Genomic DNA, 70,933 nt, shown 5'->3' on the forward strand with positions numbered 1-70,933 from the left:
CCTCTGGGACCTGGTCAACCTGGACCCGCTGCTCTAAGGTACGGGCGGCGGGAGTATGTGCTCCTCCCCTAGCCTGAGATATGGCAGGATCAAGTGCGATAAACCCTGCCTAAGCTAAAGTGCCGAAAATGCTCAGAAACTAGGCGAGAGTCTCCTGGAGTGTTGGGGCAGTAACAAGCGTCCTCGGCCTCTACCCCGTCCCGTCCTCTCGCGGCTCTAGCAGGGGGCATGGGTGTCTAGTCATCCGATCCAACTATGCATGTTCTCACCATCTGTGGGAGAATAGAAAGACAGAAGTTTAGAATCCCGAAGTCAAACATTTCGCACAATAAGGAATCAAAGAAGTGAAGTTTTCCTAACAGTTTCGTAGCCTCCCGAAGATAAGTACAGACGTCTCCATGCCGATCCGCGATACTCTACTAAACTTGCTTGTGACTCGTAACACCTATGAACCTAGAGCTCTGATACCAACTTGTCACGGCCCTAAGTTCCCTCCGTAGGATATCGTGACGGTACCTAGTCTCACTACTAGAAATTCGGCAAAACTCGACCGCGGTCTACCGACCAATTTTGGTCGGTCAAAAAACCGGCCAACAAACTTACCAAAGTCGGTCGGTTTTTCAAAATATTTTAATTTTTAATTTTTGTTGGCGCAAAAATGCGGGAAAAATTTATTTTTCAAGAAACCAACCAACTTTGCTCGATTTTTTATTTAAAATAAATTAAAATTAATATTAAAAAACTGAACGCAATCGGTCGGTTTATTCGGCCGGTCATTTTAAAAAACTCACTGACATTGGTCGGTTATTTTCGTGCGAAAATATAATTAAAGAGTATAAATAAATTAAAAGACAGTCATAAAACAAAATGCACCAATGCTTTAGTGGTAGAATAGTATCATGCCATAGTACAAACCCCGGTTCGATTCCCAGATGGTGTATTTTTTAATTACATAATTAAAATACCGACCGACTTTGCTCGAAAAAAATCGACCAACTTTGGTCGGGTTTTTTGGCAATGTATTTTTTTTAATTTAATTAATCGACCAAAGTTGGTATGCCCTTCCGACCTTCAAAATACCGACCACATATTTTTTGGACTATTTTTGTCGAATTTCTATTAGTCTCTAAGACTAGGTAAGCCTAGCAACATGCGGAATTGTTACACCCCATATTTTTGTACGTGAAAGTATACTATAAGTAAATTGATGAAAGGTCGTAAATGAGATGTTACATCCTGCATTCTCGCACGTTAAAGTTTTGTCATAAGTTAATCGACGTAGACTAGGGAATGAGATTATTTTTGAGGTTATAAGCATTTATGCTATTTATAACAGGCGATAAGTAAAGTCGTGAAGGTCAGAGGGTAAACGAGTGGAAGAAAATGAGTTTCGTCGGAGGTTGTCAATTTGGGATAAAATATGGTCCGAGCTATAATACTCGGTATTTATGGACTAGTGCCATACAAGGTACCACATGACTATAATAGTAAGGTATATAAAGTGTATTAAAAGTGAGTAGTATTTTAAGTAATTTGAGATAATTCTTAATTATGTGAATAATTGGATAATTATTGATTTTTAGTGGGAGATTAACTAATTAAATTAGCATATTGGGATAGGTTTAATAAGCCCCAGCATGGCAGCAAGTAATTGTGGATAAAGCCCAAATAAATGACTCTTACACCATGTAGCAAGGTGGCACTCTTAAAGGAATTTGTGGCCAAGTCATCTCTAAAGTAGGGCCCACACCCATTAAGCTTAACAACCCTTCTAAATCACTTAAGGGAGATACATATATCTCTATAATGTAGGGAAGAGAGCTTTAGCAATTCATACGAGACTAATTAGATGATAGCAACGTGATTTGCTACAACAAAATTTCATACGAATTTATACTACATAATAGCAACGGGATTTGCAACTCTAAGGGAGCCCGGTATAATCTTTCTCAAGAATATCATACGGATATTTCCCTACTTCGATCCACCGTTATATGTTTTGTCGCGTTTGGCGGGTGTTGGAAGGATTGAAAAGAGAATCGGCTCAGGTATGTTAAGGATATCCCTTCTTTCCTTTTGGCATGAACAAATGATACAAACAAAACGAACAAAATACGCAACTTTCATAAATGACTCTATTCATAGACATACTAGGGCTGTTTATATTCTTGATTCCCCATGTGTCTTATTATTATATTTTCTGTTCATGGGTCTCAGAAAAATATGAAGTTGATAAAGTTATCTGAAAGGCATGTTGATCTTATAACATTCCGAGAAATCTTATTAACTTATTTCTTATGCATTTCATTCATTTATACATGTACATTGACCCATGACCAGATGGCATTATATACGCGTATATTAAATGTATATGGGATATGGAAAAAGGTTATGGCGTTATATATGCACGATTTGCCCACAGTGGCCGAGATAATATGATGGGATGCCCTCAGAGGCTTGATGATGTCATATACGCATATACCTATGCATGGTATGATATTAATATGCATATGCATGATATTATAAATATGAAATGATTCACAGATCTATTCAAACTTACATGTTGAGTCTTTTATTCCATGTTTCTCTCATGTCTTTTATTTACTGATTTTCATTCCTTACATACTCGGTACATTATTTGTACTGACGTCCCTTTTGCCTGGGGATGCTGCGTTTCATGCCCGCAGGTCCCGATAGACAGGTTGAGAGTCCTCCAAGTAGGCTATCAGCTCAACGGAAGGTGTTGGTGCTCTCCATTTGCTCCAGAGTTGCTTATTTGATTAGTATGATTTGGACACGTATTGATTAGTATGGCGGGGCCCTGTCCCGACCTTTATGGTATTTATCTACTCTTAGAGGCTTGTAGACATATGTCATGTACGTGAAAGATTGTATGGACTTGTCGGCCTATGTTCAGTGTACGAGTGATCATTTTCGTCTTATAGGCTCATATGTCATATGTATAAATTTGTATTACATGTTGGGTTGTCCTATGTCGAGTATTTCCTCATGTTTTATTCTAGTTATCTCACGGAAGCCTTTCCGGCTCATTTACCTATAATAGTATGATACGAAAATATATGTTACATTGGTACTCGGTTGAGTAAGATACCGGGTGCCCGTCGCGGCCCATCGGTTTGGGTCGTGACAGGAATAATTGAAATAACATCTTAGAATCTCAAAACATCAGCAACTATATAAATAAAATCTATAACTTAATATGTACAACTCTCAAAACCTGGTGAAATATAAGTCACAAGCTCTAAGTAACAGTACTGAACAATCTTATTCATCAATGTCTATAATAGTGTAATGAAATAAGGAAAAACAGGATAGAAGGGGACTCTGAGGCCTGCGGACGCGGGCAGGTGTACCTTGAAGTCTCCAAAGCAACCTCAGATCACTAATGCTGGGACTGATAGAAAGTACCTGGATCTGCACAAAAGGATGTGCAGAAGCGTAGTATGAGTATACCACAGTGGTACCCAGTAAGTGCCAAGCCTAACCTCGGTAGGGTAGTGATGAGGTCAGGTCAAGGCACTACTGGATATAATAAGAAAACAAAACGAAAGATATAACGATATAATGATAATGACAATGGAAATGAAACAATAAGGGATTTATGGAAAGTTAACAACACAGAATCAAGGCAGTCAATATAACACAGAAGGAAACAAGGATTTACATGTTAAGGAAACAAACAACCAAGACAAATACACCAAATAGAGAAGGATCAACAAGGGCCACTACCGAGGTACCGCCTCGTAGTCCCAAATCATAAAAGTAACTCACAGTCTTTTCTTATATCGCCGCGGGAGCCTTTACATTTAGTTTTAAAAATTATTTTTTCCGAAATAGCATCTTGCGTTTTAGCCCACCTTATCATACCGCATGGCTTCTAGTAGTTTCCCTACTAGCCACGCGTATCAAGTCCACCTTATCTCACTGCATGCATTTCAACACTAAGACCTTATACCACCGCATGCGTATCAATATCACAATTCGTACCTCAAGTGCCCAATATTACAACTTGCCAGAAAAACCAAACAATAACGAAATTTCACATTAAGGAGCCCACGGCTCAACCACAATGTACACAAAGTCTCAACAATAACAACCGAAGAGTAACTAAATAAATGATATTTCACAACTTACACTCTGCCACAATAGGAACCACGACCTTTGCAACTCAATACCAAATTCAACGGCAATATATTCCAAGAATTGCAATGTCAAGTAAAGAATTCAACAGTTAAACAATGAATACGGAATAAAGGAAAGCAAGTAATTCAACTAGACATGTAGGACAAGTTGCAAATAAGAGATAAGACAAGTAGACATATCAAATTAGACTAAATATGGGGACTATAACATGTTAAAGTAACTAAATTAAAGCATGAGAGGAAACTACATAGCTAAGAACCGAAAATTTGCAAAGAATTGAAAATTTGACCTAAAAAGTCACCCCGAGATCGCATCTCGGAACCCGATCAAAATGATAGAAACCGAACACCCATTCGATATCGAGTCCAACCATACAAGAATTATTCAAATTTGACCTCATTTCGCCTTTCAAAACTCAAAAATTTAGCCTAAGGAGTTTCTACCAATTTTTCCTAAGTTTCTACTCCAAAGCACCAATTAAATGATGAAATTATCAATAGCTTCATGTGAATTAATCAAAAACGAGTTAGAATTTTTTCCCCAAAGTTGTCTCTGAAAATCCCTTGAAATGTCGCCTCAAACTGAGCTCTCTAAGTCCCAAAATGAATTATGAATCAAACCCTCGAATTTTCCCCTTTTCTGCCCAGCGATCCTCGCATCTGCCGCCTTTGTGCCGCTACTGCAATGCTGCACCTGTGGAAAAACAATCGCATGTGCGGATTCCACTTAAGTCTAGGGGTTCCACTTCTGCATTCCATGGCTCGCACCTGTGAGCTCGCTTCTAAGGAGAAGGAGACCGCACCTACGGTCCTGTCCCAGGCCCCTCCTCAAATTCCGCTTCTGCGGAGAAAAGGCCCGCGCCTGCCGAAGCGCATCTACGCTCAGGCGTCCGCACCTATGAAACCAAGCCTGGGCTAGGCTCCTCTACTTCTGCGATGACCAAGGCGCACCTGCGTGTCCGCACCTACAGCCAGACCCTCCGCAGGTGCGATAACACCAGAACCGCAGCACTGCAGCAAAATACTAAGTCCAAAAATGATCTGATTTCCATCTGATTCACATCCGGGGCCCCTGGGACCATGTCAGAATATACCAACAAGTACCAAATATATAACGGACCTATTTGAGGCCTAAAATCACATCAAACAACGTAAATTTTATGCATCGCAACCCAAATTCAAGCCTAAGCAATTATGAACTTCCGAATTCTAAAACCAATGTCGATTCATACCAAAATAACTCCAATTAACCTCAAATTTTACACACAAGTCATAAATGACATTATGGACCTATTTGTCACGACCCCACTTTCCCTTCGTAGGATATCGTGATGGAACCTAGTATCTACGACTAGGTAAGCCTAATAATTTGTGGAAAAACTGAATATAAAACTGAACTCCAATCTTAACACATGATATATAAATAGAAACTGCGATTTAAATAATTACAACTCCCAAAATCCAGTAGAAATAAGTCACAAGCTTATAAGAGAAAATACTAAGCGTCTTTATACATTAGAGTCTAAAGAGAATAAGGAAAACAACATAATAAGGATAGAAGAGGACTCCGAGGTCTGCGGACGCTGGCAGATATACATTGAAGTCTACACATACAGTCCAATTCACTGGTATCTGGTCTGGCAGAAAGAACCTAGATCTGCACAAAAAGATGTGCAGAAGTATAGTATGAGTATACCACAACAGTACCCAGTAAGTGCCAAGCCTAACCTCAGTAGAGTAGTGATGAGGTCAGGTCGGGGCCCTATTGGAATAAAAAGGAAATGAGGCAGAAAATATAATAATACAATGAAGTCACTAAGACATGAGCAACGAGAAATTTACAGAAAAGTAACAACACATCAAATAGAGGAAAACAACGGGGACGCCCTCGAGGTATCGCCTCGTAAACCCAAATGTAAATGCTCGAGATGGGGATCTCCCGAGGTACTCCCTCGTAGTTTGAAAAGTAAATATGTAACAGGGGGATCTCTCGAGGTACCGCCTCGTAGTCCCAAAAGTAAATATGCAAACAGGGGGATCTCCCGAGGTACCGCCTCGTAGTCCCAAAAGTAAATATGCAAATAAGGGTATCTCCCGAGTTATCGCCTCGTAGTCCCAAAAGTAAATATGCAAATAGGGGGATCTCCCGAGGTACCGCCTCGTAGTCCCAAAAGTAAATATGCAAACAGGAGGATCTCCCGAGGTGCCGCCTCGTAGTCCCAAAAGTAAATATACAACTCATAATTTATGAAACCACGAATTTATGGCAAGGAATCCTAAAGTAAAGACCGAATACAGTAATCAAGGAAATGTGTAATTCAACTAAGCATGTTGTACGAATTTCAAGTAAAGGTTAAGACACGTAGACATGCGATACTAGGCTAAACATGATAGCTACACATGCTAAGGCAACTCAGTTAAGGAATTTAAAAGAAATCTACTCAGCAAGAACCGAAATTTCCATAATTAGCCCATGTACGCACTCGTCACCTCACGTACACGGCACTCACATATCACAAATTTTTACAACAGTACAAAATCCTAAGAGGATTTTCCCCACACAAGGTTAGACAAGTCACTTACCTCAAATCTCGCACAATCAATCGATAAAGATGCCTTTCCCTTGATTTTCAGACTCTGAATGGCCCAAAGAATCGAAAAATCGCCCCAAAATGTCTACACGACCCCACGCCTCGGAATCGGGTAAAAGTCACAAAATACGAACACCCATTCGATATTGAGTTCAAACATACCAAAATTACCAAAGTCGGACACCATGTCGCCACTCAAATCCCCAAATTAAACTCTCCAAATCCCTAGCCTCAAACTCCTGAATTCCACCTTAAATATATACAAACTATGTGGGAAAATCAATGGGGAAACAAGGTTATTGATCAAAAATGAGTACAAGAGACTTACCTCAAGAAATACCTCGAAACTACTCTCAAGAATTGCCAAAACCCGAGCTCAAAATGTCCAAAAATGATAAAAATCTTGAACCCTCAAATTAATATAATTTGCCCAGGCTTTTCTCTTTTGGGGTCAAAAATCCACTTCTGCGATACCGCTTTTGCGGTGAAGTCTTCGCACCTGCTGAGCTCACTTAAACTCCCAGATTCCAAACTTGCACGCAAACATCTGCATCTGCAGTCCCTCGTCCGCTTCTGCGAAAGCCTTGGCCACCCCAGCTCCCTCACTCATTACGCTTCTGCGATCACCCTTCAGCAGAAGCGGCTTCGCTTACGTGGTCTTCACGTCGCATCTCCGACCATTGGCCATTTCCCCCAGCTTCACATATGCGCCCAAATGCTCGCTTCTGCGGGCTCGCACCTGCGGTAATCTTGCGCAAGTGCGATTACACCAGAGCTGGTGCACTTCAGCCATTCTCACAAGTCCAAATTGATCCGTTAACCATCTAGAAACCACCCGAGGCCCCCCGGGACCTCAACCAAATACACCAAGAAGCCCTAAAACATCATACGAACTTAGTCGAGTCTCTAAATCACCTCAAACATCGCTAAAAATATGAATTGCACATCGATTCAAACCTAATGAATATTAAAACTTCAAACCTCTACATCTGATGCCGAAACTTATCAAATCAAGTCTGATTGACCTCAAATTTTGCACAAGTCATAATTGAAATTACGGACTTACTCCAACTTTCGGAATCAGAATCCAACCCCGATATCAAAAAGTCCACTCCCGGACCAACTTTTCAAAAATCATCCAACTTTCCAACTTTCGCCATTTGATGCTAAGATGACCTACGGGCCTCCAATTCAATATCCGAATATGTTCCTAAGACCAAAATTACCCTACAGAGCTATTGAAACCGTCAAAACTCTATTTCGGAGCCGTCTTCACACAATTCAAACTACAGTCGATTCGTAGAACTTAAATTCTCAATTTAGGGACTCCAAAACCAAAATGAAATAGAGGGAGCAATAAATAGGGGTTCGAGGCTAATACTCTTAAAATGATTGGCCAGGTCATTACATCCTCCTCATCTTAAAATAAACATTCATCCTCGAATGAGTATAGAGACATGCCTGAAGTGGTGAAAAGATAAGGATAACAGCTATGCTTATCATGCTCGGTCTCCCAAGTCGCCTCCTCGATCGGATGACCCCTCCACTGAACCTTCACAGAAACGATGTTCTTTGACCTCAACTTTCGAACCTGCATGTCCAAAATGGCCACTGGATCCTCAACATAGGATAGATCCTTGTCCAACTGGACTGAGTTGAAGTCTAACACATTAGACGGATCGTTGTGATACTTTCGGAGCATGGGATCATGGAACACTGGATGAACTGTAGAGAGACCAGGTGGTAGTACAAGTCTGTAAGCCACCTCTCTAACCCTCTCAAGAATCTCAAAAGGCTCGATATACCTAGAGCTTAACTTGCCCTTCATTTCGAACCTCATAAAACCCTTCTTGGGCTAAACCCGGAGCAAGACCTGCTCCCTAACCATAAATGCAACATCGTGAACCTTCCGATCCGCATAACTCTTCTGCCTGGACTGGGCTGTACGAAGTCAATCCTGAATCAATTTAACCTTTTCCAGGCCATCCTGAACCAAGTCTGCACCCAATTGCCTAGCCTCACCCGGCTCGAACCAACCCACTGGCGATCAGCACCATCTACCATACAACGCCTCATACGGCGCCATCTAAATGCTCGACTGATAACTGTTTTTGTAGGCAAACTCCGCAAGTGGCAAGAACTAATTCCAAGCACCCCAAAAATCCATCACATACACACGAAGCATATCTTCCAATATCTGAATAGTGCGCTCGGACTGCCCGTTCATCTGAGAGTGAAATGTTATACTCAACTCCACATAAGTATCCAACTCATAATGTACGGCTCTCCAGAACCGTGATGTAAACTGCGTACCCTGGTCAGAGATGATAGATACCGGTATGCCATGAAGCTGACAATCTCACAGATGTAAACCTGAGCCAGCTGCTCCGAAGAGTAAGTAGTAACCACAGGAATGAAATGAGCTGACTTGGTCAATCTATCCATAATCACCCAAACTGGATTGAACTTTCTCTGAGTCTGTGGGATCCCAACAACGAAATCTATAGTGATTCACTCCCATTTCCTCTCTTGAATCTCTAACTTTTGAAGCAATCCACCCGGTTACTGATGCTCATACTTCACCTGCTGACAATTTAGGCACCGAACTATATATTTCACTATGTCCTTCTTCATCCTTCTCCACCAATAATGCTGCCTCGGGTCTTGATACATCTTTGCGGCACCTGGATAAATGGAGTACCATGAACTATGAGCCTCCTGGGGAATCAACTCACGCAAACCATCTACATTGGGCACACATAGCCTGCCATGTATCCGTAATACACCGTCATCTCCAATGGTTACTTCTTTGGTATTATCGTTCTGAACCGTGTCCTTAAGGACAAGTAGATAGGGGTCATCATACTAGCGCTCTCTGATATGATCATAAAGAGAAGACTGAGAAACCACACAAGCCAAAATTCTGCTCGGAAACATCCAATTTGACAAACTGGTTGGCCAAGCTTGAACATACAAGGCTAAAGGCCTCTCTGCTACTAGTAGATATGCTAAACTGCCCAAGCTCCCCACCTTGCAACTCAAGGCATCGGCCACCACATTGGCCTTCCCGGGATGATAGAGAATGGTGATGTCATAATCCTTAAGCAACTCCAACCATCTCTGCTGCGCAAGTTAAGATCATTCTGTTTAAACAGATGTTGTAGACTCCGGTGATCGGTGAAAACCTCATAAGGGACACCGTAGAAATAATGCCGCCAGATCTTCAAGGCATGAACAATAGCTACTAACTCAAGGTCGTGGGAAGGATAATTCTTCTCATGCACCTTCAGATGCCTAGATGCGTAGGCAATCACCCTACCATCCTGCATCAACACTACGTCGAGACCAATGCGCGACGCATCATAATGTACCGTATAGGACCCCGATCCTATAGGCAACACCAAAACTGGGTCTGTAGTCAAAACAGTCTTGATCTTTGAAAGCTCCCCTCACACTCCTCAGTCCATCTAAATGGAGCACCCTTCTGGGTCAACCTAGTCATAAGAGCTATAATAGACGAGAAACCCTCTACAAATTGACAGTAATACCCCACCAAGCCAAGAATACTCTGGATCTCCGTAGTTGAGGATGGTCTGGGCCAACTCTGCACTGCTTCAATCTTCTTCGGGTCTACATTGATCCCCTCACTCGATACCACGTGACCCAAAAAAGCTAGTAAATCTAGCCAGAATTCACATTTTGAAAATTTTGCATACAACTTCTTTCTTCTCAAGGTCTGAAGCACAATTCTAAGGTGTTGCTCATGATCTCCCAACTCTGGGAGTACACCACAATGTCATCAATAAACATAATGATGAAAGAGTCAAGATAGGGTTAAAATACATTGTTCATCAAGTGTATGAATGCTACTGGGGAGTTGGTCAACCCAAAAGGCATCACAAGAAACCTGTAATGACCATACCAAGTCCTGAAAGCAGTCATCGGGATATCTGACTCCCGAATCTTCAATTGATGATAGCCTGAATGCAAGTCGATTTTAGATAACACTCTGGCACCCTGAAGCTGATCAAATAGGTCATCAATACGTGGCAATGAATACATGTTCTTCACTATAACCTTATTCAACTGGCGATAATCAATACACATCCGCATAGAACTATCCTTCTTCATGACAAGAGCACCCCAAGGCGACATACTAGGCCGAATGAAGCCCTTATCGAGCCCTGATCGACTGGACAGACCACTAAAAGCACCCCGTACATGAGGTACACTAGACACTGGTGATGCATAATAGGGATCCTGGGGCCTAGGAGTGGTCGGAGCACCGCTGGCGGCTGGAAGTGCTAAATGAACAGGGCGGCCCATATAACCCCGACCTTGACGAGCTGCAGCTGGGGCACGAGTACCACTATAAGTTCCAGACTCTCGAGTCCTCTTGGCCTTTCTCTCCTCTCTATCACGAGTTAGCATACCCTCAAGCATCCTAGCAATCCCTACTACCTGCTGGTACGTAATATCCATCTCCAACTCTCGGGCCATGCTCAATCTGATACTGGGGTTGAGCCCCTCAATAAACTAACAAACCCGCTCTCGAACAGTAGCAACCAACGTCGGTGCATGCCTGGCAAAATCACTGAATCAGACCGCATACTCTGACACAGTCATAGAACCCTGGCGCAACTGCTCAAACTCTGCGCGCCATGCATCTCTGAGACTCTGGAGAATATACTCCCTCAAGAACATATCTGAGAACTGAGTCCGAGTGAGTGAAGCTGCCTCATCCAGACTACCCAACTCGTAAGCTCGCCACCACTGATAAGGCGCTCCTCTAAGATGGAACATAGTGAAAGAAACCCCACTAGTCTCTGCAACACCCATAGTACGGAGGATACGGTGGCACTCCTTAAGAAAACCTTATGCATACTCTGACGGCAAGCCACTAAAAGTAGGAGGGTGGTACTTCTTGTACCTCTCGAGACTGAGTTGCTCCGCCTCAGAAATTGTTGCCCTACCCTCGGGCTGATTTGGACCTACCGGCTGCATCGGTACGATCTCTGGAACCTGATTAACCTGAACCTGGTGCTTTGGGGTATCGGCGATGGGAGTCTGTGCTCCTCCCCCGGCCTGAGATGTGGCAGGAGCAAGTTGTATCAATTCTGCTTGAGCCAAGGAGTTGAACATGCTCAGAAACTAGGCTAGAGTCTCCTGGAGGGTTGGTGCAGTAACAGGCATCTCAGGTGCCTGCCCTCCAACTGAAGCTACTGGTGGCTCCTCTGTAGCAGCTCGTGCAGGTGCTCTGGATACACCACGTGGACGTCCTAGGCCTCTATCTCAGTCCCAACCTCTCGCAGCTCTAGTAAGGGGGTGGGTGTTTGGTCATTCGATCCAGTTATGCGTGTCCTCTCCATCTGTGAGAGAATAGAAAAATAGAAATTTAGAGCCCGAAGTCAAAATCTCGCACGATAAGGAATCAAAGAAGTAAAACTTTTCCTAACAATTCCATAGCCTCTCGAAGATAAGTACAGGCGTCTCCGTACCGATCCGCGAGACCCTACTAAACCTCCTTGTGACTCATAACACCTATAAACCTAGAGCTCTGATACCAACTTGTCACGACCACATTTTCCCTTCATAGGATGTCGTGGTGGCACCTAGTCTCTACGACTAGGTAAGCCTAACAATTTGCGAAAAAACTGAATATAAAATTAAACTCCAATCTTAACACATGATATATAAATAGAAACTACGATTTAAATAATTACAACTCCCAAAACCCGGTAGAAATAAGTCACAATCTTATAAGAGAAAATACTAAGTGTCTCTATACATCAGAGTCTAAAGAGAATAAGGAAAATAACAAAATAAGGATAGAGGGGGGCTCCGAGGTCAGCGGGCGCTGGCAGATATACCTTGAAGTCTCCACGTATAGTCCAACTCACGGGTATCCGGTCTGGTAGGAAGAACCTAGATCTACACAAAAATATATGCAGAAGTGTAGTATGAGTACACCACAACAGTACCTAGTAAGTGCCAAGCCTAACCTCAGTAGAGTAGTAATGAGGTCAGGTCGGGGCCCTACTAGAATAAAAAGGAAATGAGGCAGAAAATATAATAATACAATTAAGTGACTGAGACATAAGCAACGAAAAATTTACAGAAAAGTAACAGCACATCAAATAGAGGAAAATAATGGGGACGCCCCCGAGGTATCGCCTCGTAAACCCAAATGTAAATGCTCGAGAGGGGGATCTCCTGAGGTACCGCCTCGTAGTCCGAAAAGTAAATATGTAACATGGGGATCTCTCGAGGTACTGCCTCATAGTCCCAAAAGTAAATATGCAAACAGGGGGATATCCCGAGGTACCGCCTCATAGTCCCAAAAGTAAATATGCAAACAGGGGGATCTCCTGAGGTACCGCCTCGTAGTCCCAAAAGTAAATATACAAACAGGAGGATCTCCCGAGGTGTCGCCTCGTAGTCCCAAAAGTAAATATACAACTCATAATTTATGGAACCACGAATTTACGGCAAGGAATCCTACAGTTAAAGACCGAATACAGCAATCAATGAAATGTGTAATTCAATAAGCATGTTGCACGAATTTCAAGCTACAGGACAATTTGAACTTTCAATTATAACATATCCATGGCATCAGGAAAATAAGTTCAAGAAGATTTGGAGCATAATAGTTTCAGAACTTAACAAGGAAAGTAAATCAAAACAAATCGATAATTACACATTACCAAATCTGTGAAACTGAACAGAATTAGCATATAAACAAATTGAATCTTCATTTAGGATTCAAATAAGAGCAACAGAGACAGCTGAACATACCTAAACAGCAATCGAAGACCAAATAAAGGTCTGAAAAGAAGAAATAATGAAATTTAACTACAAATGGACAGCAAACCAGCAAAAGTACAACAACAACTTCAATTGTAAATCCAACAACAACTTGAAAACCCAGAACTTACTGAACTATTCTAACAAACCTCGAAATCACTTTGAGATTTTCCCTAGCCTTTTGTTTTTATTTTGGAGCTTTTGGTTTTTCTGCATAACTAGAATTTTTGAATTTCCAGAAGTTCTAGCTACTAATGTGTTTTCCGTGTGTGAAGGTGAGAGAATGAGAGTGAATGGGTGCAGATGAGAGAGAGTGTATGAGTGAGTTTAGATGAGAATGAATTGGCAGTGAAGGCGTCCCCGGATGAGTGCATAATGGGTCTGTTATATAGAAAATGCAGAGATTCCTTTTCAGTTATTTTCCTTCTTTTACATCCCTCTTCTTTTAATTATTTACCCTCTCACCCCCAAATACTTATAATGTACTATACTTCCTTCTTTCTTTCTTTTTTGCAAAATGACCCTTTTCTACACAATCCCAAAAGCTTATGGAAATATATTTCCTGAATTAATTCCCACCACACCCTTTAAAAACATGTTAATCACACTCTTTGCCCCTATTTTTTACTCTCTCCTTCATTTCTTTCTATTAACTCCCTAACATTCCCAAACTAAACTACCTTAATTATGAAACATGATTTCTGAATTAAACAAGTAATAGCTAGCATTTAGATAACAAATAAAATGTTAGAAATAAAATCAAAAACTCTTAAAGACTAAACATGCGCAACAAACAATATCGAAATTCAAAACCTATCAAACTACAATCAATTCAAAACTAAACATGGGAGTGATACACTATCACACAAAAAATAAAACTACTAACAAGTAAACATATCCAATAATGTGCTGAAAACAAGGAAATTAACCTACACACGCGACTGGAGTGATGGGAATCGAAGGAAGAAATTAGAAGAAGGTAGAACTGGACGATACCTACTCAAAACCTCGAGTCGAACTGGGGCCGATGCCCGGCATCGAACTTCAATAAAACCCACCGAAATTGACATCACTCGATAGATCTTGATAAGATCTATCAAATGATGTCCATTCTGGCCGGTTAAAGCCAGTGAATCGAACGAGAAGTTGAAAAGGGCTAAGAAGCGGCTAGGGTTTTGATGGGGGTGTGATAGGGTAGCAATTGGGGTTCCGATCTTGATGGGATGAGATAGAGGAGGGGGAAAGGAGAAGCGAAATGGTGATTTGAGTGTATTTGGACATCTTCGGTCGGCAGAGGCAATTTCCGGCCGGTGGTTTACGGTGGAGAGAGCAGAAGGATGAGAGACGGTTTGAGAAGGTTTCTGGGGGGCGGGGGGGCAGAGGTGTAGGGGTTCAGAAAGTTATATGGGGGAGGGGTTGTTAGTTATGGTCCGTTGGATCATGGCTGATGAATGGTGGGGATCAACTGGAGTCAAAAAGGGCTCGTTTGGTCCTTGAGGGGTGCTGGACTGGATTTGGAGATGGGTTTGGGCGGATGTAGGGTAATTGGGCTATCAAGAATTACAAGGCCCAATGGGATGGCCTTTTTTCTTCTTTGTTTAATCTTTCAAAATTAGCCACTTAAATCTAAATGGACTTGTTTTGTTTTGATGACTTGCTTAATATTTAAACTAATTTAAGCTAATTAGAATTAAACTAATTGATTAGTCAAACAACTAATGCATTATTATTATTATTATTATTATTATTATTATTATTATTATTATTATTATTATTATTATTATTATTATTAGTAGTAGTAGTAGTAGTAGTAGTATATCTTTTTTTGTTGTTGATTTTATATTTTACAAAAGGTAACTATACGCCACTAAAAGTTTATAATGCAATTAAAGTCTAGAAATACCATGAACGAAAGGTAAAATATTTTTTTGATGATTTTAAAATATTTCTAATTATGAAAAATGCGCCTAAATGCCATGAAATGCAAACAACAACATAGAGAAAAATCCTTAAAATTTCTATAAAAGCCAAAACTAAATAAGAATATTATTTTTGGATTTTTCTAAGAGCACTTTTAAGTAGGGCAAAAATTACGTGCTCACACTCTTTTCTTTCTAATTTATGCAATGTAATGACATGTTTTCTTTTCTGGTTGAAAAATAATTTTACCATTAATTAATAGTTTTTATCGTCATACATATGTAATGACATGTTTTAAATCTCAAATTTTAAAAAAATATCTTTATTTCTTAAAATTCGTGTTTACTTAAATAAGTTCACATTTGAAATGGAGGAGGTATATGTTAATCGTCCAATAAATTTTGAGTACCAAACGCTTAAGGTAAAAAATATATATTGAAAAAATAAAGAGCGCCGTCAACAGTGTCGAGAAAAGACAGAAAAAAATAAGCTCAGTAAATGCAGTACAGTTAAAATTTTGTACGGAAAGACACTCTTAAATATTTGCGAGAGACCTCATATATATATACATATATATATATCCACCAGATACCAATGAATACCATACTACGTTGTACCTGCAACCAATCATAACTCGACAACACATTCTTAAAAACGACCTGGTTTCTCAATACCACTTTCCCTTTTCATCTCCTTACACCTTTTCTCAGACCAATATATCTTTATTCAATCCAACTCCATTATTTATTTTTTCCTTAAAAAAAAAGGTTGGTTACTTTCCTCTTATAACTAGGGTTTTTTTTGTTGCGAGAGCAATACTATAATTTCAGGGTTTCTATTTTTCAGGTTTTTTTTCTCTGAAGAATGGGGAGAGGGAAAGTGCAATTAAGGCGTATAGAAAATAAGATTAACAGGCAAGTAACGTTTTCAAAGAGGAGGGGAGGTTTAGCGAAGAAAGCACATGAAATCTCAGTGCTTTGTGACGCTGAAGTTGCTTTGATTGTTTTTTCACATAAGGGAAAAATCTTTGAGTACTCTTCTGATTCTTGGTAAGCTTTTTTAAAATTTTCCTTGTTAATTTATTTAGAGACTGAGCTAGAATTTTAAGTTTATGTGGTTCTGCAGAACCCGTAAGTGAAACTATAGCTCCCAAGTTTTTTATTTTTATTGTTTGTGTAATTGTTTTCTCCTATTAATTTTTCATTTTGAAGGGATAACATTTTAGTTTTTATCAGATGAAAAAGGAAAAAGATTAGTGTTTTATAAATAGTTTATATATTTCTTTCTTAAATTTTTGTAAGGATTTAGTCTTGAACAAAACAATGATTGAATACTCGTATCTTGTTAAGTTATTCTCGAGACTTTTAAGGTTTAGTTGATATGATTAACGATATGTAGTTCAAGTTAGATATTACTGCTGCAACCTTTTTTTTTTTGGCCTCTTCTTTTTTCTTGGTGTGTTCATAGGAAAATGACAGACTGAAGTTAGTCTTAGTTCCAAACACACTGGAATGGTTCCAACAAAACCAGACCAATAGGATAATCAAATTAAAGAATATAATGAGTAGTATATTTTTTTTGATTGGAGAATATATAATATACTGGAAATTGTCACGACCCGAAATTCCCACCTTCGGACCGTGATGGCGCCTAACATTTCACTTGCTAGGCAAGCCAACATTAGAATAATATTATCCATTTTTAAAATAATTTTAAATTTATTAATAACAAAGAAACAAATGCGGAAGCAAAGTTTGAAATATAGTGAAATAATCCATCAAACAACGGTTTCTAAATACCATCCCAGAATTGATGTCACAAGTGTATGAGTTTCTAGAATAAATACCAATAAAGGTCTTAATAAAATAAAACTGTCTGAAAATAAACACACAACCAAAGTAAAATAGACGGGGACTTCAGAACTACGAACGCCATGCAGTTATACCTCAAGTCTCCTCTGATAGCTGAAATCCGAGCAAGTCTATGGTACGCCGCTGGGACCAACTCCAAAATCTGCACAAGAAGTGCAGAGTGTAGTATCAGTACAACCGACCCCATGTACTGGTAAGTGCTGAGCCTAACCTCGACGAAGTAGTGACGAGGCTAAGGCGGGTCACTTACATTACCTGTACGCAATATTAGAAACAACAACAATAATGAAAATAAATCAAGTAACTCATTTATAATAATCGAAGCCAACTCCACAGTCATAACCAATTATCATTTTCATCAATTCAGTTGCAGCGTGCAACCCGCTCTCACAATATATTCACATTTAATTCTGTTGCAGCGTACAACGCGCTCTCACAATATATTCATTTTAATCAATTCTGTTGCGGCGTGCAACCCGATCCTCCAATATTGACTTTTAATAAGTCTGTTGCAGCGTGCAACCCGATCCTCCAATATGGACATTTTAATAAGTCTGTTGCGGCGTGCAACCCGATCCTCCAATATTGACTTTTAATAAGTCTGTTGCGGCGTGCAATCTGATCCTCCAATATTGACTTTTAATAAGTCTGTTGCGGCGTGCAACCCGATCCTCCAATATATTCATTATAATCAATCATGTTGCGGCGTGCAACCCGCTCCTCAAATATATTCATTTACCAATCAATTCTTATAGAAGAAATTTTTCAATAAACGCAATAATTAATATAAAATCATAAGACAACAAGCATACAATAATTATGATTTAATTATGAAGCAAACAATGATAAATAGCAAATTATTATGAAAATCAGGGAGTAAATAGGCAGTTTAATAGTTAATATGCTAAATGTCAAATAACAATTAAAGCACATAATTCAAATAACATATAACAATTAATGCAGGAATTCAAGAATTAATATTTTGACAAGGAATAAGAGAGAAACAATTATTATAGTAATTAATTTATGATAAAAAAATAATTTATGATTTTTCAAGTAAGCAGGCAAACAATTAATTTGACGACGTATAGACACTCGTCACCTCATCTATACGTCGTTCACATGCAATTCACATAGCAAATAATTTAAGGGTTCTATTCCCTCAAGTCAAGGTTAACCACGACACTTACCTCGCTTTGCAAATTCCAATCAATTATTCAACCACAGCTTTTTCTTTTAAATTTATCTCTGAAAGCTTCAAATCTATTCACAAACAATTCGATATATTCAATACGAATCATAGGAATTAATTTCATATGAATTTATAAATTTTTCGGATAAAAATCCGAAATTCATTAAGATATTCAGCAGTGGGACCCACATCTCAAATCCCAAAAAACTCACGAAATTCAAACACCCATTCCGATACGAGTTCAACCATACCAAATTTGTCCAATTCCGATATCAAATGGACCTTCAAATCTTAATTTTTTATTTTTGGAAAGTTTTACAAAAATTTCAATTTCTTCCATCTAAATCCGAAATAAATGATGAATATAGACATGGATTTGTGAAATTCAATCACTATATGATAAAGAACACTTACCCAGTTCAAAGTCGTGAAAATCTCCCTTGAAATTGCCCAAATTCGAGACTTAAAATTCAAAAATGAGTAAAAATGGCTAAGACCCGATTTTATGTATTCTGCCCAGCAATTTCGTATTTGCAGGCTATATTTTTGCACCTGCGGTCTCGCATTTGCGAAGTAGAGCTGCGAGGCGAGGTTCCGCACCTGCGGACAAATGTCGCACCTGCGACGTCCGCTTCTGCGCAAAAGGGCCGCACCTGTGAAGACCGCATCTGCGATAGAAGTCTTGCTTCTGCGAGCTCGCACCTGCGGTCAAAATTCCGCAGATGCGATTACACCAGAAATCAAAATTTCAGATTTTGCTTAAGTCCAATTCTTGTTCCGATTTCGATCTGTTTCACTCTCGGGGTACTCGGGACCCCGCTCGAATATACCAACAAGTCCCGTAACATAATACGAAGTAACTCGAGGTCTAAAATCACGTCAAACAATACTGAAATTATAATTCACACTCCGATTCGAATTTTGAGTTTTAAACTTCTAAATTGTAAATCTCGTGCCAAAACATATTAAATGAATCCGGAATGACTTCAAATTTGGCACACAAGTCATAAATGACATAACGGAGCTGTTCAAATTTCCAGAATCGGATTCCGGCTCCGATATCAAAAAGTCAACCCCGTGGTCAAACTTGAAACATTTAGCCTTTAAATTGCTAGTTCTGTTAAATGGTCATAACTTGAGTTAGGGACCTCCAAATTAAATTTCGGGCATACGCCCAAGTCCAAAATCACGATACGGAATTACCGGAACTGTCAAAATACCGATCCGGGTCCGTTTGCTAAAAATGTTAAAAGGTCAACTCACTTGAATTTTAAAGCTCTATTTCCCATTTTAATCTATTTTTCACATAAAAACTTTCCGAAAAATTGTACGGACTGCGCACGCAAATCGAGAAATGATAAATGGTGCTTTTCAAGGTCTTAAAATACAAAATTACTTATTAAATTTAAAGATGACATTTTGAGTCATCATAAAAATATCTAAATATTCTCCGGAGATTTGGCAAGCGCACGTTAAGGGTTGGAGCCTTATCTTACACAAAACCCTATATTTAAGTAGTGAAAGATAAAGAAATTGAATTTCTAACCGTATTTTCCTAGCAACCATCGGAATTTTTTCGGTTATCAAATAAAATACCTAAATGTTTTAGCAGGAGAGGAAATAAATGACCCGCATTGAATTATCTGGTCTAATGATCAGATACTCTACTGTAAAAAAAACACAGAAACATTTTTCATATTGATGGTGAGGGTTGTACCATGGAACTTTGTCATCTGTGGAATCCTTAATTAACATGCCAAACTACTTTCTTTGTCGCTGTCCTTCGGCCACGACTTTTTATGCCTTCCGTTTTGCAATAATAATATATTCGGTGTATTTCTGCATTATAAAATTTGGGAAAGATAATATATATGCAGATTTTACCCTTACTTTATGGAGATAAAGAGACTGTTTTCGATAGACTTTCATATGCATTTCATTTTATCACATTGAAATTATGTTTTGTAACATGGTGTATCAACCCCAAGCCAAAAAATCTTGTGCTTTATGCTCCAAAAAAAAAATATGAGGCATCATAAATTACTTACTATATTATTATTTCTCCATTTCAAAAAGATTGATAATTTTTTTAAACGAACGAAGTATGTATAATATACTAACAATATATAATTTAACTAATTGTTAGAGTACTTTATTACAAATGTAAAACAAATTTTTTCAGGCATTCGCTGTCAGTTGTCATCAATTATCATTAGTCACATCACACATGGTTGCAAATTTTATGCTATTTTCTCGGAGTTCGTTAAGGTATAACAGATGAAGATGGCAGGCAACTGAATCAATTTAATAATCTGTCACGATCCGAAATTTTCCACCAACGGGATTGTGATGGCGCCTAACATTTCACTTACTAGGCAAGCTAACGTTAGAGAATCATTTACCAATTCCTTATTTCCGTTCAGTAATTAGCAATAATTAACTACGATGAAATATAACAAGTGCGGAATATCATAAATCTGTATTAACTACTACCACCCGGATCTGGAGTCACAATTCACGAGCATTCTAGAACTTACTACAAGTAATAGTCTGAAAGAAATACAACTGTCTGAATGAAAGAAAACAGTAGGACATAAAAAGATAGACGGGGACTTCAAGGTTTGTGAACGCCGACAGATCTACCTTAAGTCTCCGGACAGCGGACCAATAGCAAATCTCGATCAACCTGAGCCGATATCAACCGACCACATGTACTGGTAAGTGTCGAGCCTAACCTTGACGAAGTAGTGACGAAGCTAAGGCAAGACACCTACAATCAACCTGTACAATTTAACAGTGTATACGCAAATAACAGGAATGATGAACTAAACAGGAAATGTCGGGAGGGGAGACATACTGAGGGGAATACAAGATAAAGAATTACAACAGAATGATCACCGGAGCAGTCAATATACCATGAATCAACAGGAATAGTGAATACAGTAAAGAAGAATACACGACATTACCCTTCGTGCTTTTACTCTCAATCTCACCATAAAATTAATAGAAACGGTACGGCATCACCCTTTGTACTTTTACTCTCATATCATGGAACGGCATCACCCTTCGTGCATTAACACTCACAATATGGCACGACATCAACTTTCGTGCATTAACACTCGCAATATGGTATGACATCACCCTTCGTGCATTAACACTCACAATATGGCACGGCATCACCCTTCATGCATTAATACTCACAATACGGCATGGCAACACCCTTCGTGCATTAACACTCTCCCTTACCATAATGCAATGCATAAATAACAACAGGGAGAGAGAATAACAAGTACAAACCTTACTTCAACATTTGGTTCCATAATATCAATCTTAACTTTGAAATAAAAACTCAATTATCACCAGAAAATTCCGTAAACATGATAAGAACGATAATTTGAACAACACTAGTATAACACATAGCAATTTGGCATAGAAATGAGACAATATCAGAAAAACAGAGAAACATGAAAAAACAGGTAAATTGGCGGCGCATAAGTACTCGTCACCTCACATATACGCCGCTCACATGAATTTCACTTAGCAAATAATCTAAGGTTCCTAATTCCCTCAAGTCAGGGTTAGACACAACACTTACCTCGCTCCGAAGGCCACTTAATTTTCAATCACAGCTTTTCCTTTGGAATTCACCTCCAAACCACTCGTATCTATTCAAAAATGACTCAATAATATCAAATATTGCTAAAGGAATCAATTATATTGCATAAATTAAATTTCTCAAATTTTCCTCCAAAAAGTCGAAAAATTGACCCCGTGCCCGCTTGGTCAAAACCCGAGGTTCAGACCAAAATCCTTATACTCATTCACCCCCGAGCCCGAATATGTAATTAGTTTTGAAATCCGACCTCAAATTGAGGTCTAAATCCCCAAATTTCTGAAATCTCTATTTTCTACCCTAACCCCTAATTCTATCATGAAACTCTAGATTTCTAGGTTGAATTCTAGTGAAATGAAGTAAAAGATTGAAAGAAACGAGTTAAGGAACACTTACCTATGATTTGGAGAAGAAAATGTCTTCGAAAAATCGCCATAGGCCTCCTATCCTTTTGAAAACGAGAAGAAAAAAATGGCTGGAGTCCGAATTAAATGCTCACTGTCCAGCGACCTTCGCACCTGCGGTGCTTTGGTCGCACCTACGTATCCGCATGTGCGGACGAGGTGTACACTTCGGCGAAAAAGGGCTACCTACGGACAGGGTTCCGCTCCTGCGGAGAAAAGTCCGCATCTGCGAAAAAACGAAGTCCAGGCCTGGGTCGCATCTGCGGGGCTTTCGCTCGCACCTGTGACCAAAGGCTCGCAGGTGCGGGCACACCAGATTTGGTGCACCAGCAGCCTTGTTGAGGTTTGAACTCAACTCGCACATCGCCCGAATGGCATTCGAGCCCTCGGGGCTCCAAACCAAACATGCACGCAAGTCTAAAAACATCATACGGACCTGCTCGCGCGATCAAATCGCCAAAATAACACTTAGAACTCTAAATTTAGCACTAAATCAAATGAAATTCTCAAGAACACTTTAAAATTTCTATTTTCTCAACTGGACGTCTTAATCACGTCAAATCAACTCCGTTTCTCACCAAATTTCACAGACATGTCTTAAATATCATAATGAACCTGAACCGAGTTTCGAAACTAAAATATGGACCCGGTACTAACAATGCCAAACATCAATCAATTCTTAAAAATAATTAATTTTCAGACTTTTAATTTTCATCAAAAATTCATAACTTGAGCTAGGGACCTCCGAAAATGTTGACCGAAGTCAACTAAAATCAACATTTAAGGCAAAAATTCTTATTTTTATCAGTTTTCAATATAAAAGCTTTTCGGAAACTGCCCGGACTGCGCACGCAAATCGAGGAGGATAAAAATAAGATTTTTAAGGTTTAAGAGCGTAGATTCGAGTTCTAAAACATAAGATGACCTTTTGGGTCATCACATAATCAAACTGCTCAAAGGGGAATAATATATCTAAGGGACTATTTAAACCTGCTCTCAATCATTAAGGACCAGTTTTGCTTTATAACAGAAAAGTAAGAATAGTACTCCATCACGTCCACAATAAGTAATTTTTTGGCCTTTTTGTGGTTCAAAATATTTAATTTTTCCGGATTTCAAGAATAGATTAATTATCTTTTTCTTACATTGTTCTTGGACTAAATAGTGTTGGAGTATGTATTACGAGTGTATATGTAAAGAGATAGTAAAGGTTAATATGGTCAATTTCATTGCTAATTAATGTTAAAAGATGAATTTCTTAATCTGTGTGAAAACGATCAAAAAATCACTTATTGTGGACCGGAGAGAGTATAATTTTACTTACCTTCTTCAGAAAAAGTGAGAATTATTCTCTTTCTGGTGTTAGGACATTTTTGCATCTCCTATTTGATAAAAATGAAGATTTATAGGAGTTTAACCAAATAAAGAAGTGAGAAATTAATGAGGCATTAGTCCTCAGTAAAAGTTAACACACTGTTGATTAATATTTAGTAGTCTCGAGATGATGTTTCATGAAAATTTTGAGTTATGTATCTTTGATTATATGTCTTGTGGACTGAAAACTTTTGAGTTATATGTCTTGTGTTTGTTAAATTAAGATTGACTATGTGTATATTCCTCCTACTAATTGGTGTAAACGACAGTAAGGAAAATAACTAACTTTATTATCATATGTTTCAATTATACTTATGATTTATTTTATACATTTTTTGGGAAAATAATACTCCATCAGAAAACTAATTCAATGATTAGCTTTATTCTTTCTAATATATGCTTTGGGGCAAGTCATATCTAATGAATTGAATGAATCCCACATCGGACCGGGATGAGATCTCTGGTCTTCTTATAAGGCTTGAGCACTCCTTCCTTCGAGCTAGCGTTTGGGGTGTGAGTTAGGCCCAAGGCTTATTTTAGCACTGTATCATCTGGCTCATGGTATTTAAACCTGCTCTCAATCATTAAGGACCAGTTTTGCTTTATAACAGAAAAGTAAGAATAGTACTCCATCACGTCCGCAATAAGTAATTTTTTGGCCTTTTTGTGGTTCAAAATATTTAATTTTTCCGGATTTCAAGAATGGATTAATTATCTTTTTCTTACATTGTTCTTGGACTAAATAGTGTTGGAGTATGTGTTACGAGTGTATATGTAAAGAGATAGTAAAGGTTAATATGGTCAATTTCATTGCTAATTAATGTTAAAAAATGAATTTCTTAATCTGTGTGAAAACGATCAAAAAATCACTTATTGTGGACCGGAGAGAGTATAATTTTACTTACCTTCTTCAGAAAAAGTGAGAATTATTCTCTTTCTGGTGTTAGGACATTTTTGCATCTCCTATTTGATAAAAATGAAGATTTATAGGAGTTTAACCAAATAAAGAAGTGAGAAATTAATGAGGCATTAGTCCTCAGTAAAAGTTAACACACTGTTGATTAATATTTAGTAGTCTCGAGATGATGTTTCATGAAAATTTTGAGTTATGTATCTTTGATTATATGTCTTGTGGACTGAAAACTTTTGAGTTATATGTCTTGTGTTTGTTAAATTAAGATTGACTATGTGTATATTCCTCCTACTAATTGGTGTAAACGACAGTAAGGAAAATAACTAACTTTATTATCATATGTTTCAATTATACTTATGATTTATTTTATACATTTTTTGGGAAAATAATACTCCATCAGAAAACTAATTCAATGAGTAGCTTTATTCTTTCTAATATATGCTTTGGGGCAAGTCATATCTAATGAATTGAATGAATCCCACATCGGACCGGGATGAGATCTCTGGTCTTCTTATAAGGCTTGAGCACTCCTTCCTTCGAGCTAGCGTTTGGGGTGTGAGTTAGGCCCAAGGCTTATTTTAGCACTGTATCATCTGGCTCATGGTCGATGTGGGCGCCCAGAAAAGGGGGGCGAATGCCCCCAGACCAATCAAGGGGGAGGGGGTTGAAATACCCCTTATCCACGATTGTACATACTTCGGACCAGATAGCAGAACCCTCCTCCTTTCGAGCTAGTTTTTGGGGTGTGAGTTAGACCTAAGGCTTATTTTAACAATACCTTCTAAAAAGTCTATAGTATCTTGTATTTGATAAATTCACTACATATGTTTATTTTCGTCCATTCATTATTATTTTTGTTCTTATTGCATGTTAACCTTTTAATATTATGCGGAATTCTTGGTGCATTATAAGTTCTTTTACATTTAACATCACAATCACCCACTCATAATTGTTATTGGGAAGAGTTTTACTTTAACACACAGAAAAACTAATGATCATTTTTTCTTGAAACAGTATGGAACAGATTCTTGAACGATATGAGAGATACTCATACGCAGAGAGACGCTTGCTTTCAAGTAATTCTGAATCTTCGGTATGACCTAAAAAAGTGTTTAAAATAAATACAAGGCATATAGTATTAAGGGAAAAGGATCAAATTTACTCATCTACTTTCAAAAATAGTTTATATTTAACCTCTATTAAACTTTCCAAACAAAAAAACTCCTACTGTCACATAAAGTTGCTAAAATTACCCCGCGTGACATGCCACATGGCGTTCATCTCACTCAAATGTCATGCCACACAGGATGTTGTTGGCCATGCCTGAAGGGTTAACGGACAATGGGGTAGAGGGGTAAATCTGACCCATTTCCCTAGCGAATAATGTCCTATCTTCATCTTCAAGTTGATGTTTTGGTATTTGTATAATACAGGTGCAGGAAAATTGGAGTCTGGAATATGCTAAACTCAAGGCTAAGATTGATCTCCTACAAAGGAACCACAAGTAAAATATGATTGCTTAATTCTATCGCAGCACAAATATACAATTCGTGTTTCCACCTTCAATTTGAACAGATTCAGTTTTCATATTCAATTTTTGAAAATTATTTTCAGGCATTATATGGGAGAAGATCTTGACTCATTGAACCTAAAGGACCTGCAAAACTTGGAACAACAACTTGATACTTCTCTTAAGCTTATTCGATCAAGAAAGGCATGCCACAATCCTTCTCTCTCCCCCCCCCCCTTCCCTCCCCGTTTTTTTTTTAACTTACTCAGTGTTCTTTTCTAGCAGAGGTGCATTCAAGGTTTAGACTTGATTATTTATTTTCCTTTTACATGTGTTCTTTGCTAGTAAAAGAAAAAAGGGCAATCCGATGTACAATGCCCCGCATTCACACAGGATTGGGGGAAGGGCCGCACCCCAAGGGGTGTGACGTAGATAGCCTACCTTAATACAAGTATTAGTGGTTGTCTAATTAATTAGGGGTCTTGGACCATCAGGAAATTGAGTCCTTAACTATTGCAGGGCAAGTAAAACTGACCATCACAAAAGTGAAAGCTCATTCCTGCCATACCATCTGCATTTTTTAAGACAAAAGTATATTCTTGTAAGCTTGCACGCACCTCCTCTACTATTCTAGTGGGTGGCATAGACTATGGCTGTCCAACGGGACGGGACAAAATTAACGGGACGGGACGGGACGACATTTAGTCGGGACGGGACGAAACGGTAGGTCCATCCCGTCCCGCTAACAAACGGGATGGGACGGGACGGGACGGAACGGACGGTAGGCCCATCCCGTCCTGCTAACAAACGGGATGGGACGGGACGGGACGGGTTCGCGGGCCTTAAGTGTCATATAAAAAAAAAATATTTAAGCATTGAGTTTGGCAACGGATATTCTTTTGACAATGACTAAGTTTTTAAAGTTTGCAACATCTAGTTTTTTGACTTATTTAATAAACTTAAAAATTAAAGGAAAATTAAGAAACTAAGTAAAGAATTATAAAATATTAAAACAAAAAACTTGTAATAAAATATTCTAGCAATTATAAATATATAATAGAGTTATAATTTATTTAATATAATTTCAATCTATTAAGTAACTAAGTAAGAGTGTAAGACAATTCATAAAACAAATTCAACGCTTAGAGCCTTTTATTTTATTAATAGAACTTTCAAATCTCACATACAAATATAATTTTTTTGAAGAGCACCTAATCTACGCAACCACCTTCTAGGAAGAGTTCTGTTTGAACTAGGCCTCTTAGTAGCCAATTACAAATTATCATACTAATATTTGTAAGCTCCTATATAACTTCGTTGTAACTTATCTATAATTTCTCTCGGATATTGTTCTGGAATTGGCAATGTTGATTGATGTTCCATGAGTTCCATGCCGCCATCGCTCCCAGTGCTAAGTATCTCATTGTATTCTTCTTCTTCCCTAGTGGTTAATTTTTCAAAACCAAAATTTTTTCTTTCTGAATTAATCCAATCTCTGGATAATACGAAAATCTCTAGGCTGTCCTCCGCTAATGAATGTCTATGATCTCCGATTTGAAATCTTGCCACGCTAAAAGCACTCTCCGATGCTACTGATGATGCTTGAATAGCAAGGATATCTCGGGCCATTATTGAAAGTGTTGGAAAAGCCTTGCCACGCTCCCTCCACCATGCCAAAAGTTATTCGTTGCCTTCTTTGTCTTTAATACTTTTCAATTCTTGATTAAGATAAGAATCAAGTTCATCATCAATAGAGGAATCAAAACTTATTATATCATCCATATCTTCCCATAGAACTTCTACTCTAGACTTAGAAGTAGAAGGAGCAGTTTCACTACCTGTTGTTTCCATAGATTTATATTTATCAAACATTGATCTAACATAAGAATATATGTTAGCTTGGCATTCTTCGAGAGATGATTTTTTATTTTCTTGAATTGCTAAATTCTCATAAATTTTACGAACAAGTCCATTTGCACCTCTTAATTTTAAAGATGGGTTAAGTATAGTAAAAATTAAATAAACTTGGAAAATAGAGAAAAAAATACTTTTTAAATTTTGTAATCATTTCATTAATGGACGGTGCATAAGTTGGATTAGTTTTATACTTACCAAATACAACAGAAATTTCACAAATATACCATAATATTTGTGTAATAGTAGGATAATATATACCAGAAAATTATTTTGTAGCATAATAAAATTTTTCTAAAAATTTAGTAAGCTCTTTGATCTGATCCCAATCAGAATCAATAATTTGATCAGCGGGGATACCATTATGCATATTAAATACCTTTTGTATAGGCACCCGATAATCATAAGCAACTTTAAACATTTCATAAGTAGAATTCCACCTAGTACAAACATCTTTTGGAACTTTTCTATATGGAAAGTTAGCACTAGCGCATTGTTGAGCAAATTCACGAATTCTACTCGCTTTATTAGCACGAAAAATATAGCCGCAAGCATATTGTACTTTACTACAAGTATCAGAAAATAAATTAATACCATCTTTTACAACCAAGTTAAAAATATGGCATGCACATCTAACATGAAAAATTGCCGGATTAATTGGACAAAGTCTAGTTCTTAAGCTAGTTGCTGCAGTTGTGTTAGCAGAAGCATTATCTAAGGTGATAGTTAAAACTTTATCAATGAGTCCATAAAAATCAAGTATTTGTAGAATAGTAGTTGCAATATATGCTCTAGTGTGTTTTGAATCAATAAATTTATAACCAATAATACGTTTTTGCATGTTCAAGTGATGATCAACCCAATGACATGTAACAGTTAAATAATCACAATCATTTGGACTACGACCTATATCAGATGTGATAGACACTTTACAATCTAAGTGAAAAAATACACAACGAATATACTGAAGATATTCGATTTGAAATTTAAAAACATCATTTCTAACTGTAGTCTTAGGAAAACCTTGAAAAGCAGGATTATAAGTTTCTTGTATATAATGCACAAAAGCAGGGTGAGAAGGAAAAGTAAAAGGTAAGCCACAAACAACCACCATTTTTGCTAAGTTCTCACGATCTCTATCTTTGTTATAGGGGCGTAAAATAGTACCAGAAGCAGGGTCAAGCTGCTGTTGTAAAAAATTAGAACCCCCCGCCAGATTCACTAGGAGTGCTAGTACCGGTGCTAGGATCCGGTATTTGTACGGCTTCTATTTTAGCTTGTATCCATAAAGCTTTGTGGTCCCTACCTAAGTGCCTAGATAAACCCCCCGTCCCACCACTTTTGGTGTGCGCAAATCGTTGCTTACATATTTCACATGTAGCACGTTGATTGACTTTATCATGTTTAAAAAATTTCCATACAAGTGATGTTTTGAGACGTTCACCCTTAGGCTTACCCCTTACAGGAGGTACAGGGGGTAAAGATCCAGACCGAGATTGACTCTGAGTTGGAGCTTGTGTTGCGGGACTAGTGGGTGTTTCATCTAATTCTTCTTCCTCATTTTCTTCATCCTCATTTTCTTCGTCCTCAATAAAAATATCATTGCCAAATTGTCTTTGTAAAGTTTCATGATCTAGTTGTTCTCCGAAATTAATATTATAACATGCGGGGGTTGGGAAAATGAAGTTTCATCAACATGAGTCATTTCATCTATATGTTTTCTAATTATAGGAGAAGGGCTAGGATTAGGACTAGGATTAGGATTACTACTACTTTCACCTTCACTACTTTTTTTACTAGTTTTTTTAAATACGCCAAATATATTTTTAGGTGCCATAATTTAAATACGAAATTAAATTTAAAAGTTAACACAAAAATTAAAAACACAAATGAAATACGAAAATAGAGCACGTAAAGTAAACACAAAAATTAAGCACTAAAATAATGCGCAAAAAATATATATTAAAACTAGGAGATGGAACGTGTGCACCTTGATTAAATATTGAAACTTGAAGAAATTGCCCAAAATATTGCTCCAAATACTTGAAGAAGTAATTTGAAGCTTGAAAGTTGCTCCAAACATTTGTCCAAATACTTGAAACTTATCACTTGATTGCGAGAAAATTGAGAGAATAATATAGATAGAATGTAAAAGATTTGAGAGAGAATGATTTATTTTTGTGGGAAACAATGAAGAAGGATTGGGGTATTTATAATAGAAAATAGGGCCAAAATATAATTTAATAAACTTAGGGATTATATTAAAAGTTTGGAACCGTCAAAACTTCATTCCGAAGTCATCTTCACAAAAGTCAAACTACGATTAACTCTTACGACTTAAACATCCAACTTAGAGACTATGTGTCCCATTTCACTCCGAAACTCACCCGAAACCAAAACCAACCACCCCAGCAAGTTACATAATCATTATATAGCATAGAGGAAGTATAATTTAAGGGATCAAGGCAAAACTAATCAAAACGACCGGTTGGGTCGTTACACATCTATACGGCTAGTAGTTAAACAAAGGTATTATGGATCATGTTCGATTTTACTACTCAAGTTAAACTTCCAATATATCATGTGGAATGCATATGAGCTCGGATTGAGGCCTAAACATTGCTTTAGAAATGGTCTTCCCTTTCAAACAGGTTCTCTATGGACCTGAAACTGTGGTGCCGGACCATTGTAGAGTCCAATTGACTCTAGAGTCTCTCATACATAGGCCCAATAGTTTGTTTTGCAACAAAAGAAAATTCAACTCCTAAAATTCAAAATTGGGAGTCTAAACTACTGGAAATGAAATCAGCAGCACAAAATTGATCATATTACACCACAAATATGGCCGTTTCTGGCCGTTGGGAACGGCTATTTTTGCAATTATAGTCGTTGCCCAACGGCTATAATTCAAAAAAAAAAGGGACACGGGACGGGACGGGATAAACGGGACGAAATGGCCATCCCGTCCCATCCTGTGTCCCGTTTAACATGGGTCTATCCCGTTTAAAATTAAGTGGGACGGGACGGGACGCGGGACCGGGACGTCCCGTCCCGTCCCGTTGGACAGCCTTAGCATAGACAGAAGCGGACCGAGGATTTGAAGTTATGGACTTTTGATTTCTAGCCCTTCGGAGTTATTGAGTTCTAAATTTATAATTTGTACATATTAAATGAACTTTTATGACAAACACAGGATTTGGCCAAAAACAACTACTGAGCTCTGCCGAATGTATTGTAAATAATACATTCGCCCCTGAGGACATGTTTCTGTAACTCTGTTCACCATGGTTTGGTTAGATGGGAAGAAATAATCCAATATTTTTTGTCTCAGCTACAATTAGAATCCCGATCTTCCATAGTTTTCACTCACTTCATTAACGGCTAAATCACACTTTTGGGTGCTTTAACATTTGCTTTTCTTTCATGCAAAATTTGAGATTTTTTGTGACTTCAGATGTTTTTGTGTTGCAGAACCAACTCATGCACGAGTCAATCTCTATGCTACAGAAAAAGGTACTAGTAATTATATGCATGCCAAGTTTAATTACTACTCCACTACTAATTATTAAGTACTGTAATCTTGGTTAAATACCTTGAGTGTAATATTTTATACTTTCATAGGAAAAGGCAATCCAGGAGGAGAATAACATGCTATCCAAGAAGGTGAGTTTGTCTCTTCTAATTTATGCTAAGTTGTTCTGCAATTAGCAAAGTTTTCAACAGTATACCATACTTAGCACTTCATATATCTTAGGGAAATTGTTAAATATCATATACATTGTATTAATAGGTTATTTTTCATTTTTTCTAATTCCTTTGCTTCTAAACAGATTAAGGAGAAGGATAAGACAGTAGGGAAGCAAGCTGAATGGCATCAGCAAAATCAAGTTCCAAATTCAGCATCTTTCCTCCTACAACCACATCCTTGCCTAAATATTGGGTAATTGTTGTCCTCTATAACAAGATAAATAAACAAAACCAGCATAATTACTAGTACTATTTTTGAAAGCATGGGATCTTTACACAAATAACCGACAGATTTACTATTTACTTTTTCTAGCCAGCAATATTGTCAAAGGTGCCTTAAAGCGCGCTTAAGCTCTAAAGTAAGGCGCAAAACATGTCGAGCGCTTCGTCTCGCCTAGGGGCGCTTCAATGTCATCATCAAAGCTCTATGGAATATTTTTTTCAATTTCTTTGTCCATATATTTGTAATGCACGCGTATAATTATTAGTCTAGGACTACACATACATATTTGTATTTTCTCTCCTTTTGTGCCTTTCCTCATCAAAGCCCCATACTTTATTGGGCTTAAAGCCCCAATGGACCTTAGACCATTTTTTGCGCTTTTCGCTTTTGACAATACTGCTAGCTAGTACACATAAATTATACATTGATTATTCATGGTTATACATATATTATACATGGATTATATATATATTATACATCCGCTGACTATGTTAAGTTTAAGCAGTTAGGTGGCGGCTAATCAGATTAATTCTTCAATGTTTTACTTTTATTGTTCAGCATCATATTGAAGTTTTGAATTTGCTAACTAGCTTTTATTTACAAAGTTGGTTAAGCACTACTTGTTCGATTGTTTCATTAATTTGGTGATGGTATAATTGTTGATTAATTAGAGGTAATTACCAAGAGGAAGCAGAAGAAGCAAGGAGGAATGAGCTTGACCTAAATCTTGATTCCTTGTACCCATGCCATATGGGATGCTTTGCCACATGAATAAACAACTTTATATGTTGCATCTGAAGAAATGTCCTTTTGCTGGAGTTCAAGTTTTCCAATTTTGTGTTCTCATTGCTTTATGTGGAGGAAAATAAGATTTTAAGTCTCTTCTTGGGAAGTTCTTAATATTGAGTGTCTTTATATATATATATATATATATATATAGGACCTTATTGTCTTTCTTTATATTAATGGTGAAGAATGTTAATTTCCTAACCTTCATAAATGGAAGGGGAGGTCCATTTGTTGGCTATAGTTTATATTTTTACCTTAGAATTATTGTCAATAAAATTATGTATTTTTCTTTGAGTTCAATACAATGTTATGCCCAAACACTGATTTGCTCAAGGTCATTGGGAGGGCTTAAAAAAAGGCCAACTCCAGTGCAAAAACATGAGAAATTCCATTACTACTTGCAAATTTGTATTCTCATGTGAAATGTTTTATTCAGCTCCTAATTGCTAAAAATTGTTTTGATATCCTGTAACAGTCAAGCCCACTAGTGATATTGTCTGCTTTGGGCCTAGGCCCGCACGGCTTTAAAATGCGTCACTAGGATATAAGACATGTTTACTTGTATACCAAGCATCTTTCTCGTGTTTTGTCGATGTAGGATTTGCCTAGGGTGTAACATACACCTCCTTTAGGGACTTAGCGAGGACGTTGACGTTTTCCCCAGCATTGTTCAAGGTTGCACGTGAAGTGGCTCTGATACCATGTGTAACAGCCTAGTCCACTAGGGATATTGTTCGCTTTGGGCCTAGGCCCGCACCGCTTTAAAATGCATTACTAAGATTTAAGGCATGTTTACTTATATATACCCAGTATCTCTTGTCGATATAGGACTTGCCTAGGATGTCACCTATATCCTAATTGTTTTGGTGTTTCTTTGAGTAATTTAATAATTTCATCAGGCTGTAAAAATAGAAACTCTGTACTTACCTTAATGTTAGCATAGGCAACTGGCAAATATAAGTACTTGAGGTGTAAAAGACTTGTAGCATTGTGCCACCAATCTTAATTAAGATGTAAAGACCATGGGGCAAAAAGATAGTATAAGCTGATAAAATCAATCATCTAAATTTCATTAGCACAAGTAGTTGGTCTCACTTGCTTTACATGTAGCAGCAATCAAAAAGCCGAGGAGCCAAAAGTATAAACACCAAACAGATTTTAAGGGGAAACAAGTGTTCTCTTGACCGTATATCGTGTTACTCTTCAATCTGTTGTATAACAGGGCATGTTCCAAATAATCAAAAGTTAAAAACACCAAAGAAACGAACAACTCCAGAGTAAATCTAAGATGTTGGGAACCAGTGTAGTCAAGAATTATGTACACCTTACTAAGTTGCAGGAAATCTTCACATATACGTCTGCTTTTCATTCTCGTTTAGCTCCTTCTCTTCAGATCCGTACACTAATTTGTTTCCTCGAATTGCATCAACTGGGAAAGGAAATAAAAGAGTGTTAGAGAATCAGAGGTAAATAACTTAAACTGTATAACCAAAAATATATCAAGTTTAGGCATCACTAAAGCTCTTCGCACAATTTTTTTCCAAGTATAATTCTATGATCTTTTGTTATCTTTTAAATCAAAGGTATACAACATATTTGTTGCCGAAAGTAGAAGTCGAAATCTGTCTTAAGAAAACACTAGACATGAGTAAATGCTGACTTTCTTCTTAAGACCTTCTACCGTTAACATCCAAAATTCTAAAGGTATTAAAGCATCCGATAAAATTATTGAGGTAATCAAGCTACAGTGTATAGAGATCAGATTGCAGATATATATCGCCAAAATATTAGCAACTTTAACAACATATATATACCGGCTCAATAACTGAGCCATCTGAATGAGCAAGTGACTATTTACTACATACACTGCTGTCATTTTCAGATAACAAAACTTTATTCTTAAACCTATATATGTTACAATACTGACAAAGAATGTATATAACATGCCATTTAAAGTTCTTGATGCAAACACAAACATGACGCAAACTAGTAAAGAGGAAAAGCAAATCTAGCAGTTCATTGATAAAGCATTAGTTATTAGACTAACATATAAATTTTTTGACTCCTCCTTTGCGGAAGATTTAACTTGACTATGCAACAAATAAGATAATGCAAACTTGCAATGCACCAGAGTAACATAAAAAGAGAAAAGTAAAAGAAACAAAAACTCTTGCCTTTCCACAAACTGGACATTTTTCACTTCTCTCCTGCCACTCGTAAATACAGCTGAGGTGATAATGATGTGAACATTTTGTCGATATCTTGGGATTCTCTGGTGTATACTCTGCAAAAAAAAAGTCATTTGAAAAATTAAGCATATTCAAATAGTTCTTTACCAACACAAAATTGTTAAACAACACAAGCTACCTTCGAGGCATGTTGGACATACATCCTCATCTTCCGATGAGGAAACCGCATACAGAAATCCAGTCTTCATCTTTGATGAATTTTCCTTCTCAGGGGACTCGGGACAATATTCTTTACATCCTCCTTCGCAGTCTAATTTAATCAGCTTGTCTGCTGCTTGTAGAAGTCTTTGTGTTATTTCAACATCAGCATCTCCGACTGGTTCAGGCTCAACTCGTGATTGACTTGTACTTTTGTCCTGTCGTCTAAATGCAACTTCTTGTTGCACTTGTGGCTGTGTTGGAGCAGCATTATTTGGTAAAACACTACCCTGAGAACTGATTGTATTACATGAACTATTGACGGTAACTACAGCATTCGAAGATGACGGGCCTTGATTAGCTGAAGTCACAGCAGTTTCTTGTGCTCGACCAAATACGGCTCCACACTGATGACAAGTAATACTTAAAAGTCAATTTCATGATAAGGAACAGTCAGCATATTGTAAAAAGTTAGTATCTTAACTAGGAACAATTAGTATCTTAACTAGGAAAAAGTAGAATGAAAAAAGGCAGTCCGGTGCACTAAGCCCCCGCTATGCACGGGGTCCGGGGAAGGGGCGTATAACAGGGGTCTATTGTACACGGCCTTACCCTACATTTCTACAAGAGCCTGTTTCCACGACTCGAACCTGTGACCTCCTAGTCAAATGGCAGCAACTTTTTCAGATACGCCAAGGCTCCCCATTACGAGAACGAGTTATTTGCAAAAAGGATGCAACTACGCTAGCAATATAGTCATGAACTCATGATTGTTGTTACTACAGCTATAATTAGAATTTTCCAGGTTAGCGGTAATAAACAATGGACTCAAGTCAGCAATATTCGTTTCTGTGGTTTGTTTCACTGTTCTTCAAAAACAAGAGAGCTTTTCCATGTCTAAACTATTAAAGTTGATACATGATCACATTAGCATCTCACATATACAATTTCGCACCAAGCAAAGAGTATTGCTATTCTGTGATTTTACTAATCTATGAGCTAATAAAACAGGAAAAAGAAAGTTCCATCAAGTGTCATCTTTGCTCATAATACATTAAAACAGAATATTAAAAGCAAACAACGACTGATGTTTGATGTATTAGATGCTAAAAGCTAAACCAATATCTATAATCAAACAGTATGCTGCGAATTGAGCAAGGACAAAAGATGCTGCACATCCTTCATGTTAGTATAATCTTAAATCCTTTAGGTTTGGGATTCAAAGGACTACATTATTCTTTGCACAAGAGCAAGGTAGGTCATCTCCCTAGCTCTTTAAGGTAGTTGAAGTTTTTCCTTGGAATCATCTTCACCTGTTGTGCTACTTAAATATTCATTATTGCTATAGTTGGTTGAGCTGGTGGTCCAACTAATTAACTACTTCAGTTAGACACGATTAGTTTTCGGTAGTTAAGAATCTTGCCATCATTTATTCATAGAAAACTGACAAGGCAGAATTAGCTTAGTGGTAGAAGGCAACACGGTGCACGAAGCATTTGCGTTCACGTAGGGCCCGGGGAAGGGCCGCACCATAGGGGTAGTGATGTGGGCAGCCTACCCTAATGCAAGCATTAGTGGCTGATTCCAAGGCTCGAACTCGTGACCTATAGCTCATATGGAGACAACCTTTTACTGTTGTTCCAAGGCTCCCCTTCCAAACAATGTGAAACATTAAATAGTTCAGCGCATCATCCAAACATTAGGATAAGATAAAATATACAATTACTTCATAGCCAAAAGCAAAGAATTTTCAACAGGTACCTTATTAATTATGTTGTGAAAGCAGCAACTAAAACACTGGCAGTTGCTATGGTTATGATCATTTGAGGCAGCAGCATTCTCTCCAACATCAGAAACAGTGAAACAACAACAAACTGAACCCATGATGTTTTTTCAAATCATCACATAAAATCTTCAAACTTTCAGCAGCAATTCCCTTAAAGCTATAAACAAACTATAAATAAGCAAACAAAACTAAACACTAAACTGTATAAAAATGTCAGACCAAAAATAGTAAATTTCTTTTCCCAATTTATTGCTCTTAATGCAAGATTAACAAGAAATAAAAGATAATTTTTTCCTTTTTCCCCCAAAAATTGCTAGGAAAATTATTTCATTTAACAGATAATGCAATCAATCAATGAAAAATTAACTCATCAGCAAAAGGAGACTTAAGACCTACAGAAACAGAACAAGGGTTCTATTGTTTGGCGTTTGAAAAATCACACACACCGTAACATCCCAATCCACTAGTAATATTGTCCGCTTTATGCATCACTAGAATATAAGGCATATTTACTTATATATCCAGCATTATTTTGTCGACGTGAGATTCAATTAAGGTGTCACACACAAGATATATTGATAACAAACACCATAACCATAACATGCAAGACTCATTGATCACAAAAACACAAACAAACACACACAAAAACATGATCATTAAAAAACAATATATGCAGAAGAGAAACAGAGAGAAAGAGGGGTGACTTTACCAGAAAAAAGATTTTGGGTAGCAAAGGGTCTGTGCTGTGGAAACAAATAATGAAGAGTTTTGAGAATTGAGGAAAGAGAGTTGACACAAAAAAGGAAAAGTTGGAGCCTTTTTTTATTAGAATCTCGGATTATATGGAAAACTCTCTCTATATATTGCGGGTTTATAAGGTATCACGGCGAGGAATTAGCTGAAAATTTATACCTCTGTCCCTTTTGTTCTGTTTAAGGTACACCTAAATATATTTTACTACTAAATCCTACTCCCACTTGATCTAATATTCCAAAGATTTTAAATATATAGAGAAGATATTATAATGCGTTATAAAAACAACTTGCATATATTGCAGTTTCTTAATTTTTTTCAATTTTGGAGATGAATTCGGTCCTGCGAATAATAATTTAAAATTAAATTTAAGGAAAAATAAAGGACGAGAAAACATACTTTTTGGAATTGAAAGTTGAAACGCACACTTATCATCACGGAATATGGTCGAATAATTGGTATATATATGTTTGTTTTTAATTCAAACACTAAACTCTAAAATTAAGAAACTTTTTAATAGAGAGCGTTTTACTTTTTTAGTAAGTTTAATTGACAAAGTAGTAAACCAAAGTGGTGTAGAATTGAATTGTAGCAATCAAACCATAACTTGAAATACTTATTACTTATATTGTTCCTCTTGTCTTCTCATTTTTTAAGATGGACTATATTCATTTAATAATCAATTGATTACTATTGATATACAAACCTCCATCATATATTTTATATTAAAAGTACGAAGGCATTTAATAAAATATTTTTTGCATTTTTACCTTTTAAAAATATGTTTTATATTAGACAAAATAGTAATTTAATTAGTCTCCTAATATTTAGGAATAGACATTTAATTATTTTTCTAATATTTAGGAATTCAAAACCAACTAAACTTTGTGTAATCATGACCTTCCTTATTTGAAAAAGTAACACAAGGAATGGAGAAATGAAGTAGGAATATAGTAGGCGAACAAATTACAGTCTTCCATGCTCCATATGTTTTCTTCATTAGTGTCGTTGTCTATTCAATGTAATTAGTATAATGAGACTATCATACATCCTCCGTTTTTAAGGGAAATTAACATATGAATTTCTTCTACATATAGATTGTATTAAAAGCATAAACTTCGCAAATTGATCAAAAGTTTCCCAATAACTTCTAAGAAATAAATGTCCTATCAGGAGTTTAATACAAAAGACAATAGAAGTGTAAATAAATAATTGTACAATATAATTTAATAGTTTTATAATTTTATTTATTTTGTAAATTTAAAGAATGTTCATTTATTTGCAATACAAGTGTTGTTGTTCTTTTAATTAAGACGGTCTATAGGAAAATTTATAATGTACTATTTTTGTCTTTATATGTTTCCTTTAATTTAGAGTTTCAATTGTAGAGTTTAAAGCTGAGAGGATTAATTTTTCACATGGAATTTTTACTATACATTTTAACGTCTAAAGTTTGTTCCTACAAGAATTCACTAGGAGTGGACAAATTTAAATTTTGGATTGAGTTATAGTAGAAATCGAGTTCATAATTGAAGAACGAAAGATGAAAGATTGCAGTATTATTACTGTCCATAAACTATAATTAAAATAGAAAGGAACAAGAAAATAGAACTTATGTACGTGTCATCGTATTTAGTGTTAGAGTTGGACTCTCCTTCCAAAAGAAAAAAAGAGTTGGACTCACAATGATGGACTACATCAAACCTAAACAAATAATATAAGAATACACAAAATATACATAACTTTAAAAAATTAATTTTATTAATAACGAAAATTTTTATAATTAAATGATTATTTTGTTCAATGTGAAAACTATTTTTAAAGGGTAAAAAGTTCAATCACATTTCACCAAGAGTTTTCGTGTTTTTAATATAGTATAGATTACTACTTTGACATAATATTAAAAGTTTAACGTGACAACATATATATTATATGTGGTCAAATTGTAAAATTTTAGTAAGAAATTAAAAGTACTTAAATATTTTTATTGAATGAAAAAAGAAAAAGAAGGACGGCACTAAAGTTTTCATTATTGACGCAAAGTTTTCATTTTTTTAATATCGGTGTGCACTTTATTTGTTGTAGGTTGGGCAACAAAAATTTCAGTCATAGTGACCAAAGCGATAAAAGAAAACATACAACAAGCAGCTTATCAATAATTATATATAGGATATACTAACTAATAAACTAAATTATTTGCATGTTTAGAATATATTAAGTATTTGAACCCACCATTGCATCAATATATATAATAACAATAGTTGAACTAAATGAATTTATTATTGCATCTATTTTAACGTCAATTGTTATTTTACTTAATTTATTTTTCTCAAATATAATTTTTATTGTTTGATGCGGTATATACACGTGCAACGCACATATACTAAAAATATTTATCTATTTATCTATATTATATTAAAAGCACGAACCTTTAGCGAAATGTCGTTCGCATTTTTTACCCTTTAAAAAATAGAGTTCACACTAGATAAAATAGTTATTTAATTATTTTTCCTAATATTTAGGACCTAAAAATTCATTAAAATTTTGTTATATCTTTTCTTATTTAAACTAGATACCTAAAATTTAGGACTTTAAAATTGTACCTTAAATAAATGTGTAAAGTTTTTATTTGGACGATAGTATAAAATTTATAGACGCCTTTTGAAATAGCTTTTACGTGGCAATTGGAAATTGACATCCTAATAGTACTCTAATTGTATTCATGACGAACAAAATAATTTTTTAACATCAATGAGTAATTTTGTTGAAGAACAATTTTACTTCACTTAGTATTTTCAATAAATTATATTAATTATTCTAATTATGTGATAAATAATGTGAGACTAAAACTAAAAACTACTAATATATAGTTTCTCTTTTATTTTAATTTTATCTTCCTCAATCAATCTAGACTATTATAAAAGTACGAAACTTCAAAAATCGACCGACATTTTTATCATTTAAAAAATAAATATCACATTAAACAAAATTATCATTTAAATATTTTTTTTATATTAGAACATTAAAATTAGCTATGTCAAGCTATTCTTTTATAAGAAAATGTTAATAAATACTTTTCAAAAGTGTTGTTATAGAGTTTCGTGGCCACTCATAGTGTTGATAAATCTATTTACCGGATAAGCCTTGCATGTAATTGTAAATAAATATCAAATTATTGATATGCGGCTAGCTGATATTACCCATCACTATTGAGCAAAATGAAGTACCAACCTTTATTAGTTTTTATAGTCTCTTTATCATGATAATGGTCGAATCTACCTAGAAAGAATGGCATGAGAATCTAAATATATCCCTAATGAAAGTCCAAAATAAGGTATTTGTAAAGCATTGATCTTCTTTTATTAAGTTGGATAAATGTGATTAACGTTCATTATTTTTTTAAGGAATTTGAATTTTTTAAATTTTATATTAAATAATTCAGGTACATTTGTGAATAATATCTATGTAATTTTTATAATATATAAATTCATTGACATAAAATACACGTGCAACGCCCGTACTTTAAGACTAGTATATATTATAAGCATGAAGATCAAAAGTTAAATATGAAAAACTAAAATGACCCTATAATATAATTGGACTTTTATGACCTTAAAAATTATATTAATAATACCTTCAATATTAATAACAAAAGTTAATTTGGTAATATTAAATCTGACTTAGGATTATCAAAGAATTGAGGAAAGTATATGTATCTGAATTTTTTTACTTTACAAAGTTAAACTCTTTAACTCCCACGTATAATAATATTTTTGAGCTAATATTTACAGTTCTTATATTTTATCTTCTCCTTTTATTTTTCTTAGCTTAAATATTCAGATTGTTATGATTTCTAAGTGCAATCGTTTTCTTACATATACAATTTTGATTCAAAGCATTTTATCATTTATGTACAAAACGATATAATTTTTTAAACTTTATACTAATTACATGGGATAGATGCGCAACGCGCATGCCCAATGACTAGTCTATACTATATTAAAAGCACGAAGGCCCTTAGCGAAATGTCGTTCGCCTTTTTTACCCTTCAAAATTAAAGTTTACACTAGACAAAATAGTCATTCAATTATTTTCCTAATATTTAGGAATATTCATTTAATTAATTTTTTACTATTTAGGAATAGTCATTTAATTAACTTCCTAATATCTACGACTTTAAAATTAACTAAAATTTGACTTATTAGTAAATTTTTCCTTATTTTAATTATGTAGATTAATCCCACCAAAACGTTTTTGTCTTATAAACGTGTGTAGTTAACATTATGACTTAAGGTAGTAGTCACTTTTTTATTTTGACATTTTACTTAAATGAGTAATTAATTAAGTTGACCTTATACCATTCAAACAATTTGTTTGTAAATTTTTCCCGTTTATTCAACGTATATAGACATTAGGAATGAGCATTTGATAAGGATTTCAATGTTTGTTTAATATTGATTTATCTCCTTTATTAATTATTTTATAATTTTAGATATAAATTTTGTTCACGATATTTAATTATTTATTTAATATTAAAAATTTTAAATCAACTAAATTTTTAGTTATTAAATAACTCTTTATTTGAATTAGATAAAAGAAATCTAATATTTTAAATTTTGAATCAATTAAGATTTTACTTTAAATAAATTATTTACTTTTGTACCATAATTATAATACATTCCATGTTAAATGTTTTAGTATTTAGGATTTTAAAATTAATTAAAATTTTATTTTTAAAATTTTTTATATAATAATTGAAGCTACACTCAATAATTTTTGACTTGCAAACATCATCTATAAATGTATAGAATTTACTCAATAATTGTAAAATAACATATAATCAATAAATATTTTTCTATTGACGTATGCAAACTTGAAATAATAAGGATGAAATATATTCTAAATGAGTTATTGTTAATTATTTTTCTTTTTCTTTTCACAAATATTCTTACAAATGAAAACTCCGTATATTTTTATATATTAATTTATTATTGTAAATTATTGACTCAACAATAGTCATTTTAAAACTTAAATTTTTACTTATTAAATTTTATAGGAATTACAGGCCAACTCGTCGGGATAAAAGTAATTGTTTTACTTGTTTGTTCGATATTAAGGCATAAAAATAACAAAAATTTTCATAAGATATTCTTACAAAACTTAAGTACTTTCATTGGGTTGGATTTGGGATCAACATATATACTTTTAGAAAGTTATATATTTTATTTTTATTAAAACTTAGATACTGTTTAATATAATACTTTTGTGAGTTTTTAAAAATTATTTACTTATTGATGTGGGGAACACGCGCAACGCGCGTACCCTAAAACTAGTTTGTTAAAATTCGTCTACATCTTTCTAACGGTTTCTACTATTTTCGTGACTTTTGATATTTCCCTGATATGAAAGTTAAATTATATGATCTCCCCAAATCCCCTCCCCCCCCCCCAAACCCCCCAAAAAAAGTAAATAAAATAGCACATGCCATATTCTACTTAAGCTCATGTGAATAACATAATGCATATTTAACGGATAACATAATGCTAGGTCAGGGGCAGAGCTAATTAAAGCATTGAATAATGTTTTAGTAATGTTGTAATTGTATTAGAAAATTTATTGAATAAATATTTAATTGCGAACCTATAACATAATGCATGTTTAACGGATAACATAATGCTAGGTCAGGGACAGAGCTAATTAAAGCATTGAATATTGATTCAGTAATGTTGTAATTGTATTAGAAAAATTATTGAAACGAATCTATAACTATGACAAATTAAAAACTTCAAATCATGGTGTCTCCTCTTTAGATAAATTTTGTTTAGATAATCATTCAATAAATATAAGTTTAGCTGACGTTGGTGACCAATCTTATCTATAGGGACACTATATGATAAGAAAGACTTGTGAAATGAATTACTAATAAAAAAATAAGGAAAGGATAGAGAGAAGCTTCATAGTTGGTGCATGGAATCAATGGTGAAGAATCTTCCTTTATTTCAGTGGGGAAGCCATTCACAATTTTCAAAAATAAAGATGTTAGACTCTTGTGCTTTTATGAGGTGGTTCAATTAATTGATATTTTCCATTTGAAGATGACAAAAACACAAGCAACTATGGCTCCATCATCATTATTTTAGTCTCTTTCTATTAATATATAAATAAATGTAATAAAAATGTATTATATTTATATTAAGTTCAAACTCATTTCCACAAAAGAGATGCATATATATATATATATATATATATATATATATATATATATATTGGTCGGAGAAGTCGATAATCAAAGATTATGTTTAGGGTCTAGCAGTCATAAATAATTCAAGCTGAAAGGTCAAGCCTATTTGAATTTGTTATTGAAAATGAGGAGAAAGACACGTGTCATGGAGAGGCAATCCTCAAATACATCGGGAAATCAGAAATAGTCAGATTTACAATTGATAATTAAAAAATAATCACAGTTTCAAAAGTAATCGAAATTTAACCATTTTTTATGCAAAAATAAAATCTGAACAAAAACACCTTTAAAATTCCGAAAATATTCCAGCATAATATGCTGGGGTTCAAATTTTTTACATATAAGATTCTAGCATAATGTGCTAGAATTCTAACATAATATGCTAAAAGTGGATACACAAAAACTCCATAATACATCATATTATGCTTGAATTTTCCGTGTGTTGGAGTTCCAACATAATATGATGGAAGTATATACGCACGAGCTCCATAATCTAGCATATTATGCTAAAACTTTTCGTGTTTCAGCAAAATGGTGACTATTTTTCAATGATTTTGCAATCTATTATTTAATTACCTGTCCCAAAACTGATTAGTGCATATTATTTTCACTCAAATACATACCTAACGGCGTACAGAAAGGGGCATGGTATGACAATTGACAACCCATAAAGAGAATTGGCAATATTTTAGTCTTGTATTAAGTTTGGTAAAGATAGCCATAAAAAATTAGCATTATATAGCCAAATCCTAAATAACCCTAGTTTTTTATTTATTCTCTCTCCCCGTATTTTTTTCTTCTCTCTCCTCGTATTTGTTCTCCAAATTTCTTATTCAATCTCTTCTTCTTTTTTCTTCTTCTTCAATCTAGCAAATTTTCTTCTTCAATCTGGATTTAGAAGGGCATGTGTTCTTTGATAATATTTGGGAAGTTGTAATGGTTAAATATATTTTTCTATGAAAGTTAAGATCGTTTTATCACGACGATAATTCTATAAAAAGATTTGCTTTTTATCTAGTTTTCTTCTTGTCTTCATCCGATTGTTGCCTTTTCGATTTGATTTGTATCTCTTTGGCATACTCCATTTTTTTTTCCTTATTCTTCTTCCCTATTCTTTTTTTAATTGTTAAAAAGCAAATATGTGTTTGAGGTAGTGTATATCTATGTATATCATCATGTGTACCCGTGTGTATATCATGTTGTATATCATGATATACATTGTTAGATAAGGCAATAAAAGGTTAATATGGAATCAAATAGTCCTTACTAATTTTAAGAGAGTAAACTTCATTCTGAATAAACTTACTCTAAATTTTTTATTGATCAAAGAAGGAAAATAATTTTTTGATATAACAAGTTTAGAGCAACTTTTAAAATATAAAAATAATAAATATAATTATAGGAGTAAATAAAATTTTGATATACATGAATAAAAATAAATTTTCGATATACATTTGATGTTACACCGCGATATGAAAATAGTATAATTATTTTTATTGTGATATACATTGATAAAAGGCAACAATAAACGTTAAATAACTATATATATATATATATATATATATATATATATATATATATACAAAGAAGAAAAATAAAACTTTAATATACACAAGGAAGAAGAAAAGGTTGTGATATGCACATTATTGTTGTGATATACAATTATTGGCTATTTGGAGCCAATATCTATAACTAGAGCTATTTTTGCTAATTATGTGGGTACGTTGTCACACCATGCTAAAATCCCAAGAGTTATTTACACACTTGATCCTTTTTAACTATTATTTTAAAAAATAGCATCATTTATTGTTTATTCCATAAAGAGCACTTCTTTTTTTTTATTATTAGCATATTATAAAAATTAAGCCCAACATTCATCTTCTTCACTTCATTTTTTAAAATCTGATACATATGTGAATGTCACCTAGATTCAAGATGTATTGATTTATACGTCTTTTATACGTTGTATATCAAGTATCACTTTAATTCAAAATGTATTTTTATGTATATAATTTTTGTATATTTATTTGTGAAGTGCCATCTTATTTTTAAGATGTATTTTTGATGTATATTTCAAATATATTTTATATGTCAAGTGCCATTTTAATTCAAATTCATATTTTTATATATATGTTTTTTGTATATTTATATGCCATCTTAATTAAATTTAAGATATATTATTTTATGTATATTTCACATGTCTAAGTGTCATCTTAATTGAAGATGTATTTTTATATGTGCTAATTCAATATATATATTTTTTATATACATTTTGTATATATTAACGTATATTATTATCGAAGTAAAATCTTTATGTTAAGAAAGGAAGAAAGAAGGAAGAGAAAAACTTAAGAAAGATAATTAAAAAGAAAACGAATGAAAAAAATTTAAAAAATATATTGGCTTCGGCAGAAAATAAAATTAAGAATATGAAGAAAAAGAAGGAAAGCTAATAGATAAAGAGAAAAAAAGGCATGATTTTTGTATAAAGAATTATTGATTTTTCATTTAAATTGCTTATGTTTAGAGATTAATAATTAATATTCCTATTTTAATGGAACTGTGTGCTACAAATATAAATATTTTTCTGCCACAACTGTAATATTGGATTTCATGCTACGAATTTATTATATTTCTTTTAAATTGTGACAGTTATGTAAAGTTCCCAAATCCCAACGGCTTAGGGTAACATTTCAGGCATGGGCCAAAAGAGACAGCCTAATTGGGCTAAACTGCAACCCACCACAAAAATGGCCCGATAATCGGATCAAGAAAACTAACTAATGGATGTTAGGCTTGAAATTTGAGTGGATCCTTGGCCCAAAATAAACAGTTTTAGGGCTGGAAATTCCATTTTGTCTTTCAAAAATTGCCAGTATATATTAGTCCCTAAACTAGACGACTTCATTAAGATTGGGGACTAAAATATACTGGCAAGAATATTGGGCCATCACATGCATAGATTGGGGTTAATTCCTTTGATTGGGGTTTCTTCAAAGTCCCAATTGCCTATAACACCCCCCTCCATATATTGGTTGACTGAGCAGAAGTTTCCCAATTCAAGATTAGTGTATTTTATATATATATATATATATATATATATATATATGAGAGAGAGAGAGGGGATATATGTGTACATATAGAAAGTATATATTTGTGCCTAAACTATATGTGTGACCGATACTCCTTCATAAAAAAAATAAATTGTATAGCTAGGTAATTTTTTTTTATGTATATATATATATATATATATATATATATATTATATTATATTATATTGACACCCTTAGTTTTTTGTGGGTTTTTTTCTTTATAGTTTGACTGATCACCTTAATGAAAAGTGCTAGCTCCACTAGAGGGAGGAGCAATGACAACACGTTAAAAACTTCCTATACCATAAACCTTTTGATGAAATGGTGCATATATATATATGACACCATAAGCAAAGAGAGTAACATAAAATGCGACATGAGACTGAGCACGAGCACATGCTATTTGCTCTATTGGATTAGATGTGGCATAAGCCAAGAAACAAAAATGTGTAAATTACTACATACAATGGGTTTGGCTGTGACAACTACAAGATATACATAATAATTTTGACTCAAAACTAAAGCCAGAGGCTCTTCATAGTTCATACTATAATTTTTTTTTAAATTACTACAAGATGATAAATAAATGAATATATATGTAGGACACCTGGTATAGTGACTTAGAATCTAAGTAAAGGATACTGATGTCCATGTCCTTTTATTGTTCTTTTGTCTCCCCTTATATATATAACCCCCACCCCTCTTTTCATATCACCCAGAATTTCCATAAAAGAAACACCAAATATAGCAGATAAGGATTCACAAAAGCTGGCCTAATTATTTATCATACAAACCATGCGCTAGAAAGAAATGATTTATAAATACGCGCCTTTTAATTTTTTTTTTATGGGAACTCAGTATCCGTTAAAAGTATATGATTAGTGCCAAATGACATCCATGGGATTGTGTAGTTATAGTGTTATACTGAAGTAAAAATAGTTCAAAAACATATAAATCTTGAATTGCCGACAAGATTTTAAAAATGTTCTTGAATTGCAGAGTTGGGTCATTCAGCTTATAACGCTGTCATCAAGCATATTTAAAATTAATATTAAATGATGCTTCCGTATATTATATGAGGTTAAATTCTATGCACTGACAATTTAAATAATTACTATATAATTTTAGTTGTCTTACATGAGACAAGAGTTATTCCCCACTCCAATCTCCATTAGTGTATGGACTTTTTTCGCTCATCCATTCTACCCGTCCAGATGCGGCACCCTTTCTCATTATTATTTACCGCCTTTTCTTTCCTCCCAGCTATTCACGAAAAATCTCGATACGTAAAGGCACCCCGACCCCGAGAAGACTGTATTCATGTGTAACTAACTCAATAGGACTTATCAACCCAAGAGCGGATAGGAGTACTTATACTCAAGGACTAGAAGCTTTCACAACGTCGTCAAGGCAAAAAATAACTCCTATTGGAAAAAGAGCATTTACAATTAGAACTAGAAGAATGAGAGAGAATGAAATAGAAATATATCACTTATAAGGTAATTGCATGTAACCAATCATATGTAATTGGTATTGGTCGACAACTTGGAAAAAATTGACATGCTAAATATAGTAGATTAAATTATATATACTGATAGTGTAAAATAAATCCACAATCAATAAATATATAGTTGGATTGTAAAAATGAAAAATCATGATAGATCATTCTATCATTGCACCATAAAAGTAAAGGAAAGAAAAATCTAAATGTACCACCAATTGGTACGGGGATTATTCGTGATCTTTTCACCTTTAATCAAAAGTCTTAAATTTGAGTCCCGATGACATCTTAGAAGCAAGGATTTACACCAGTGAGCCTACCTAGACTAAATCCAAATTAGTAGGAGTCGTAGGTTTCGAATACCGAATGGTTAAAAAAAAAGGGGGGGGGGGGGGGGGGGGGATATAAAGCATCCTAATTCCTAACTAATCCATAAGAGATGCAAGTAAGGGTGTTTAACGGGGGGGTCGGGCCGGGCCGGATTGGAAAAAAAGTTGATCGGCCGGTTTTCAATCCGGGGCGGTTACGGGTTTTTCAATACCGAGCTTAACGGGTCCGGGATCTAATCCACCCGGCCCCCTAACTACTTGTCCGGGCCGGGCCGGATACGGATCAACCCGGGCCATTTTACAGGCATAGATGCAAGGCAAAGTAGCCAATAAAGTATTAGCAGCTGTTACACTTAATAATCCTAAGGATGAAGAAAAGGTCCTACATCTTCATGACACTCACGTTCTAAACCAGTCCCACAGTCCCTCTAAGGAACAAATTAAAGGTAACAAAGTTGATAAAATGATTATATCAGAAAAGAAGGAAAAAAAGGTGCACAGCATAACATAAAAAAGTTTTTTATGGCCCAATGTCTCATCATACTAGAAGCTGGCTTAGTCATTGCAATAATAAAATATATAAAAGAGAAAGACCATACTTTAATTACTAATAACTTTCTTTTTTAGTATGTCTTAATAATGATATTTTTTTTTTTATATTTAAAGATAATTTAACTTTAAATTTCTCTATTTATGGTAAGTAAACTTTCTTTATTTGCCGAATAAGAAATGTATAAAACAAAACCCTCAAAAAAGGCTCAAACATAGCTAAAAAAAATATCTATTGCATCTTTTAGATCACGATAAGTTTCAAAAGTTTTTATTTTTTTGTTAAGTTTTGGATTCGATCAAACAAAAAAAGACAGTTCGGTGCACTAAACTTCCGCTATGCCCGGGGTTCGGGTAAGGATCGGACCACAATGGTCTATTGTACGCCGTCTTACCCTACATTTATGCTAGAGGTTGTTTCTTCCCTCAAACACCTTTACAACAATTAATGAGACGGGTGGAGCATTTTTTTTTTTTAGCACTCATTTCTTCTTCCAACAACCTCATGATTACTATCACATTCTTTTTCTCTCATATTATAAGTATCGACCCTTGAACTAATTTCATCACTTTAGTTCAGAAAAAGATGGGTAGAACTGGAGCTAGAATGCCAAGTTTTTGCCTAAATAGAATTAAGCCTCATGTTCAAATTGGTTCACCACCTATACAAGCCAAAAACAATGAGAATTTAGCTAAGATAAAAAAGTTTGTCATGGCCCAATCTCATCATACTAGAAGCTGGCTTAGTCATTGCAACAAAATATAAAAGAGAGAGACCATACTTTAATTACTCCTATTACTTATCTTTTTATCCTATGAAATACTTTCTTTTTTGGCCTGTCTTAAGAATAATAATTTTTATATTTAAAAATAATTTAACTTTAAATTTCTCAGTTTCTTGTAAGTAAACTTTCTTTATTTGCTGAGTAAGAATTATATATAAAACAAAACCCTCCCTCAAACATAGCTACAAAAAATATTTATTGCATCTTTTAGATCACGATAAGTTTCAAAAGCTTTTATTTCTTTGTTAAGTTCTGGACTCGATCAATCAAAAAAGGGCAGTCCGGTGCACTAAACTCCCGCTATGCGCGGGGTCTGGGGAAGGACCGGACTAAAAGGGTCTATTGTACGCAAATTTACCCTGTAATCCTGCGAGAGAGGTGGTTTCTTCTATCAAGCACGTTTACAAAAATTAATGAGACGGGTGGAGTATTTTTTTTTAGCACTCATTTCTTCGTCCAACTACCTCATGATTATTATCACATTCTTTTTTCTCTCTTATTATAAGTATCGATCCTTGAACTAATTTCATCACATTAGTTCAGAAAAAGATGGGTAGAACTGGAGCTAGAATGCCAAGTTTTTGCCTAAACAGAATTAGGCCTCATGTTCAAATTCGTTCACCACCTATACAAGCCAAAAACAACGAGAATTTAGCTAAGAAAGTTGAATGTGATGATCATGAAGAGAAAAAGGATACTTCATCAGCCATGGCTGAGGAAAAAAACACCGGTGATATCGCGAAATCGACACCGATAATTGGCCGGAAAATCATGATTGTGGTCGATTCTAGCCTTGAATCAAAGAATGCATTGCAATGGACATTAACTCATACTGTTCAGAGCCATGATTTACTTGTTCTTCTCTATTTTACGAAGTTTTCTTCTAAACAAGGTTTACCTTTTTTTCCCTTCTTGTTATCATTCTTGTTTTTTGTTTTATTTTTTTTTTTTTTGTAGTAATTTTTTATACATGGAGCTAGCTAATACATAAGGGAATTCTCATACTTTTGTTCCTTTTTTTTTTTTTTTCCAGATGAAGATTCTAAAAAGGAAATAAATCCAAGAATTTTTGAGTTTCTTGTTAGCATGAAGAATACTTGCAAGCTGAAAAGACCTGAGGTATGTCGTCTCATCAATTTCCAGTTTTAAATAGAAATTATGCTTTTAATCAGATAATATTCTTATCATCATCATCTTCTTATTCTTATTCTTTTTTTTCCTTCAGAATTTAACTTATGCATATTGATTTTTATACAATCAAGTCGGCTAAAATATTTAGTATCTAAACTATATATGCCGTGATAATGTAATTTACTTTTGCACAATGAGCATAATTTAATATATTTTAACAAGTTAATATCACTTATTATAGATTATCAATAAATATTTATTAAATGGAGCTATATATATAATTAACTTTTAATTAGAATTACTTGATTGTGTAAATATTTTTCACATACTCAATGTATAAAACTTAAAGCTAACAACTGCCGTGATAAATGAAACTTGTTAGCTAATTATTACCCCAAATAACCGTCCAGATTCAATGTTTACTTTTTTTTTAGTGGGTATACATAATTTTTTTTTTAGCATTTAACTTATGCATATTGATTTTTATACAATCAAGTCGCCTAAACGTATTTAGGATCTAAGCTATATATGCATTGATAATGTAATTTATTTTTGCACAACAAGCATAATTTAACATGTTCTTACAAGTTACTTAGTATCATTTGTTATAAGTTATAAATAAATAATAATTAAATGGAGCTATATATATGTAATTACAATAATTAGAATTACATTAAATATTTTTCACACAGTGAATATATAGAACTTAAAGCTGGCAACTGTCGTGATAAATGAAACTTGTTAGCTTAAAAATAAAGCTGATAATAACAAGTTAAATTGTACTAATAGCATAAATAAATTTTACACGGCCATTGTACATATGTTAATTCTTTAGCATGAATAACAAATTAAATTACATTAATAGTATAAATAAATTTTACATGATCATTGTGCATATGTTAATTATTTTATTTTAACTTTCTCTATTGAACAGGTTCAAGTGGAAGTGGCAGTGGCACAAGGGAAAGAGAAAGGTCCTGTAATAGTAGAAGAGGCCAAGAAACAAGAAGTGTCACTTCTAGTCTTAGGGCAGAAGAAAAAGTCCATGACATGGCGGTTGATTATGATGTGGGCCGGCGGTCGGGTGACGGTCGGCGGCGGCGGCGGTGGGGTGGTGGAGTACTGTATTCAGAATGCTAGTTGCATGGCAATTGCAGTGAGGAGAAAAAGCAAGAAACTTGGGGGATACTTAATCACCACCAAAAGACAAAAAGATTTTTGGCTTTTGGCTTAATTACAAAAATTTACATAATGTGCTTCTTGTAAATTCATAATTACTGTAACTTATATGGACTGGGAAGTGAAATGGAAAGTTAGTGAGTCAAAGATTATTATTGGGCAATCTGTCAAATTAACTCTTAATCTTTTTTCTGTTGAAGCTTTACATATACCAGCAGTACTAACGAGTCCTCAATCAAAAAACAAAAACAAGAAGAATTAAGACTTTACAAGTTCTTTTGAAGCTTCATTTGATGAACAATGATAAACATGAAATGAGAAAAAAAAGAGTGATCAAAACTGCTTAATGGATTTTGATATAATAAGCGGATTCAGAATTTAACATTGTGTGTTCGGATTTGAATGTCTTTCTCATTTTATCTAATTTTGTTTGAGATCTATATTTGTACTTATCAAATGAGTTTTCAGCAGCTACTGCTTTCAAATGAACTCATAGCTTATTTATTAGATCCACCCTATTTGTTATCAGAGGCGAAATAAGAATTTGAAGTTTATTTGTTCTACACTTGATATCGAATTCATAGTTCGTTTTGTTACTGGGTTCGCAGTTAAACATTTATACATATTTAAAAAAGATTCTAATACAAAAATAGGGTATGAGTAAAAATTACTGGGTTCGTCGAACTCGTCAACAATAGTCTCCCTCCTCCTCTGTTTGTTATGACATGTTTGTTATAAAAAATTAACCTAATATGTTGAAAGTATGTATGGATAATATACAACTACACATCGTTGGAATTCAATGCTCAATCTACACTATTGATTATTATAACTTCTAATTGTGAAGAATAGGCTGTTAATAGGTGATTAAGTAGTTAAGTTAGTCTCTAGTTAGTTAAGGTAGTTAGTGGGTCCCAATTGACCATGGTTAAGTTGTTAGAACCACAGTTAAGTTAGTAGTACATATACACGTGTAATTACATTTGTTCAATATATATTCATTTTCTCTCATCTCTACATCTCTCCAATTCTCTCAAGCTCTTACCCAGATTGAATTCCACCGGTGAATGCATGGTTGAATCTGAGAGATAAACTCAGATTCATCAAGCTCACATGGTATCAGGGCGGTGAAGAGCTGAAATTCCGCAGATTTGGTTCAATTTACCACGATTTGATCATCGTCTTCTTCACGAAGCTTCAATTGGCAGACGTCAATGGCGGCTGAGAAAACTGACCACACACATCCTTTGTTTGTTCATCCCTCAGACACTCCTAGTTCAATTTTGATTCCCGTAAAACTTATTGGATCAGAGAATTATGGATTATGGCGCCGATCGATGCGAATTGCATTGCAAGCTAAGAGGAAGCTAGGGTTTGTGCTCGGGACATGCAAAAAGGACTCATTCAAGTTTGAATTACATGAGGACTAGGAAACATGTAATGCAATTGTGCTTTCGTGGATCATAAACACAGTGTCTACGGATTTACTTAGTGGCATTATATATGCATCTAATGCGCATTTGGTTTGGGAGGATCTGAGAGAAAAGTTCGACAAGGTGAATCGTGTGAGAATTTTTCGATTTCTGAGTGGACTCAATGAGACCTATGACCAAGCAAGGCGACAGATCTTGATGAAAACTACAGAGCCAACACTGAATCAAGCTTATGCTATAATCATTGAGGATGAAAGCCAAAATTCAAATTCAACTAAAGGAAATAGAGGAGATCCTGTTGCTATGCAAGCAGGTAGAGGGCAATTAGGAATGCAGAACAATAGAGGACAAAAGTACAAAGGAAAGAAGCCTTTTGTGAAATGTGAATACTGCAACAAACCTGGCCATTCAAAGGAGAACTACTACATGCTTGTTGGTTACCCAACTAACTTCAAAAATAAGAGATCATATGCGGCTAACATAGTAACTGGAGGTTCTGAAAAATAATAAGCCAACACAACAAGATGAAGGGAAAGCCAATAGTGATGGATTGAAGGCAGGGCCATACTTCACTGAAGATCAGTACAGGAAAATTTTGAGCATGCTAAACAAGGAAACTCCTGGATACCAAGCTAACATAGCAGGTATTGCTACCTCTTTAATGGCAAACTTTCCTTGTACAGAATGGATAATTGACTCTGGAGCTACACATCACATTGCTGGTGATCTAGATGTATTAGAGGCCAAGGACAAAGTAAGTGTATGTAGCAATGATCATGTTCACTTACCTACAGGAGGAAAGGCTAATGTTTCACATATTGGAAAGATAATCATTCTTGATAAAGTGGAATTGGATGATGTCCTGTTTGTGCCTGAGTTCAAATTCAATCTTTTATCAGTTTCTAAGCTATCTAGGCAACTGTCATGCTCAGTGAATTTCTTTCCTGACTTCTGCTTATTTCAGGATCTCTACCATGGCAAGATAAGGGAGATTGGTGGAGAGAAGGGTGGTCTGTACATATTGAAGAAATGATTCAAAGAAGATTTGTACAAGTTTGCCAGAGGAATAAAATAGTTTGCATCAACTACAACCACAAAAAGTAACGAGGAGGATGGATCCCTTTGGTACAGAAGACTAGGCCATGCCTCAGTTAGTACTATGAAGAATATGGATCTATTTCATAATAAAGTTGTAGATATAACAATGAATAATGACTGCCCTGTATGCCCTCTTGCTAAGCAAAGTAGATTGGTGTTTCCTAGAAGTTTAACTAGATATGAGAATCCTCTTTCTCTCTTGCATTTGGATGTTTGGGGACCATATAAGTACCCCACTCATGATAGGAAACATTTTTTTTTGACAATTATTGATGATAATACAAGATATACTTGGATACACTTACTTTAATTTAAAAGTGATATTGTTATGGTGCTAAAAAAGTTATTTTCTATGTTGCAAACTGTCATGACCCAAACTGATAGACTTTGACGAGTGCCCGAGTTCTACCTACCGAACACCCCTAAGCATACGTCTAAAATATAAATATAAAATAAGTGTAGGTCATGCATAACATTTGCCCCTAAACTACTGAATCATGTGAATAACATACGTGAGTAGACATACTCAAAAGACATATATACATATATATGCGGAATATAGTAGGGCGAGTCGATAAGGCCACATACTATCCAACTATAGATGACTGTCTACAGACCTCTAATAGAGTGTAAAACTATATAAAGGACGGGATTGGGACCCGTCATACCCTTAAATGTATACAAAAGTATCATACCAAAACCCAATAGCAGCTCTGGATCAAATGGAGCACACCAACTCTCGCTGAGCTAGGATCCTAAGAAGGAGGTCCGTCAGCCTGTCTACCTGTACCTGCGGGCATGAAACGCAGGCCCCCAAGAAATAGGGGCGTCAGTACAAATAATGTACCGAGTATGTAAGGCATAAAAATCAATATATAAAAGGCATGAAAGAAACATGGAGTAAAGAACTCAATCTGTAAGTCTGAATAGCTCTGTGAATCATGAAAATATTTATAATGTCATGCGTATGCGTATAAATGTCATATCATGTATATGTATATGCGAACATAACATCATCAAGCCCCTGAGGGCATCCAATCATATCATCTCAGCCTCTGTGGGCGAAATCATAAACGTATACCAGCTGATCAGGTGGTGGTGCGTATATAACGCCATAACCTTTCCCCCATACCCCATATACATATACTATACGCGTATATAATGCCGTCTGGTCATGGGTCAATATACATGTATAAATGAATGAAGTACATAATGAAATAAGTCAATAAGATCTCTCGGAATATCATGAGACCCATGAACAGACGATATGATAATAGGACATATGGGGAATCAAGAACATAGGTAACCCTAGTACTTCTAGGAATAGAATCATTCGTGAAAGTGGCGTGCTTGCTCGTTTCGTTGTATTATATGGATCATGCCAAAAGTAAAGAAGGGATAGCCTTAACATACTTGTATGATCTATTCCTTATTATTCAACTAAGCTCAACACAACTTCTTGCATCTACAACAAGTGAAATGATATTGTCGTTAACATATAATGCCGTTCCATCGTATTTGGCTAGTCGTATGGATTACGGAAAATAGGGCAGAAACTCCCCTATTTTTAATACATCCAAAAGACCACTAAGGGTCATCAACAACCCAACAACAACAACTATAACCAACAATAGCAACAACATCAATATAATCCAATATGAGTTTCTCCGATTATCTTAACAATCATATTGAGCGGCAAGCTCGTTTTTACTCATAACAAGATATAAATTGAATCCAAATCTTATTCCATAAATTAATTTACAACCTTCATAACATCATACTTATATTTACTATATTATTTCTAGTTCAAAACATCCAAAACATGCCTTCCAAAACAGCCCCATACGTCTAGCACCTTAATTTTTATCGTCAATCACTTGTTTTTCATCTTTTCTTCTTCAATCAACTTAATTAACACCTAGAAAAGCTTAACAACAGAATCCACAACATTATCAAATTATTTCTCACAACTTCCAGCCACCACAAACCATATATTTAGCCACAAAATAGTCCAACCAAAAAGACAACCATATCCCATGTTCTTTCAAGTGCTATCTTATGGTTTTTCACTCAAACAACACAACCAACGTAAGATTAACCTTAGGAACAATCAAGAAGATGTTATACATACCTTGTACAGAAGCTACAACTCGAAACACTATCTCAACTTAGCTCACAATAGCCCTCAATCACACCACACCATCATAGAAGCATTCTATTGTAGTCTTTAACATCTTTGATGATGATTTGAGTTGATTTCCCTTGAGTTTGGTTCTTGGGATCTTGGGATATGTTAGGGAGGGTTTTGGAGAGCTTTTGGACTAAATTTGGGTGAGAAATGACCCGAAATGAGGCTTAAACATCTTTTAAAAGACGTAAGGTTGGTGGTCGTCTCAAGTGGATCCCAACCGAGCTGCTTGCGCAATCTCTCAAAAATGTGGATATCTTTCTACTCCAATGTCGTATCGATGAACGGTTTAATGAGTTGGAAACTAGACTCGTAGATATTCAATTTGGTATATAATATGTCACAAAAAGACCCCATATAGAACACAAAATTTATTGCTCAAAAAGCTTCATTACAAGGCAAATCCTTAGTCGGTTTTTCCGCAACTTTAATCCTATTTTCCCCAAACTTTATATTTTCTATCCAAATATCGTATATAGCCATATTATGACTTTAAACTCATTTAAATCATGATTAACAAGTCTCATATTCATTACGTCACCTTGGGACGCACAGGTGTAACAATCTTCCCTCCTTAGAAACATTCGTCCTCGAATGTTAAACTCCCAGAAATCTATAGAAAATTTTGCAGAGTCTCCTCTGTATCCAACTTGGCACACAGAAAACCCAACAATACAAATCCACATAGGTCCATAATCATCAATAACACAAATGGCCTAACACGACTAATAACAATAACTAACATAAGAGTCAAGTATCATATACGTAGCTAAAGGCTGTGATGTCTTAGTCCGATACTCCCCTGGAAGCGGAAAAAAGTGAGGATACCTAGTCTTCATTTCTTCTTCAGCTTCCCAAGTCATCTCCTCCACATTATTATTTCTCCCAAGTACTTTAACCGAAGCTACATCCTTAGTTCTCAATCTCCGAACTTGTCTATCTAGTATAGCAATGGGAGCTTCCTCAAATGATAGTTGCTCTGTAACCTGAACATCATCAACTGGAATGACTTTAGAGGGATCTCCAATACACTTACGGAGCATAGACACATGAAAGACTGAATGTACAAACTCCAAGTTGGAAGGAAAGTCTAACTCATATGCCACTTGGCCTACTCTGCGTATAATCGTATAAGGTCCAATGTACCGAGGGCTAAGCTTTCCTTTCTTACCGAATCTCATAACGCCTTTCATCGATGATAACTTTAGGAATACCCAGTCGTCTACCTGAAACTCCAAGTCTCATCATCAATTATCTACATAGGACTTCTGACGACTCTGAGATGCTAATATCCTTTCCCTTATAAGCTTAATCTTCTTAACTGCATGTTATACCAACTCTGGTCCTACTAACTTGGTTTCCCCAATCTCAAACCATCTGATAGGAGACCTACACTTCCGTCTGTAAAGAGCTTTGTATGGAGCCATCTGAATGTTGGAATGATAACTATTATTTTATGCGAACTCAATAAGTGAAAGATGATCATCCCAGCTACCCCTGAAGTCCATCACACAAGCCCGTAGCATATCCTCCAGTGTCTGAATAGTACGCTCAGCCTGACTGTCTGTCTGAGGATGAAATGTTGTACTAAGACTTACCTGAATCCCCAATCCTTTTTGGAAGGACCTCCAGAAATTAGCTATAAACTGAGCACCTCTATCTGAGATAATAGATATAGGGACACCATGAAGTTGTGCTATCTCCTTAATGTAAAGCCTTGCATAATCCTCTGCTGAATACGTAGTCCTGACAGGTAGAAAATGGGTTGATTTTGTAAGTCTATCAACAATAACCCATATAGAATTGAACTTACGCTGGGTACGAGGTAAGCCTATGATGAAATCCATATTAATCACTTCCTATTTCGAAGTCAGAATCTCTATAGCCTACAATAATCCACCGAGTTTCTGATGCTCAATCTTAACCTGCTGACAATTAGGGCACTGAGCAACAAACCCTGCTATATCCTTCTTCATTCCATCCCACCAGTATATTCCCCTAATATCATGATACAACTTCGTCGCTCCTGGATGAATAGAATAACGAGAATAGTGAGTTTCTCCCATAACCCGTTAGCACAACCCTGCCACATTAGGAGCACATAATCGACCTCGATATATAAGGACTCAATATCCTGTAATCTCAGATGGTGTCTTCTCCTTTTGAGGGGTTGTATCTCTGTAGTGAGCTAGCACAGGATCTTCATACTGGCATTCCTTCACTTCAGTTACTATAGAGGATGTTGTCGTGTCCTGAATAGTAACTCCGGTACCACCTGAATCTAGTAATCGAACTCCAAGATTAGCTAGCTGATGAATCTCATGAGCTATCTCACTCTTCTCTGGCTGTAAATATGATAGGATACCCATAGATCTATGACTGAGGGCGTTGGCTACTACATTCGCCTTCCCTGGATGGTGTAAAATATCAGCATCATAGTCTTTTAGTTGCTCCAACCATTGCCTCTAACATAAATTCAATTCCTTTTTCTTGAATATATATTGAAGGCTCTTATGGTCCGTATAGATATCAACATGAATGCCATACAAATAGTGCCTCCACATCTTTAGTGCATGAATCACCGTGGCTAACTCTAAATCGTGGGTCGGGTAAGTCTTCTCGTGGTTTCTTAGTTGTCTAGAAGCGTAAGCGATGACTTTACCATGCTGCATCAATACACAACACAATCCAACGCCCGAAGCATCACAATAGATAGCATAACCATTGGTCCCTTCTGGAAGTGTCAAAATCGGTGCTGAAGTCAATATGTCCTTCAATGCCTGGAAACTCCGCTCACAAGCATCAGTCCACTGAAACTTAGTTGCCTTCTGAGTCAACTTTGTCAATGGTGCTGAAAGAGAAGAAAAACCCTCTATAAATCTCCTATAATAACCTGCCAAACCTAGGAAGCTCCGAACCTCCGTCGGTGTCGTGGGTCTAGGCCAAGTCTTCACTACCTCAATCTTCTGTGTATCAACCCGGATACCCTCACCTAAAATAATATGACCAAGGAAGGCTATAGAATTCAACCAGAATTCACATTTAGAGAATTTTGCATATAACTTCCTTTCTTGTAGAACTCTAAGTACAGTACGTAAATAATCTGCATGATCAGCCTCTGAACGGGAGTAAACCAAAATATCATTTATAAATATAATCACGAACTGATCTAGAAATGGTCTGAACACATGGTTCATCAAGTCCATGAATATTGCTGGGGCATTGGTCAACCCGAATGACATAACTCGAAACTCAAAGTGCATGTATCTGGTCCTGAATGTTGTCTTCGGAATATCTTTCTCTTTAACCCTTACCTGATGGTACCCAGACCTTAAGTCTATCTTCGAGAAACACCCGGCACCCTGCAACTGATCAAATAAATCATCAATGCTCGGGAGCGGGTACTTATTCTTGATCGTCGCCTTATTCAACTGCTTGTAATCAATACACATCCGCAAGGAACCATCTTTCTTTCTTACAAAATAACACAGGTGCTCGCCACGGTGATGTACTGGGTCTGATAAAGCCCTTTTCAAGCAAATCCCTCAGTTGTTCTTTCAACTCTCTCAACTCTGCAGGTGCCATTCTATACGGATGGATAGATATCAGATGGGTATCTGGTAATGTGTCAATAGCAAACTTAATCTACCGCTCTGGTGGAAGGCCTGGAAGCTTGTCGGGAAAAACATCGGGAAATTCATTAACCACCGGGATAGACTGGAGGGTCGATGACTCTGCTTTCATATCCTGTACCCGAACTAAGTGATAAATATAGCCCTTTCTGATCATCTTCCTTGCCTTGAGATAGGAAATAAACCTACCTCTTGGCAATGCAGTATTACCTTTCCACTCTAGAATTGGCTCCCCTGGAAACTGGAACTGAACCATCTTTGATCTACAATCAACGTTAGCATAACAAGAATCCAACCAATCCATACCCATTACAACATCAACTTTCACCATATCTAACTCAATCAGGTCTGCTACTGTAGAACGAATATGAACTACTACTATACAGTCTTTATATACCCGTCTAGCTATCACTAGATCCCTAACAGGTGTAGACACCTCAAAAGGTTCAATCAACTGAGGTTCTATCCCAAACTTACTAGCAACCAATAGAGTAACTTACGATAAGGTGGAACCAGGATCAATCAATGCATATACATCATATGAGGAGACTGATAATATACCTGTAACAACATCAAGTGATGACTCTTGATCCTGTCAACCCGTTAATGCATAAATACGGTTCTGAGGACCGCTCGAGCTAGATGCTCCACTTCTGCCTCTACCACGACAGTTGGTGCTTGTGAACCTTGCCCGGGGGGAGGGGGGCGTACTGATGATGACGAACTGGCTACAGATCTTGCTGACAGAACTATACCTGCACCACCTTTCGTCAGACAATCTCTCATAACGTGGCCTGGATAACCACAAGTATAACAAATACCCAACCCTACAAGGCACTGCCCGACATACTACTAACCACACTGAGCACATCATGGCAAGGGTGGCCTCATCTGACTTAACTTACCCCTATACTGAGAACTAGAGGCCCTAGAACTCTGACTAGGCCCTGAATATGTGGAAAGATCAAATCTCATACCGACAAACTGAGGGGGTGCACTAGCTGATGGCTGGGCTGGATACCTCGGGTACTGCTGTCGCTGACCACCTCAAAACTCACTAGAAGGACCTGAAGATCTCGCTCTCTTACTCTGGCCCCTATCATGCTCACGATCGGCCCTCTGCTTCTGCTTACGCTCCTCTGCACCCTGAGCGTATGCCTGAATACGAGAAATATCTATGCTTGGCTGAAGTGAGACCGACATACAATCATTAAGTAGGTGCGGCTCTAACCTCATCACGAACCGGTGAACCCGATCCTCCATTTTAGCTACAATAGTGGGAGCATACCTAGCCAAAGAATCAAACTGAAAGTTGTACTCCCAAACACTCATATTACCCTGCCGAAGGGTCAAGAACCTATCAACTTTGGCCCGTCTAAGCTTTGGTGGCAAATAATGATGAAGAAAAGCCTCTATAAACTCTTGCCATACTGCTGGAGGGACATCCTCACCTCTGGAAAACTCCCAAGACTCGTACCAATTAACTCCAACATCCCGAAGTCTATAGGAAGCTAGCTTAACTGACTCAGTCGTAGTGGCCTTCATTACCCTCAAAGTTCTCTGCATCCTATCAATAAATACCTGAGGGTCCTCATTTGGATCTGCTCCAGTGAATACAAGAGGGTCCAAATTAATGAAATCGTGAACCCTCACACTGATGGCCCTATCTGCATGACCGATACCTACCTCCTGGCGTCGAGCCTGTGCAGCCACTAATTGAGTCAATAGCTGAATAACATCTCTCATCTCCAGACCCTGTGCATCTGGCTGAGGAACTGGGGGTACTAGGGCTGAATCTGGAGCTGGTGCCCCTCGGATCTCCTCCGGAGAGGGCAGGGTATGTGAAGTCTAAGATGGAGTCTCACTATGTGACTCTCCCCGAGCCCTACTAACTCGTGGAACTCGATTTGTAGTCTTATCATCCACAGATTTGCCCTTCTGGGCGGCTGAAGCCTTCTTGGGCATTGCTGAAAACATAACATAACGTTAGGAAAATGAATTCTTATATCGCACAATCTAAGATAAGAAGGGAGGGAAACATCCTATATGTCCTGCAGCCTCCTATTTATAAGTGTGGTGCACAACACACTCATAAACAAGACTCTACTAGACACGGTCTGTAGACAACCCTAGGATGGAATTGCTCTGATACCACTTTTGTCACGATCCAAACCGATGGACTTTAACGAGTGCCCGTAGTTCTACCTACCGAACACCTCTAAGCATACGTCTAAGATATAAACATAAAATAAGTAAAGGACATTCATAACATCTGCCCCTAAACTGCTGAATCATGTGAATAACATACGTGAGAAGACATACTTAAAAGACATATATACATATACATGCGGAATACAGTAGGGCGAGCCGACAAGGCCACATACTATCCAACTATAGATGACTGTTTACAGACCTCTAATAGAGTGTAAAACTGTATAAAGGATGGGACTAGGCCCCGTCATACCCTTATATGTATACAAAAGTATCATACCAAAACCCAATAGCAGCTCTGGATCAAATGGAGCACACCAACTCTCGCTGAGCTAGGATCCTAAGAAGGAGGACCGTCAGCCTGTCTACCTGCACCTGCGGGCATGAAATGCAGGCCCCCAAGAAATAGGGGCGTCAGTACAAATAATGTACCGAGTATGTAAGGCATAAAAATCAATATATAAAAGGCATGAAAGAAACATGGAGTAAAGAACTCAATCTGTAAGTCTAAATAGCTCTGTGAATCATGAAAATATTTATAATGTCATGAGTATGCGTATAAATGTCATATCATGCATATGTATATGCGAACATAACATCATCAAGCCCCTGAGGGCATCCAATCATATCATCTCAGCCTCTGTGGGCGAAATCATAAACATATACCAGCTGATCAGGTGGTGGTGCATATATAACGCCATAACCTTTCCCCCATACCCCATATGCATATACTATACGCGTACATAACGTCGTCTGGTCATGGGTCAATATACATGTATAAATGAATGCAGTACATAATGAAATAAGTCAATAAGATCTCTCGGAATGTCATGAGACCCATGAACGGACGATATGATAGTAGGACATATGGGGAATCAAGAACATAGGTAACCCTAGTACTCCTAGGAATAGAATCATTCGTGAAAGTGGTGTGCTTGCTCGTTTCGTTGTATCATATGGATCATGCCAAAAGGAAAGAAGGGATAGCCTTAACATACATGTATGATCTCTTTCTTATTACTCAGCCAAGCTCAACACAACTTCTTGCATCTACAACAAGTGAAATGATATTGACGTTAACATATAATGTCGTACCATCCTATTTGGCTAGTCGTATGGCTTAAGGAAAATAGGGCAGCAACTCCCCTATTTTTATTACATCCCAAAGACCACTAAGGGTCATAAACAACCTAACAACAAAAACTATAACCAACAATAGCAACAACAACAATATAATCCAATATGAGTTTTGTCCGATTATCTTAATAATCATATTGAGCGGCAAGCTCGTTTTTACTCATAACAAGATATAAATTGAATCCAACTCTTATTCAATAAATTACTTTACGACATTTATAACATCATACTTATATGTACTATATTATTTCTAGTTCAAAACATCCACAAAATGCCTTCCAAAACAGCCCCATACGTCTAGCACCTTAATCTTTATTGTCAATCATTTGATTTTCATCTTTTCTTCTTCAATCAACTTAATTAACACCTAGAAAATCTTAACAACAGAAGCCTCAATATTATCTAATTATTTTTCACAATTTCCAGCCACAACAAATCATATATTTAGCCACAAAACAGTCTAGCCAAAAAGACAACCATATCCCATGTTCTTTCAAGTGCTATCTTGTGGGTTTTCACTCAGACAACACAAATAACACAATATTAACCTTAGGAACAATCAAGAAGATGTTATACATACCTTGAACAGCAGCTAAAACTCGAAACACTATCTCAACTTAGATCACAATAGCCCTCAATCACACCACACCATCATAGAAGCATTCTCTTGTAGTCTTTAACAACTTTGATGATGATTTGAGTTGATTTCCCTTGAGTTTGGTTCTTGGGATCTTGGGATATGTTAGGGAGAGTTTTGGAGAGATTTTGGACTAAATTTGGGTGAGAAATGACCCGAAATAAGGCTGAAACATCTTTTAAAAGACATATGGTCGGTGGTCGTCTCAAGTGGATCCCAACCGAGCTACTTGCGCAATCTCGCAAAAATGTGGATATCTTTCTACTCCAATGTCGTATCGATAAACGGTTTAATGAGTTGGAAACTAGACTCGTAGATATTAAATTTGGTATATAATATGTCCCAAAAAGACTCCATATAATACACTAAATGTATTGCTCAATAAGCTCCATTACAAGGCAAATCCTTAGTCGGTTTTTTCGCAACTTTAATCTTATTTTTCCCAAACTTTATATTTTATATCCAAACATCGTACATAGCCATATTATAACTTTAAACTCATTTAAATCATGATTAACAAGTCTCATATTCATTACGTCACCTTGGGATGCACAGGGTGTAACACAAACACAATTTCAATTTAGAGTCAAAGTGATTAGGACTGACAATGGAACAAAATGTTTTAACAAACACATGACAGAGTTGTTTGATGACTATGGTATAATTCATCAGATCAGCTATGTATATACTCCACAACAAAATAGAGTAGTGGAAAGGAAGCACATACATATTGTCATGATCCAAAAAGCCACCACATGCGTCGTGACGACACTTAGTCTCTAAGACTAGGTAAGCCGATTACTATAGAAATTTAAGCCAGTTTCTTTTTTGGAAACCGAGTTTAATACAAGTACTGAAACAAAAGCAGAAATAGGCATACGCGGAAATAATCATAATAACCTCCCAAGACTGGTAATACAGAGTCACGAACTATAGCTGAATACATGGAATGATCTCAAGGATCGAAATACAATATTGTTCAAATGATAACGGACAGTACAATATAAGGAAAAGACTCCAAGGGACTGCGCAACCCATCAGCTCTACCTTGAATCCTTGCGATCAACAAACTAACTTTGCTCGTGTCCGATATCTCCAATACCTGGCTCTGCACAAAAATGTGCAAAAGTGTAGTATGAGGACATCACGGTCGGTACCCAGTAAGTATCAAGACTAACCTCGATGTAGTAGCGACAAGGTACAGTCAAGACACTCACTAGATAAATAACTAGTGTAGGATAACAGTATAAAGCTAATAATGGAAAGCAAGAATCAGTAAATGGAAACAAAATCAACATGTGCTATAGGAATTAAAGCAATAAGAATACTGTGAATGCATCATTAAAACCAAATAAGTAACATAAAGGATAACCAGTTAATCAAACTGTCTAACACAAGTTTCATGACGAAATCACTTTGTAATACCTCATATCATAGTCACAAGTCCCGGGTCTCAACCCGTTAACATATTCTCACGGCACCTCGTGCCCGCATCTCAAAATCACAACCGCATGGACAACTCACATGCCAAAATCACAATCCGCCCGGGATAGTCATAGGATCACAGTCGCAATCTGCCCGGTGTGGTCGCAGGCTCACAATCACTATCCGCCCGGCATGATCAAAAGCACACAATCACAATCCGCCAGGCATAATCACAGGCTCACAATCACAATCTGCCAAGCATAATCACAAGCTCACAATCACAATCCACCCGACATAATTATAGGCTCAATAACAACATGAAAACAAATAATACAAGAATACATTAGCATGATCAATAAATGTCAAGTTTCGTACTCATGAGCTAGTATAAGTAGCATGTTATAGTGTATGCTTGTGCGGGTGTACTACTGCAGCCCAAGTCAACCAATAATATCAAGGACATTGAATAGCGCATCGAAACAACAAGACAAGTCACGCAAAGTTTATAACAAACACAATGAAAATTACACCATCACATGAAATTCACCAACACAATGTCTTCAAACCATCACACATCATCCCTGATATTTGCCACCCTTATCTATCCGATAGCCACCCGTATCACTCCGTATAATAGCCACACGTATCATTCTGCCCTGACAATATTATTAGCCACCCTTATCTCTCCTATAACCACCCGTATCACTCCGTATAATAGCCATCTAAATCACTCCATGTAATAGCCACCCTTATCTCTCTGCCCGGACAATAACACAATAGCCACTCATATCACTCTGTACATTCAACAACAGTGAGATGCCACTGATATGCTCAAATTACACCTATATAAATGGTGTAAGGTGGTCGATGTCAAATATAATAGCCCAACTAGGTTGGGGTCGAATCCCACAGGGAATAGGTGTGAAGATATTACTTGGGTAGTGCGAAACTTAACTTGGGCCGTAGTTCTACTTCGTTAGCTAATCAGTTTTGTAATTGTGAATTATTAAGAGAAGCTATTTAGTAAAGGAAATTTATTAATTTGATTAAGGAACCAAGGTTGTGTCCCCATCAGTGGAATGTAATCACTACTAAAAATACAGACTTTTCCCATGGAAGAATCGGTGAAAAATCTATGTGAAATTTCAATATTCCCACGACATTCCCAGGGGAGATGCTCAATGGGAATATGGAGTGGGAAAATAGTTTCCTAAGACATTCGTGGGTAATTCCCAGGGAGTTTCCCACTGAGAGCTTCACGAGAACTTGGTGGGGTCACATAGTGTATTTTCCCACGAACGTCGTGGGAACAGTAAGATAATATAATAATTTAATTTTCTTAAGTTTCCCACCGAATCTGTGGGATGTTTTAAAAATAATTTAGATCTTTTTTTATTTTACACATGGAAGCAGCGGGAAATATTCGTAACCTGGAAATAAACATATGAACATTCCCACGAAAATCAATGGAAAATATTAAAATTCTGGAAAAAATATGCAAAAAATTCCCACGGAGTCGGTGGGAAATGCGTGGGAAATCTGGAAAATATTTTCATGGCCAAATTTTTTTTAGAACTACACCACCTGCCAAACAGAAAGTACAACCAACAATACAAGACTAAATACAATTAAGCATTCAAATACCAAATTCAACATGCAAAAAATCCAGCATTCACATCCAGCTACCATCCAAGACAAACTAATAAAAAATCTAGTCCTTAGTTATCATCAGATGCTGGAGAACGGGGCACAAGAAATGCACTAGATGCTAAGAGAGAGTTTATATGAGACTAGAGACTTTTAACATCACTAGTGACAAGTATTCCATAGTTATCATCAATCGACTTATTTTGAATGAACTCCTCCAAGCTTCGTTAAAAAGTATCCTGTAAAAAAAAATATAATTATTATAAAAGTAAACTTTATTAAAGAAAATTTATGCAAGTAAGTATCTTTATTTCTCAAACTTTAAAGTGAAACACACGGAAAGATAAAAAGCTTAGCAGTCTGGCTGGACTTAATCATTTTAATATGTTTCAAAAAATATCTAATATATGAAACTTACTCGCATATAAACAATGTATCAGTATTTCTATTGGAAAAAAATTACTACACCATCTCTTTTGTAAAAATCAATACCCATAAGCCAACTAATAGGCACCACTGACATCTCCTCTCAGTTAGATTCTATCACCTTCAACTTCTAAAGAACCAAACACCTATAAACAAAGAAAATCAAATGGAAATATTAAGCTAAGACAAGAACTCAAATGATAAAATCATTCTCAAATAGACACATTCCAGCACCTAATGAAATAAGCCATGAACTCATTAATTTCTCCTCTTTAATTCTGAAAAATATTAGTAAGTACTTTTTTTTTTAAATTCAATTAAAAGCTATATTTTTAGATTACTGTGAACAAACCCAAACCCACCCTCATTCATGTACTTTTAAAAGAATCTGAAAAATATTCCAAAAAGATATTCCAATATAAACTTAGACATTGCTTTAGTAACTATATCATAAAAAATGTGGCATAATTCAAGAAAACTCTAGTTTTAGAAGGTGTTTGTCTGCGGTCCAAGCAGGATTATGCTTGCATTGTGTAATGACCCGGCCGGTCGTTTTGAAAAAATTGGCCCTGAACCCCTATTTACTGTTCCCTCTATTTGCTTTTTGGGTTTTGTGACTTGCCTAGAGGATTTGTCTTGGTTTCAGTGTGAAATGGGACACATAGTCTTTAAAATAAAAGTTTAAGTCATAGAAATCGACCGTAGTTTGAACTGTGTGAAGATGACTCCCTAATGAAGTTTCGACGGTTCCAATAGCTCTGCAGGATTTTGTTCTTAGGAGCGTGTTCGGATATTGAATCGGAGGTTCGTAGGTCATTTTAGCGTCAATTGGCGAAAGTTGGAAATTTGATGAATTTTAGAAAGTTTGACTGGGAGTGGACTTTTTGATATCGAGGTCGGATTTCGATTCCGGAAGTTAGAATAGGTCCGTAATGTCAATTATGACTTGTGTGCAAAATTTGAGGTCAATCGGACTTGATTTGATAGGTTTCGGCATCGGATGTAGAAGTTTGAAACTTTGAAGTTCATTAGGCTTGAATCGATGTGTAATTCATGTTTTTAGCATTCTTTGATGTGATTTAAAGTCTCGACTAAGTTCGTGTGATGTTTTAGGACTAGTCGGTATATTTGGTTGGGGTCTCGGGGGCTTCGAGTGAGTTTCGGATGGTTAACGGATCATTTTTGAACTTACGAGATTTTCTTGTATTGGGCTGGTTCTGGTGTAATCGCACCTGCGCAAGGCTGACCGCAAATGCGAGCTCGCAGGTGCGAGAAATGGGGCACAGGTGCGGGGCTGGGGGACTTGGCCAGTGGTTGCAAATGCGACGTGAAGACCCCAGGAGCGGAGTCACTTATGCGGAGGAATGAGCGCATAAGCGGAAAGGCCTGAGAGGCCTGTTGGTCGCTGAAGAGGATTTGGTCCGCAGGAGCGGGTGCGTAGAAGCACTCCTTGGTCGCAGAAGCAGAAGCGCAGATGTGCGTTTGGGTCTGTAGAAACGGACGTGCCCGGACTAAGTTAGAACCGCACCTGCGATGGAAATTCCGCAGGTGCGGAGCCGCAAATGCGGCTGTGGACTTGCAGAAGCGATTTCGCTGGGCAAAAAAGAGGCAATTTCGAGGGTTTATTTCATTCTTCATTTTGGACATTTTGAACTCGGTCTAGGGTGATTCTTGAGAGCATTTTTGAGGGATTTCTTGAGGTAAGTCCCCTGTGCTTATTTTTTTTAATCAATAATCTTGTTTCCCCATTGATTTTCTCACCTAGATTATATGTGTTGAAGGTGGAATATGGGAGTTTGAGGCTAGGGATTTGGAGAGTTAAATTTGGGGATTTGAGTGGCGACATGATGTCGGATTTTGGTAATTTTGGTATGGGTGAACTCGATATCGAATGGGTATTCATAATTTGTGACTTTTACCTGATTCCGAGACGTGAGCTCGGGTAGACTTTTTGGGCCGAATTTTCGATTCTTTGCTAAAGTCGTAGTTTTATTATTTAAATTAGTTTCTTGTAGTTGTATTCATGTTATGTAATTGCTTTTGGCTAGATTTGGGCCATTCAGAGTCGGAAAATCGAGGGAAAGGCATCCTTATCAATTGATTGAGCAAGATTTGAGGTAAGTGACTTGTCTAACTTTGTGTGGGGAAATTCCCTTAGGATTTGGTATTGTTGTAACACTTTGTGATATGTGAGCGCCGTGTACGCGAGGTAACGAGTGCATACAAGGGCTAATTGTGGAAATTTTGGTTCTTGCTGAGTTGTTTTCTTTTAAATTCTTTAATTGAGTTACCTTAGCATATGTAGTGATCATGTTTAGCCTAGTACCGCATGTCTACG

The 70,933-nt window shown here is 36.1% G+C and overlaps 3 protein-coding genes across 4 annotated transcripts; 2 read left to right on the forward strand and 1 right to left on the reverse strand.

The window, feature by feature from the left end:
* Positions 1-16,049: 16,049 nt before the first annotated feature.
* LOC104098207 (agamous-like MADS-box protein AP1) lies at positions 16,050-33,346 on the forward strand. Of its 2 annotated transcripts, none has more exons than XM_070187755.1 (9): positions 16,050-16,245; positions 16,325-16,527; positions 25,860-25,938; positions 26,279-26,349; positions 26,460-26,559; positions 31,741-31,782; positions 31,891-31,932; positions 32,100-32,209; positions 32,911-33,346. In XM_070187755.1, the coding sequence occupies exons 2-9, from the start codon at positions 16,343-16,345 to the stop codon at positions 33,008-33,010; spliced, it is 729 nt and encodes a 242-aa protein (XP_070043856.1). In that variant the 5' UTR covers positions 16,050-16,245; positions 16,325-16,342; the 3' UTR covers positions 33,011-33,346. The 2 variants fall into 2 exon arrangements, with proteins under 2 accessions (XP_070043856.1, XP_070043857.1); XM_070187756.1 differs by having other exon boundaries at positions 16,115-16,245; positions 32,330-32,942.
* A 731-nt stretch (positions 33,347-34,077) lies between these two features.
* Positions 34,078-38,090, reverse strand: LOC104098126 (E3 ubiquitin-protein ligase At3g02290-like). The gene is made up of 5 exons (XM_009604821.4): positions 37,911-38,090; positions 37,177-37,358; positions 35,396-35,822; positions 35,203-35,312; positions 34,078-34,457 (listed from the first exon to the last, which is right to left on the reverse strand). The coding sequence occupies exons 2-5, from the start codon at positions 37,297-37,299 to the stop codon at positions 34,431-34,433; spliced, it is 687 nt and encodes a 228-aa protein (XP_009603116.1). The 5' UTR covers positions 37,300-37,358; positions 37,911-38,090; the 3' UTR covers positions 34,078-34,430.
* Positions 38,091-50,876: 12,786 nt separating this feature from the next.
* On the forward strand, positions 50,877-52,933 carry LOC104093508 (uncharacterized). The gene is made up of 3 exons (XM_009599257.4): positions 50,877-51,343; positions 51,485-51,570; positions 52,517-52,933. Exons 1-3 carry the CDS (start codon positions 51,001-51,003, stop codon positions 52,814-52,816), a joined length of 729 nt encoding a protein of 242 aa, XP_009597552.1. The 5' UTR covers positions 50,877-51,000; the 3' UTR covers positions 52,817-52,933.
* The last annotated feature ends 18,000 nt before the right edge of the window (positions 52,934-70,933 follow it).

The sequence above is a fragment of the Nicotiana tomentosiformis genome, chromosome 10, assembly GCF_000390325.3.
Source record: "Nicotiana tomentosiformis chromosome 10, ASM39032v3, whole genome shotgun sequence".
Lineage (NCBI taxonomy): Eukaryota > Viridiplantae > Streptophyta > Magnoliopsida > Solanales > Solanaceae > Nicotiana > Nicotiana tomentosiformis.

Bases quoted from the DNA above. Each gene is read 5' to 3' on its own strand.
- LOC104098207 (XM_070187755.1), top strand. From the start codon at position 16,343: ATGGGGAGAGGGAAAGTGCAATTAAGGCGTATAGAAAATAAGATTAAC. The intron at 25,939-26,278 runs GTATGACCTAAA...TGTATAATACAG, and splicing joins CAAGTAATTCTGAATCTTCG to GTGCAGGAAAATTGGAGTCT. The intron at 31,933-32,099 runs GTGAGTTTGTCT...GCTTCTAAACAG, and splicing joins ATAACATGCTATCCAAGAAG to ATTAAGGAGAAGGATAAGAC.
- LOC104098126 (XM_009604821.4), bottom strand. From the start codon at position 37,299: ATGGGTTCAGTTTGTTGTTGTTTCACTGTTTCTGATGTTGGAGAGAAT. The intron at 35,823-37,176 runs GTACCTGTTGAA...ACTTGTCATCAG, and splicing joins TTCACAACATAATTAATAAG to TGTGGAGCCGTATTTGGTCG. The intron at 34,458-35,202 runs GCAAGAGTTTTT...TTCCTTTCCCAG, and splicing joins AATGTCCAGTTTGTGGAAAG to TTGATGCAATTCGAGGAAAC.
- LOC104093508 (XM_009599257.4), top strand. From the start codon at position 51,001: ATGGGTAGAACTGGAGCTAGAATGCCAAGTTTTTGCCTAAACAGAATT. The intron at 51,344-51,484 runs GTTTACCTTTTT...TTTTTTTTCCAG, and splicing joins GAAGTTTTCTTCTAAACAAG to ATGAAGATTCTAAAAAGGAA. The intron at 51,571-52,516 runs GTATGTCGTCTC...TCTATTGAACAG, and splicing joins GCAAGCTGAAAAGACCTGAG to GTTCAAGTGGAAGTGGCAGT.